The 60948-nt window shown below is 37.1% G+C and overlaps 2 protein-coding genes and 1 pseudogene across 2 annotated transcripts; all 3 read left to right on the top strand.

Annotated features, from left to right (window-relative positions):
• The first annotated feature begins 386 nt into the window (after positions 1-386).
• LOC107832624 (putative germin-like protein 2-3) lies at positions 387-1930 on the top strand. Its single transcript, XM_016660483.2, has 2 exons — positions 387-570; positions 1228-1930. Exons 1-2 carry the CDS (start codon positions 456-458, stop codon positions 1761-1763), a joined length of 651 nt encoding a protein of 216 aa, XP_016515969.1. The 5' UTR covers positions 387-455; the 3' UTR covers positions 1764-1930.
• A 236-nt stretch (positions 1931-2166) lies between these two features.
• On the top strand, positions 2167-3261 carry LOC107832625 (putative germin-like protein 2-1; annotated as a pseudogene).
• Positions 3262-29549: 26288 nt separating this feature from the next.
• On the top strand, positions 29550-33567 carry LOC107771504 (putative protein phosphatase 2C 43). The gene is made up of 4 exons (XM_016590878.2): positions 29550-30159; positions 31310-31674; positions 32587-32823; positions 32933-33567. Exons 1-4 carry the CDS (start codon positions 29853-29855, stop codon positions 33200-33202), a joined length of 1179 nt encoding a protein of 392 aa, XP_016446364.1. The 5' UTR covers positions 29550-29852; the 3' UTR covers positions 33203-33567.
• Positions 33568-60948: the final 27381 nt, after the last annotated feature.

Below are 60948 nucleotides of genomic sequence, written 5' to 3'. Positions count from 1 at the left end.
ATTTATTTATATCCCTATGTTTTGAGCATAAAACTCACAGTCAAATTCTTTACCAGCAATCCTAAAACCTCTGACCATTCCAGTCGGCAATAATATTTATAAAGGTAAAATATCTAACAACCATGATCTGTATCCATTTATCAAACTATATACCATCTTCTCCCTGTCCACTTTTTTTGCGAATATTAATATCATTACAAAACTTCAAAAACCAGATTATAGAAAAGAAAAAAAAAGAATTAATGTGCTAGGACGGCATTTAATTAGTTATTCAAAAATGATTAATGGCTACGGCCTACTCGCCAAATAATGGATTATTCATATGCATCAAGTCCTTATATAAAAGGTGACACCAGAAGCACAGTTGATTCATCCCATCAAATACACTTAATTATAAAAAAATTCTACTCCTATTTCAAGCTATTTCGTTTTATTCTTAAGTTTTTGAGTTTGAAATGGCCAAATTATTCTCTTTTCTCAGCTTGTTAACTCTGAGTTTCTGCTGCCTTATCACTGGTTTCGAGCCGAGTCCATTGCAAGATTTCTGCGTCGCAGATTCTGCTAGCTCAGGTATTCAAGATTTGTAATATATATACTACTATATGTTTAGTAGTATACATTAATGAATGACGAGCAGGAATCCTGTTTTTATAAGAGGTTAAGTTATATATACTTACAATATATAAATTTTTCTTAACACTATCAATATGATTTCACCATACATATAGCATGTGTATTACTCTATTTTTCAGTTAATATATCAGACTTGATGTAGAAAGTTACCTGTTGTTGTAGGCAGTGGCGGACGCACGTGGTGGCAAGCTGGTTCAACTGAACCCGCTTCATCAAAAAATAATATTGTGTACATGTATAAATTACTATTAAAGCTTTGTATAAATTATTTTATTTGAACCCAGGGGCGGACCTTCTCGGGAACCCAGTAACTCTTGCGTAGACCCTGTATTTATATTAAGAAATTCACCAAATATTGGTAAATATCTGATTGTGAACCCAATTATTATTGCATATTAATTTGAAATTACGGTAGGAACGCATAAAGCTCAAATCCTGGATCCGCCTCTGTTTGAACCCACTTGACAACTATTATTTTAGTGACTTAAGTTATGACTTGTAGGTTTAACTTGATAAAGTTATAGTATGGAAATTCTTTACTTCGTCATTACAAAAAACAAAAACTTTTTGCTGATCGTACTTTCATAATTGCAGTGAAGGTAAATGGCATGGTTTGCAAGAATTCTTCACTTGTAGAAGCTAATGATTTTTACTTCAGTGGGCTGCATTTGGCTGGCAACACAACAAATCCTGCTGGCTCTAAAGTCACTCCTGTCAATGTAGCGCAAGTACCAGGACTGAACACTCTTGGTATTTCATTGGTTCGCGTCGACTATGCACCATGGGGAATCAACCCTCCTCACACTCACCCTAGAGCTACTGAGATACTCACTGTCCTTGAAGGTTCTCTTCAAGTTGGTTTTGTAACCTCAAGCCCCGAAAATCGCCTTATTACTAAGGTACTTAAAAAAGGCGATGTGTTTGTATTTCCTATTGGACTTGTTCACTACCAACGCAACGTTGGAAATGGAAATGCTGTTGCAATTGCAGCATTGAGTAGCCAGAATCCTGGTGTTATAACCATTGCTAATGCAGTCTTCGGATCGGATCCAGCTATAGCAACTGATGTTCTTGCTAAGGCTTTTCAAGTTGATAACGCCGTTGTTGCTCAGATCCAATCAAAGTTCTAGAGCAGCATGAATATGGAAGCTTCAGATTTGTTATTTGTCATTTGTGTTCATTCTGTTTGTTCAATTGTTTGTTTGATTGAGTGTGGATTGTAATTTTAGTTTTTTCCTAGCAATTGTACTATTGTAAGATCAAGCCTTTGCTTTGATTCTATTTATTTTTCAGCATTGTTCTTACTCTTTCTTATAATCTATAATTAGTTGTTACTTAGTTGGCCACTGGTGCAGCCAAAGGGGGCTTGTCACCTAAACTAATCAAGAAATAATGTGTACTAAAAGGGAGCTTCATAAATTACCAGAAAAGCTTTTATCTAACTAATCAAGCAAATTCAAGAAGAATGATCTTATAACTCTTCTATTTAAAGATTAACCTCTGAATAAACCACATCTCATCATTCAAAACCTTTCTTTGTTTCTAAATTCCTTCCTCTTATTATTCTTGTAAACTTGTATTTTTTGCAACATTTTTTAAAAAATGGCTAAACGCATCATCATTCTGAGCTTGATTCTCACCTTATTCTGTTCTGGCTTGGCATTAGAGATTAATCCTTTGCAAGACTTTTGTGTCGCTGATACTACTAGCGCAGGTACGAACTGAAGTTTCAACACATGTAGCTCTACATTTGAAGGTTTACGAAGGGATTTAATTTACTTATATATATTGACAGTGTATATTAACCGGTAAATAAATTACATTATCAGCGCACAAAAGAAACTTTTTAAAAAGATGCATGCTTTTACTCTAGTGTAACTTATAAAGGTATTGTGGTGAATATATATTCTAAAGTCAATAGGGAGTGATCTGAAATAATTATATGTATACATGTTAAACTTTTTTGTTTTTGTTTTTGTATATAAACACATAATTTCGAGCCAAAAATAATGTGTTTTTTGAACAAACAAAACTCGTCCTAGATTCGTCTCTGATTATTTCTCTCCCTGCATAATTATCAGTTAGGTTAAATGGTCTGACATGCAAGAATCCTGTGCTAGTAGAAGCCAATGATTTCTATTACGGTGGTTTGAATCTACCTGGTAACAAAACCACTCAATCTGGTACTAGGGTTACTTCTGTCAACGTAGCTCAAATTCCTGGACTGAATACTCTTGGCATCTCAATGGCTCGAATCGACTATATACCTGGTGGAGTTAACCCTCCACACATTCATCCTAGAGCCACTGAAATTCTGGTAGTCGTTGAAGGTTCATTACATGTTGGATTTGTCACCTCCAACCCCGAGAATCGATTAATCTCAAGAGTAATACATATGGGGGATGTGTTTGTTTTTCCAGTGGGACTTGTTCACTTTCAGAGAAATGTGGGATATGGAAATGCTGTTGCACTTCTTGCATTGAGCAGCCAGAATCCAGGTTTGATAAGCCTTGAAAATGTAGAGCAAATCCTACCAGAGCAAGTGAAGTTTTTCATACCAAGGCATTCCAAGTAGATGAAGATTTTGTTAACAAGATTCAACCATTGATTAGTATAATAAACTACTAGTGTTATCATTGTGTTACAAGTAATAAAAATTGTTACTGGTATTATTGATATTCAGCTTAAAGTATGTATATTTATACGCATATTGCTTCGCATTTTACTCACGTTTCGTAAAATTTCGGATGTGTAATCTAATAATTTATGTTAATTCGTGGTACTTTTATGTGTAGGAGTCATCTGGGAGGCAATTTTTTGCTCTTCGTAACGTGATCATAAGAACTGGTCCAACAACTGGCCTAATCCACATTACATACTTCAGATTTTAATTCTCTCTAGTCTGAGTTTGTGCTTGTGCTACAAACCTTGGACTTTTTTTTTGTTTTTTAATCAATGATGTGGTTATCTTCATAGAATTATTACTTAAAATAAAGAAAGGATTACTCCGGCCTCTATCCTACATTAAATACTTTTTATCTAGTCTTCGAATGAGTTTCCTTATAAGCTGCCTTGCCTGTTGCCTGCACTAAAAAATTTGAGCAAATAAAATTAAAGTTTGTCAGTGTAGTCCACATTTTCTATTGATGACCGAGATGGATGGGTGGGAACTTATTTAACAACTGGCTCTGATGACTATAATCAACTTAATTAAATAAATCATCTTTTTTCTGATGACTCTAATATATTGAGCCTGCTTCAAGTTCATGAAAAGTCTTCTATCACTGACAGCCAGGGGCGGATTTAGGGGTGGAAATGTGTTCATCCGAACCTCTTTTGTCGAAAAATTACACTGTATATGTAAGGCAAAATCTATTTTTTACCTCTATATATTATGTTTTGAATCCTCTTGACACAATCCAAAAGCATATCTTAGTAGTAAGGGGGTTCAAAACCTTTGAAAGGTCATTGGTTCTATTCCACTAGCTACAATCTTTTCCTTTTTTGGAACCCCTTGGCGGTAATCCTGCCTTTGCGTATTTCACTAAACTCCTGTTATGTGCGGGCTGGATCAGGAATCTTATATATTACCTTGCATTTACGCAAAATACTGTTTCCATAGTTAAACTAGATTACAAAGTAAGAACTTTCTCTTTCACTATATATAGCTTAAAATCCAATTATAAAGAACAAGAGCACGATGCCAATTGCCAGCATACAAGACGACAAATTATTCTGACATCCATATTCCTGTTCAACTAAAAATAAAAACCCACTTTGATGTTGCTTTCATTTTCTTCTTTTCACTTTTGGGATTGAGCTTTTCAAGTAATTAACATCAAAAGTCAACCATCAAAGTTTGTTGAATTTCTTTTATGCGTGTATATGGGGTTAACGCACACCCGATTTCCTAATAGATCAAATGGGGGTAAGAGTATGAATATATGATATCGAAATCGAAGCTGGGAACTCTTTGTATCGAGCTCACCATCGGACCTGATGAGACAACACTCTCCGAACCTAGAATGAATTTCGAGACTTCGGAAAATATGGCAAACGGCGGCACACGACTAATAGAGGACCGTGATATCCACACCCAACCGGATATCACAGCGCAGATCTCGCCATATGTCAGTAACGGATCAGTAATCAACGAGAAAGGAGGATTTTTACCTTTTTTAGAATTGTATCTAGGGATGAAACTCCCCTACTATAATATGACACATTGTAACACGCATACCAAGGCAATACAAACTTATTTCTCTGCTTTCTAGCTATTGAAAAGTTCTTATTTTATTGTTGTTCTTCATATACATTTGGCTTCGAACCAAGGGTCTGGTTGAGGGCAAAATTACTATTCAACACAAATCCGAGTCCGGCCGTAACATCACAATTGATTTGGTTATTCATTCTATATTTAACTCGTTTATCTAACATTCTTGATTATTTGTGTTGACTCAATTCACATATCCTTAAAACCGCGTATAAATTTAATTGTTATCCGTTTTAAGGGTAAACTATGAGTATTTTTTAGTGGGATATCTGTTTATGTCATAGTCGTAGTTTCTAGGCCTGCAGCTCATAGTTGTAGCACAAGCCTTCTTCCCTTTTCCTTTTTTCTTGGATTGGATCAGCTAATGTAGGTGAATTGGAAATTAAAGCACTGTAGATTAAAGTTCTTCACGAGTCACTTGTGGTACCTTATTTGATGGGGAAAACAACATTGCCCTCGATCGCCACTCGAAAGCACTAATCCTCTTGTTACACTTGTTCCTCAACAAAGAAAATCCTTGTTTGAGTTTTAACATAAAGCTCGCCATTAAAATTTCAAGAAAAATAGGTCAAATTTATCCTCGTATTACTCAAACTTTAGCAACTTTGCTTTTCAAAGCATTTGGACACATAGAGTCCACTCAATTTAAGCTGGAGATACAATTTGCTAACAGTAACGATGTGGATGAACCAGTTAAAAGTCTAAAGTATATTGAGCAATTTTAGATAACATATCGACAAATTTGAGCATTTTCCCACGATCCAATTTCTTTTAGTGAAGTCCAATTTTTCTTGTAGTATACACCTAGGGATATTCATGGTTCGGTTTGGATTGATTTTTTCCTAAAAAGAAATGAAACTAAATAAGTCGGTTTTCAAATATTGGAACCAAACCAAACCAATTAAGTCGGGTTTTTATCGATTCGGTTTTTGTCGATTTTTCTATTTTTTCAGTTATTTATCGGTTTTTTCTTAAATATGAGACATACGCTACCAAATACATATTCTGGCGACTACATTTTCAACATAACACTATCAAACCAAATGTTCTTTGAGAAATCTATCATTTACCAAGATATATTGATGATAATTGAATTATTTATTGATGAATAATTTAAGGACTCAATTAAAATTAAAATGGATTACTTTTAACATGAAATAGATTTTTGTAGTTAGCAAAAGAAAAATATCAATCAAAGTAGAATGTAAAGGTAAAGAACTATATTATTATAATAACAAAGCACTAGACTAAAAGTGCAAAATGATTAACATGCACCATAAAATTTTGGAAACTTTATATAAAAATATTCGTATATATAGGTGTAATAATAAATTTAAAATAGCTATTTTTATAGTCGCTTTGGTTCGATTTTTTCGGTTTTTTTTTATTAAAACTAAAATCAAACCAAATTTGATCATTTTTAAATTCAAAACCAAAATCAAACTTAACCAAAACAAAAAAGTATCAGTTTTTTTGATCGGATTGGTTCCACTTTTCAGGTTTTTATGAACACCCCTGTATACACCTAATGAATTGGTAAGAAGGTCCTTTAACATGTCTAGTTAGAACTTAAATATTCGTGTAATTACACAAATCTATATCATACTATATTATAAGTGGGAAGACCTTAAGTGTAAAGTTGAATTACATAAAAGCCCTTTAAAAATTGAATGACATTTTACCCCTCATCTAAACACTATTTTTATTATTTGTAACCTTCCAATTAATTATTATCAACGAATCAATTATACAGAAAATCAACCACTGGATTAACCGATTCATTATGTTGTAAATAAGGAGAATTCGAGGAGTTACAAAAAAAAAAAAGTCCATGTAGACACGATTCATGTGATCCATCTGAATGGTCATTCTTCATTATATATTTAATGATGCATTAAAGAAAGAAATATTAGAAGTCTGAAACGTATAGGATTAATCTAGGTAAATAGGGTGTGAAGTTGGTAACAATTCATTCTCCCTGCTTTTATACATATTCAAAAATATAAAACGCTTTCTATACCCATTTAAGGAGCTAGATGAGTGAAGTTGCTCCTCAGAAATGGATTGAGTAGTGTTTCTCATGTAAGAACATTAAAAAGTAACTAATATTACGTGTCTTTTATTGCAATCTAGAGTTTATTCATGAAATATTAAAGTAATTGTATATTTGTGTTACAGAAATGGATAATGCATAAGCAACTCAATTGACAAGGGTCCATGTTGAGTTCAAGGAGAATGATTTCAAGCCTTTCTTATGCATATATACATTTATAGATGGAATCAAGGTTACTACATTGGTTTATTATGTGTGTCACGCCCCCTTTTTCCCTCTTCCCATCGGGAAATCGGGTTTATGATATTTTGGGTATAGGATAACTCATTCCTTTTGGGAACTGGGTTTTGCATTTGAAGAGTCGCCACCTAATGATTTAAGGTGTATTAGGACACCTATAGGGTTCGTTTCTAAGTTTGTTTGATAACCAGAGATAGGGTAAGGGGTTGAAATTATCCCAAGAGGAAGGTGTTAGGCGCCCCTCAGGATCCACTAGTGTGGTTCCCGACCAGACTTTGTTGTGACTTTAGGAGCAAATGACATGTAATAAAATGAAACTTCAGATAAGTGGGGGATTTGAGTTTGAACACATAAGAGTTTGAAAACAATTAAAGGGCGAATTTTGAAAAAAGAGTTATAGTTCTACAAATACTTGAGAATATAAAAGGAGGGGTGGTCCTAGGTTTATTTATAATATGGATCACATCAATGCGATACCTGGTATGACACTTCTCAGAAGAGGGGATACACGTGGTATTAGCACACCGGTCATCATATCCATATCTACCCTTCCCACTCCGTTAAGGTATTAAAGCGCGGATTGGTCTCGACCTCTATTGCATGCTATTAGCCGTCACATTCCTATCAGTCCCGGAGGAACTTAGAACTATTATTCCTATAAGAGGGAGGATTTTAGGCTGACTCTTGAGTTTTTAAAGGTAAAAGACTAAGGCGACATTCAAAACACATAGGACTGCACATTAGGGGAAACATATAAACAACTAAGAGGCTCATATATACCTCCTCAAGTAAAGCATATAAATAGCATGACTTAAACACATTTAGGGTCAGAATTTAAAGTACTAAGACAGAGGAGTTTTAATTGTTGAAGCAGACCAATTTATTACATAACTCAGATAAGAAGTCCGAATCAGGTCTGTCTGCTGGTTGTAGCAGTTGCTAATTAAACAAAGGTGGATTCAGTTTTGTTGTTATTACCTAAGGCTTGCCTAAGTGTGTATTGGTGATGTCCTATAAGCATGATATCTATTACTGATTCCGAATGGAGCAAAGCAGTGACAGTTTTAAACGAGCGATTTGGATCCTATAGGCATGCTATCTAAACCATATTAATAAAAGAGTAGGTTGTTTAAACTGATTCAGAACAGTACGAGTCAAATTGATTTTTAAACTAGACTGGTTTCAGATCCTATAGACATGATCTCTATTATTGCTAATTTTTAATTCCTATAAATATGATATCTAGTTGAACATGAAGTGGAGCAGGCAGGGCTTACTTGAAATTCCTATAGGCATGATTTCTATGAAAAATACTGATTTTAATCTTATAGACATGACGTCTGATTATAGCCATTTAGATCCTATAGGCATGGTGTCTAAGCGTGGTAATATAACGCGCGAAGTTCATTAAATAAGTTCTATAGGCATGTTCTCTATCTACGTGAAAGTGGAGCATGCAGAACTTGAATTAAAATAGAACATATCCTATAGGCATGGTATCTACCCTTCTAATAACTAAACATGCATAGTTACCCCATCCCTTTCACTAGCCAACCCCAATATTTGTTAAATTATTATAAACCAAATACTGAATTACAATAGAAAAGTGCAAAATAAGAAGTTACAACTATAGGAAGCCTGATTCTGACTTCCTCTCTGAGTTATGGAATAAACCACCTCAAAAGCCACTTGTTTCAAAGCCTTTCTCCGTCCTGGGTTTGTCAAAGCTCCCTAAGGGTCTCAAGGGACCCCGGGCAGTGCTTACACCCAGGTTTGCATAACCAAATAGGGATGAGTGCAGTGCGGAAGGGCCAGCCCTTATGTGTCCAAGTTCAGAGGGAGCTCAAGGGTCCCAAGGCAAGGCTCACACAAGAGGGGTAGAACCTAGGTTCTAACAGTATAGTGGAAATGTAGAAATAGAGATTTATTTAAAACTAGGTGAGAATAGTAAGGGATAAGGATGATTTGAAAATAGTAGTAATAAAACTTGAACTACACAGAATCAGTAATTGCACAAAGGGGTCAGGATTTTAGGAATACAAAGCATGAAACATATGACCCCAGGAAGGGTCAGGTTTGGATATGCACAATAATAGATGATGCTGACATGCCCACAAACCAGCCAAAGAACACAAACACATATGAGGATATAGGGGTTTGGGATTCACGAGTCAACAAATTACATAACAAGTGACTGACAAAGTACATACATAAGGGAAAATATTAATTTAAAAGGGGAGGGAGCAGATTGCAGCATGCTTAGTAATGTAACCTGATTGCATAAACATAAGCAGAAGCAGGCAAGAGTTAAGGAAACTGAAACAGCTAAAGAAACATGTTGTTGCTGATACTTGAAGATTAACTAGGACATACCAGTAGGAAGCAAAGTGCAGAAAGGAAAATGTAAGCAAATTTCCACAGTCTAGCCTTGGCTTTCAGCCGACAAAGCAATAGCACAAGTAATAGTAGAGAAAAGAGAGAGTTTTGAGTAGAGTATGTATTCTAAACTCAGATGGTTCGTGTCTTTGAAAGAGAAGAGGGTGGGTATTTATAGTTTTGAAAACAGGTGAAGAATAAGGTAATAAGTGAAATCTTAATACAAACATGGAAACAATCACAAGTCAGAATCAATTAACCCAAGTGATTCCCTTTAATTAAGGAATCCCTGTTTAACGGGTAGCAACAGGTCTAATTAAGAAAGGAAAATCAACTTGGAAACAAATTGATTATTGCTATAAAAAGGGTAGTAAAAGCATGAAGTAAACAATCAGGTCTAAGTACAAAGACATGCTTATTTTGGAAGAGATTCAGTAAGGTAAAATATCATAGTAAAGGAAAGGGATCAATTAACTTTAAACAGATGAGTAGGAATTAGGGCTCGTAAAAGAAAAGCTTTTGCAATCAGTCACAAGACCAAGATCAATCAAGGAAGAAACATAATTCTGCACTTCAGTATATAAATAGAGTGAACAGAAGCATTAGACATGCGAGGCCAAGCACATTGGCAAAAGAAACAACATACAATAGTAGCAGAAATAAGCATAAGATTCAATAGTGAACAAAGTTAGATAGTCATGGCTCACACGTATAGCCAAAGTGAAGAAGAGAGTCAAAACAAGTAAAGGTCTCACAGTAACAAGTGAGGAAAACCTTTTAAGAAATTAGGGTTTCAACAATAATCGAGTTGAAAAGATAGTGAAACTCAGAATCAGATAGGTCACATAAAAGAAAAGAGAGTCTAAAACAAGGAACTTTTAATCGAGTCAAGTATACTTTCAAACAAGCAGTCTCAGACCAAAAGACCTAGGGTTTTCCACAATAATCAAGTTTAAAAGATGGTAAAACTCAGAATCAAATAAGTCAAACGAGAACGAAGAACTTAATCGAGCAAGTACACATTCAAACATGCAGTTTCAGAACTCGGATGAGACAAAAAGGAACTAGGGTTTTAACATGCTGACTCAAGTAGAAGGAAGGCATAACAAGCAGTTTGAACATAGTAAAACCATAAAACATCATCAAGAATCAGAGAAGAGATTCTTTAAAAGAGAAGTTAAGAGAAACCCTAATCGGAGAAAATGAAGGGTCGTTTTGAAAGAAAAGTTGATGAACTTCCGAGAAAACACTTAAAACATTCATAGCAAGTACAGATCTAAAGTAGATCTGAAAGAAAAATCAAAAGATCTTAAAGATTAGGGTTTCAGAAACCCCTGAAAAGGTGAGAAAGACCTTGAAAGTTTCCGATCTAACCAGGAAAGTCAAGGATCTGCCTTGAAAGACCATGAATGGCCGGAGAAAGGTCATGGCTGGCCGGAGAAAAGCCATGAACAGAAGTCGAGCAAAGATTGGACCAGATTTCCTCGAGGCCTGGCCATGAAACTATAGAAACAAGCACCCAGGAGCCGTAGGAGACTGATACATATCTCAAATGACCATGGAGGCCATGGATTAGGCAGGGGTTGAGGTAGATTAGGGTGGGGTTAGATGGAGGCGGCTAGGGTTCTTGAGAGGTTTCAGAGAGAGTTGAGAGAGAAAGGGGATTCAAAGACGGCGGGTGTAGATAAATGATTTAGGTTTAGGGGTCGTTCAAGGCTAAAGAACGGAATGGAGGAAGGTGGTTGTTGATCTAAATGATCAACGAGTAAGATTATAGGGGTTAGGTGGGGAATCCGGGTTGGGTCGTTTAAATAGGTTAGGGGTCGGGTTTGAGTTGCAATTGGGCTGGGAAATTGGGTCTGATTTGGGCTCAATTTTAGGCTGAAATTGAAAGCCAATCTGGCTAGATTTTAAATAGCCATTTTCCCTATTTATTTTATAAAAAATAGTAAATTAATTTTTGAAAATAAATTAAAGCACTAAAATAATTTATAACATATAATTAACAATTTAAAAATATAGGAATTGATTTTATGAAACGCAATTAAATCTTAAAAGAGGCTAACATTGCAATTACGTGCAATTTAGATTAACAATACTAAATAAATTTGTAAAAATATGCAAAAATTACCTTAGCTATATTTTAGTATAAATATAAAATCCCAACAAATGAATTACAAAAATAATAATTTTTAAAATAATTATTGGATTTTTATGGATAAAAAAGGAAATAAATTGGTTTAAAAACCTTTAAACATTATGAAAAAATAATAAAACACTTGGATATGCTTACATATGCATATATATGCCATTTTGAAGTTATTTTGAATATTGAAAAATATATAGGAAAAAATTGGGTATCAACAATGTGAAAAGAGATTTCATCTCTTGATGCACGCTATTACTTGTTGTTTTTGATTTTCTCCCCTAAAAGTTTAGCCTTTAGGTTTGCGAGACTCACTACAGCGAAATTTAGAAGGTGCAAGCAACAACATTTGTGTTTATATTGATACTCAACATATAAATTTGGGAATGCTATAATCGGAAAATTTCATCATTTGATTTATCTTTGAGGAAATAGGTATAACGAAAGCACTTTTTAAGTTAGTTTTTTTTAATATGCACTCTATACCTATACCTATTAGCGTCGGTGCAACCTACTAATACTTTTTATTACACTGTATACCTATTAATTAAAGTGCAAAGTCTAATCCCACTACAGGTATGTTGGTCCTTGTCTTCTATCTTCTCCTATACACCAATATTACACGTTTAAAATGATAACATTGGTTGTGCAAAGAGGAGAAAGGTCAGATACCCGATTATATATAATTATAGATGTGTATATGTATCATTCATGAACTAGAAATAAAGTCAATAATTCTTCTTTTTTTTTTAACGAATAAAAGAAACAAAAAAATGACAAGGTGAAGGTCCGAAAAGAAAATGCCTAGCAGGGGCAAGGAGAAAATTGGAAGAAGTTAGAATATAAAAGTATACATGTGTATTTGTTAGTGTTGAGCTCGTGTGCCCGCTAATTATCTTGATGCAACCGCCTTTGAAGTAGAAAATTTTGAGAAAATCTTATGCATGATAGATGATAATCACCTCAAAGACAATTATGAGTATGCTACTAACTTCTTGAACCTTTTATGTGTTAAAACATTCATTCAATTATTTAACGGATAATATCTAGAATTAATATTTTGAAAAGATCATTTGAGTTATGTACTCGAGAAATTTACAAAAAGAATGTTTTATTTACGTTATTAACTTTCCTAAAGTCAAAAATATTTTCATGAATGATTTAAAACTAATGCTAAAAAAAGTAAGATAATATTAGTAGAATTATTTGTCCAATCGCCTAAATAAGAAGTCTCACATTTGCCTCGGAGATATCATTTACTTCTGAGAAGGGAAGATGCTAGCTCTTCTATCTTAATTATATATTCCATGCTAAGACATAATAGTTTAGATAGTCAATTTCAGATATCGAATTATTATGCTAAAAGTTGTAGTTCATGCAACTACAGTGAAAAAGTTTACTGCAGAAGACATGTACATAAATCTAAACAAAAGGTAAATACATCTCACATCATTCATCAGTTGTCTTAGAAATAAGCAATATTATGCTAAACTTGTGTGCGTTAATTCAATTTTATAGCTCCTAATGTTTTGAAAGAAATATACATGGAGTGAAGAAATTATTACTTTTAGATAGAAAATTTTATAATATCGTTTGGGGCTACACGTGCAACGCACGTGTCCAGAGACTAGTTATATTAAAAGCATGATGACCCTTAGCGAAATATCGTTCGTCTTTTATATCCCTTTACAATAGAGTTACACTAGACAAATAGTCATTTAATTATTTTTCTATATTTAGAAATAGTCATTTAATTAATTTTCTACTATTTAGGAACAATCATTTAATTATTCCCCATTTTTTTAGATCTAACATTTCAAGCAACTAAAACTAGGAAAGTTTTCGTCATTCAACTAAAACTACAAAAGTTTTATCTTTCAACTAACTTAAGAAAATTTTATTTACTTTCAAGGAAGTATCATAGGAATTCTTTTAGTAAATAAACTTTTGACAGATTAATTCTTCAAAAAAATATTAGGTAAAAAGGAGTAATTTGATTTTCTTTTTGGTTTAAAAGTCTTTATTTTCTAATAAACCATTAAACTATACATAATTTTACTTTGTATAAATCCCTTCCTGTTTCAAATTATATACCCAAAAACTTGTATAAAAAAAGCTACAATTCTACGTTTTCATCATCAAAACTTTGCCGTATTCGGGCAGCAACTGTATTAAGGACTTTCGGGTTCTTCTTAAAATAAAAACTTTTTATAATAGTTGAATTTGCATTGCCGTGTTTATAGTAGTAGTTAAATTTTGCATTCATGTATTTATCTTAATGATTAAATTTTGCATTCACGTATTCAACAAATACATCTTTATTTTGATATTTTTAATTGTAAACATTGAGCGAACATAAGCCTGTTTGGCCAAATTCTCATTTTTTTTTGTTTTATAATTTTTACAGTATTTCTTATTAATTAAAAAAAATATAATTCACATTTTGCTTGGAAGAAGAAAAATAAAAATCTTTTATCAGTTAAATGATCCTGTGTGCGTTTTCTAGAATGAACTTAAGAATATATCCTTCTAAAAAAGATTTTTAAAAAAAACTCTTAAATCTTCAAAAGTTTATGCGCTCTTGATGAAAATAAAAAGAAGCACGACAACTTGTAACATAGAGTAATGAATAAATCTTAAGTTGAAAATATTGACTAGGATGATCGAGGACTTCTATTATCAGTGTCTCTTCATTTATTAAGTTGCTAAATAGAATAAAAAATTATTATTCTTGAGCTTATTTTATAACTCAAATGTAATTAATTAATATAGTATTTATGTTATTTTTTAAAAAATGTACTTATCGAGATGAGATATGTGCATTGGATACACGCACAACGCGCGTATCATATAACTAGTGAATTGATAAAAGTGGTGAGATAGAAAAAAAAAATCAGAGACCTTGAGCTTACACTTTTTGGCTATGAAATTATTCCTTATGGCCCTGAAAACTATTTGTCTCACAATGTTCAAAGTGATTGAGCAGGCGTTTAGATATTTTGTCGAGTATTTTGAAATTGCAGTAAAAAAATGTTTGAGAGACGTTGTAGTTATATTTAAACATAAATCTAATTAAACAAAAGCTGGAGGATTTTAGTAAAAACGACAGTATTATCACTCGGAATATTCCTCAAACAATTTTTCTAAAAGATATTTTACCATTATTTCAAATACTGAATTTATTTGTAAATATTGACGTCCAAACCGATATCTGCAAATATTGGACTATTAGGCCCTGTTCAAACTGTTATAAATATATTATATTATGGATGTTCATTTAGTACTCCGTTGAAAAATAAGCCTTCCTGAAGAAGCTTATCCATATGGGACTCCACCGTAAATATGTTTATCTATTTAGTACTATATTGGAAATAAGCTTCCTGAAGAAGCTTATCACTTCGGTACCCGGTTATGGATAAACATTACCCCCAGTAGAAGTTTATCCATATCGGGTATAATAAGCTTATCTTTTCAGTACCCAGTTATGGATAAACATTACCCCCGGTAGAAGATTATCCATACCGGGTATAATAAGCTTATCCATTCAGTACTCCGTTATGGATAAATATTGCTCTCAGTAGAAGATTATCCATATCTGGTACAGCAGCAGCTTACACAGCAGCTTGTAGCAGCTTACACAGCAGCTTGTAGCAGCTTACACAACAGCTTGTAGTAGCTTACACAACAGCTTATAGTAGCTTACACTGCAGCTTGTAGTAGCAGCTTGTAGTAGCAGCTTACAGAGCAGCTTCCTTTCTTCTATAAATAGAAGAGATTTCAGTTCATTATGTACATCAGTTTGAATTCGAATAATATATCAGTTTCTCTCTATACTTGTCTTTACTTTATAGTCTTTGTTTCATAACACGTTATCAGCACGAAGCTCTACCATCTCGAGCAAATATTTTGAAAGTATCTGAGGTAAGAACTTTCTTTTCCTAAATAATGTCAAATCTTTCTAAACTTGAATTTGTAGCCCTGGATATATCAGGCAAAAGCTACATGTCTTGGGTGCTTGATGCTGAAATTCATCTTGATGCGATGGGTCTGGCAGACACCATCAAGGATAAAAATCAGGCATCAAACCAAGACCGTGCCAAAGCAATGATATTCCTACGCCATCACCTTGATGAGGGCCTGAAAATGGAATATCTCACTATTAAAGATCCAGTCATACTGTGGAATAATTTGAAATATAGATATGACCACCTGAAGATGGTCGTTCTTCCACAAACACGATATGATTGGACTCATCTAAGGCTACAAGATTTTAAATCTATCAGTGAGTATAATTCTGCTATGTTCAGAATTATTTCCTAATTGAAGTTATGTGGTGATAATATTGTTGATAATGATATGTTGGAGAAAACTTTCACCACTTTTCATGCCTCGAATATGCTCCTGCAGCAGCAATATCGAGAGATGGGATTTAAAAAGTATTCTGAACTTATCTCACATCATCTTATAGCAGAGCAACATAATGAGCTATTAATGAAAAATCATGAAAGCCAACCTATTGGTTCTTGTCCATTCCCTGAAGTGAATGAGACGAACTTCCACCAAGCTAAACGTGGAAGAGGTCGTGACCCCAGTCGTGGTCATGGCCGTGGTCGGGGAAGAAACCCCAATCATGGTAATAATAATGCACCAAAGAAGCCTCCTCACCACCAGCAGTGGAAAAGGAAGGAACAAAAGCATGAAGCGGTGCAAGCGCCAAATGTAGAAAATGCATGCTATATATGTGGAGGAAAATGGCACTGGTCACGTACTTGTCGTACGCCAAAGCACCTGGTTGAGCTTTATCAAGCCTCCCTGAAGAAGACAGAGAAAAATGCTGAAGCAAATTTTATTTCTGAAGATAATTTAGACTTCATGCATTTGGATGTAGCTGATTACTTTGCACTCTCAGAAGGAGAAACAAGTCATGTAATCGGTGGTGAATCTGTAGAAATGTAAATATTTTAATTTTTGTTATTTGTAATAGATAGTATGGTTATGTAATTGTTGTACATAAAGAAAAATTATGATTTGATAATGATGTTTACTATAATATATCTTATTTATGTCATTTTAAAGAATATGGATAATATTATTAGATCAACTTAAACTCTAGCAGAGTTTGCAAGAAATATACAACCACCAGAAGTAGTTATATTTCATATATCTCATTGTAATTATATTTTGTTAACCACCAGAAGTGGTATATGTCTATGATCACCATAAGTGATAATTTAGGCTTTCTATAGTTATAATTGAAGATAAGCTACATAAATATTCTCTATATTAAATGCACGCCTCGATTTGCTCCTGAAGTAGTAAATATTTTAAAAGAGGTTGAGGCATCACAATTTGATGTGATTAATGCGCATTCAGATAATTATGTTCGATTTCCTGAAGGATGAGAACTTTTGATAACATTAATCCATTCCCTAAAGTGAATGTGACAATACTAATAAGTCGGGTAAATATGAACGCGCTCTTGATGTGAATACATTACAATTCACCTCCAGAAGAGTTAATATAATTGAGAGAATATATACTCAATATTTCATATTTTAAATTTGCTCCTGAAGAAGTAACACAGTTGAAATTGCCTCATGAAGTGGAAAAATATTATGAAGAAGAGTTTTCGTGTGCTTAAACAATTGTTTTACATTGTTTATTTGATTGTGATTTTCTCTCATGACACCAGCAGTGTCTGAGCAATATTTGATAGTACAAAATGTATCAATAACTCTTGAAAAGCTAAATGTTTGCCTAAAGAATACATGACACCAGTAGTGCCAGATAAATATTAGATTGTGGATAATAAATTAAGGCTCTCGAAGAGCTTATATACAAATATGTCATTCACATTATATGATTATGGTCAAAACATATGTTGTAGTAAACCTGAAGTTTACTAATACAAATGGCTATCATATTGAGACTACAAATGATTGGAAGATTGATAATCTTCATGTTTCCACAATCATAGGGGGTAAAATAATATGTATGTGAGAAGTTACCTGCCTTATTCTTTAATTTGTACTATATCATGTATCACAGTAAACCAGAAGTTTACTAAAGCAAAAGTTTATGCCATAGTAAACCAGAAGTTTACTAAGAGATAGCACATGACATGATAAACTTGAAGTTTTCATTTGCCATTTTTAAATGAGCTATTTGAGAATTCAGATAAGCATATACTAAAGAACTAGAAGATTCTTCAGGAATTCTCATGTGTTGCTTGTTCTCATAATGAATTGATTATACCAGCTAAAGTTGGGACTAAGACCCCTGATTCTGAAATATATAAAAGGTGAATATGGGCCCGTTCACCTATCATGTGAACCACTTATAGGTGCATATATGAGATGGTTACATGTGTAATTATTGTCAACCTGCAGTTTGGCATTTGGAATTGCTTTTCTCGATTAAGAGCATAATTTTCAGATTATGAAATCAAGACAGTTCATCTTGATAATGCTGGTTTATATCCAAGCTGGTTTAGCATTGAATACCTCCTATTAATGTCTAAACCATTGCTTATGAGAACAAAGCTTCATGTGTTGGTCTAAGATTTTCTAAATTGCATATAGCAGCACTTGTATGCATCAGATCAACAATATATGATAAGTCCTCCCTTCACAATTGGTTTAGGATCAGAAATCAAATATTTTTACTATCTTTTGTTGCGTGGTATATGATTAATTTCTCTACCATAATACACAAAGATATGTTTCCCAAAGATGATTGGGGATATATGTTAGTTTTTCTAACATTTGGGGGATGGAATAAGCAGTTGAAAAATATGTTATATGAATCGAATTATCATGATCCTCACTTAGAAGATAATTCAAGTCGAATGTCAGAAGCATTTGCTGATCTAAAATTAAATATCATATTTCAGCTGCAAATGCTCCTATTAAAATTAAAGTCCCTGAAGGATAGAGTTTACTGTACGCATGAAGCGTGGTAGACCAATCGGTTCCAAAGGTAACAATCCTTGAAAAATAGTAGGAGCTAATGATCAAATTGACCCTCCCCGAGAATTTTCACATTTTTAGCGTGAATATGTGAAATTGGGTCTAGTATAGCTATTTTAACTATTTTACTTTATTTCGTTGCAAAAAGAAAATTTCAAAAAATATATATATAAATTTTAGTTTATGTATTTCTCATAAACTTGAAAAATACAAAAAAATTGCACTTTATTTTTGTACTTTATATAATTTCGAAAATTACAAAAAATATAGTTCTATTAAGGTTTTATAGTCATTTTTAACTTTGAAAAATACAAAAATATTACCTCATATTTTATCTTAATATTTAAAAAAACGAAAATTACAAAAAAAATAGTTTCATTAATATTTTGTAGCTATTTTAAATCTTGAAAAAATATTTAAAAAAAGATATAGTTTTGTTTAAATACTAGTCTTATTTTTTGTAGTTATTTTGCTTACGTAGGACTAGTTAAGCAACGTGTTCCTATTTCTCGGGTCCGGGCAAAAGAATAATATTCGGGTTCAAACTACCCGGTTTTAGGCCTAATTTTCGGACCTAGCCCATAATAAACCGTGTCCAGGACACATGGGGAACCCCACCACGCGTGGGGGACATAAGTCTCGAACCCCACCACGCGTGGGGCTCATTTTTTGGGGCAAACCCATACAAATGCACGAGACTTGGACTGGAAAAAGGGGGACTTTTTTTTGAAAATTTTGAAGGAGATACTACTGTTCAATCTTCTTCTTCAACAAGAAGAAGAAGAAGAAAACCCTAGCAGCCCAACCCCGTCAACTCCCTCTCCGCCATAACCGCCCAACCAACTTCTCCAACACTCCCGTCCAAACACCATCGCCCAAACACCTACCAAAACCCACGTCCAAACAGCTTCCCCCCAGCACCGGACCAACACCCCTACTGCCCGTTACCATACTCCATTATCATCCTCGCATCACCATCGCGTCCAAAACACCAAACACACCCAAACCTGTCGCACCCAACAAGCCCGTCACCTTCCCCCAGCTCCCTCTCCGCCTCAACACCACTACCATGCTGCCCGCAACCTCGCCGTTCAAACACCATAACCAACAGACCCTCCCGTCGAACCCCCTCGTAACTGGCCGGAAACGAAACCAGACAAGCCTCACCAGTCGACGACCGAGTGTCCGTTAACCACCAGTCTTCTCCCTCGTCGTCACTGTCACCCCAACCCCGACTCGACTACCCACCACCTTCTCAAACACCATCTTTAACGACAACAACCCATCCATCAAACCACCCGTCAAGCAGTAGCCATCGCTACTGCATCGTCCAAACACCCCCTCCGTCAACCGCCATAACCACCACCAGTTCGTCAGCCCCACGCACAGCCCGAACAAGAACCAACAGGTCCGCTATTTTCAGTCCAACAAGCAGCCATCGGTGAGTACCAAGCAGTCGTTGTGGCGTTTCCGAGTTTTCTGTTTTCCGTAGAGGTCGACTTTGGTTCGTCGAGGTCCGGTACGTCGAGGCGCTGTCCGAGGTTCCGTCGTTGTTCTTCGGTCAGAGAGGTCTGGCTTGAGTTCCGTCGGAATCGTGTTTGTCGTCCTGAGTTTGTCGAGGTTCAAAGGTTAGTAAACTTCAAGCATTAGATAAGGAAATGTTACGTTCAATGTTCGAAGTTGCAATATATCGATTGATATGATAATTTTCTGCCCATGTTTCACCGTATGCATTTTAGTTCATTTCTGGGTTATGTTATTATTGTTTACTTGATGTCGTTTGATTTAGTTGTATTAGTAGTCCTAAGACACAGCTTGACGTTGATTCGCTCGTCCCTTCATTGTCTTAGTTTATTTGGACAAAATTAATATTAGTACCTGTTGTTACTACGCCCGAAACACTCATTCGCCTAACTTCTTTTATTAAATCTTGACAAGTTATGAGATTTTAGTTGTACAGAGGCCGTAAGTTTTAGTATTGTTAAAGGCGTAGAAATGGCATCCTTTAAAAATAAATAAATAATTATAAAAAAAAATGAATGAATAAAAAATAATAATAAAAATAAATAAAATGAGACGAGCCTCGCCGGAAAAAATGTACAGATTGCGGGGCCCTCACAAAATATATGTATTAAATACTTAGATTCCGGGACGGGCCGTTTAGCAAATTTCACGGCCCTACCAAAAAATAATAATGCGCTAGTTGCTTTAGGCGCGCCTTTAATAATGTTAGCTCCCTAAACTCGGGTGCACATTTATGTGACCCAAATCCAAATCTCAACGGAGTCGAAATGTGTCTCTAGTCACGAGCGCATTGATTGTGGCGTGGCCCGAGATACATTTCTATGACGTTGCAAATTCCTTTAAAAAATAAGAATGAGATGAGCCTCGCCGAATAAAAATACAAATTGCGGGGCCCTCAGTAAATACTTGTTTTAAATTACTTAGAATTCAGGAGGGCCGCTTAGTGAATTTCGTGGCCTTCCCAAAATAATAACACGATAGTCTCTTTAGGTGCGTGTTTAATAATCTATTTTCTTAAACTTGGGTGTGCATTTCATGCGACCCAAATCCAAATCTCAAAACATCAAATAAAATGTGTTCCGGATTGTGGGTGCATTTCATGTGACGCAATCCAAAGACGTGTTTTAAGCGATGTTCACATTCTTTTGAAATAACAATAATAAAGCGGCAAAAAGTTAAAATTGGCACATTGGTTCATAATTGTATTTAAAATCAGATAAATAAGCCAAATATAACAGTTGAGCGACCGTGCTAGAACCACGGAACTCGGGAATGCCTAACACCTTCTCCCGGGTTAACAGAATTCCTTATCCGGATTTCTGGTACGCAGACTGTAATATAGAGTCATTATTTTCCTCGATTCGGGATTAAAATTGGTGACTTGGGACACCCTAAATCTCCCAAGTGGCGACTCTGAAATAAATAAACCAATCCCGTTTCGATTGTCCTTTAATTGGAAAAAACTCCCCATGCGCCCCTCAGGTGCGGAAAAAGGAGGTGTGACAGCTCTGGCGACTCTGCTGGGGAATTGAGACCCAGAACCACTGGAGCCCACGACATAACATTTCATGAAACTCCCGGAAAAGTTCAGGTACCTGAAAATAGAGTGATGAGATCTCCACAAGTTATGTCGCTTCGGAACTGACACAAAATGATCGTCGACGATACATTTAATACAATATAGTGCACAATATTGTAAACGATTGTGAGGATCGGACTAGCAGTCCAGACACTTGAAGATGTCGTACCATTTAGATACAAGTCTTAACCTATATGACTTATTTGGCTAAATCTATATGAAGATCCTTGAAGGATTGAAAATGCCCGAAGCATATAATTCAAAGTCTTGAGAAATGTACTCGATCAAATTATAAAGATCTTTGTACGGTTTAAAGCAATCTGGGCGCATGTGGTATAATCGCCTTAGTGAATATTTGCTGAAAGAAGGTTACATAAATGATGTTATTTGTCCATGTATTTTTATAAAGAAAATGGCAGCAGAATTTGTTATACTTGCTGTTTATGTTGATGACATAAATCTTGTTGGAACTCCAGAAGAGCTTCAAAAGGCAATTGAATATCTTAAGAAAGAATTTGAGATGAAAGATCTTGGAAAGACAAAACTTTGTCTTGGTCTGCAAATTGAATATTTAGCATATGCGATCTTTATCCATCAATCTGCCTATACAGAAAGGGTCTTAAAACGCTTTTACATGGACAAAGCGCACCCATTGAGTACACCAATGGTTGTTCGATCACTTGAAGTAAATAAGGATTTGTTCCGACCTCCAGAAGAGGACGAGGAACTCCTTGGTCCTGAAATACTCTATCTCGGTGTAGATGATACACTTATTTATCTTGCTAATTCTAACAAAAGTGGTGCAGATCGTATTGATAATGCAGATGCAGGTTATTTATCCGATACCCATAAAGTTCGATTTCAAACTGGCAAGCAGAGAATGCATATCAGTGATTCATTCGAGAAACATGTGGGTTGGAATGTGATAAAAGACCCACAATATTATATGGAGACAATGTTTCATGCATAGCACTATTAAAAGGAGGATTTATAAAAGGAGATAGAACGAAGCACATTTCACCAAAATTGTTCTACACACACGATCTTCAGAAAAATGGTGACATTGATGTGCAACAAATCCGTTCAAGTAATAATCCAGCAGATTTATTCATAAATCTTTGCCAACTTCAACTTTTGAGAAGATGGTATACAAGATTGGAATGCGGAGACTCAAATATTTGAAACAAGATTTTCATCAGGGGAGTAAAATACGCGATGCACTCTTTTTCCCTTACTAAGGTTTTTCCCATGGGGTTTTCCTTATAAGGTTTTTAATGAGGCACCTAGCAATGCGTCTTACTAAATATGTGTACTCTTTTTCCTTCACTGGGATTTTTTCCCACGTGGTTTTTCCTAGTAAGGTTTTAATGAGGCACATTATCTTTTAATGAACATCCAAGGGGGAGTGTTATAAATATATTATATTATGGATGTCATTTAGTACTCCGTTGTAAATAAGCTTCCTGAAGAAGCTTATCCATATGAGACTCCACCGTAAATATGTTTATCTATTTAATACTATATTGGAAATAAGTTTCCTGAAGAAGCTTATCACTTCGGTACCCGGTTATGGATAAACATTATCCCCAGTAGAAGTTTATCCATATCGGGTATAATAAGCTTATCTTTTCAGTACCCAGTTATGGATAAACATTACCCCGGTAGAAGATTATCCATACCGGGTATAATAAGCTTATCCATTCAGTACTCCGTTATGGATAAATATTGCTCTCAGTAGAAGATTATCCATATCTGGTACAGCAGCAGCTTACACAACAGCTTGTAGCAGCTTACACAGCAGCTTGTAGTAACAGCTTACACAGCAGCTTATAGTAGCTTACACTGCAGCTTGTAGTAGCAGCTTACACAACAGCTTATAATAGCAGCTTACAGAGCAACTTCCTTTCTTCTATAAATAGAAGAGATTTCAGTTCATTATGTACATCAGTTTGAATTCGGATAATATATCAGTTTCTCTCTATACTTGTCTTTACTTTATAGTCTTTGTTTCATAACACAAACATCTTTTTCTCTTTATTTTTGAACTTTCCCTCTCGGACTTTATTCTTTTTGGATGGATACCTCAACTATAAATGGAAAATTAATTTATGTATAGCATTATCTATTTTATTGCTCATTTTCCTGCAATTGAAAATAGAAACAAAAACAAAAAAGAGCTCTACGTTGACTACATGCAACTTGTTGACTTCTTTATGAATACTTGATTTTACGTGTTGCATATGGTCTTAAAGCTGATTTCTGAATAAGTCAGTACTCGCTAAACAATTGAGTTGACTTAACATGCAAATTGAAAAAATAAAAATTAAATAAAAGCCTTAACATGCAAATTCAATTGTTCATTGAATGGCACCAGCGCCGCATCTTGTGATTGTGATATGCGTCTATTTTAGTACGAAACTTCACTATAAGTTTAATTAATTTATTTAATTCTGCTTTATTAATTATAAAATATTGTATTTAAACGATCTAATCCCCGACTTTCTTAATTGGCTGTAATTAAAAATCCAATTTTATATTCGTTCTGAAGCTATAAACACCTTACGTTTTAAGTGCAATAGCACGGGCTAGCCAGTTTTCGGACTAGTCATTCAAAAATAGTCATCGTTTGCAAAGTCATTAAAAAATAGTCATTATTTTGCTGCAACACGAAAAGTTCCAGCATAATATACTGGAGATCGATGCACATGTGTATGAACTTCCAACATATTATGTTGGAACTCCAACACACGAAAAGTTCCAGTATAATATACTGGAGATTGGAGCACCGGTGCTCCAATCTCCAGTATATTATGCTGGATCGGTATGTTATACTAGAACTCCAATATATTATTATACTGGAGTTCTAGTATACTTATGTTGGAACCCTAATATAATATACTGGAGTTCCAATATATATACTGGAATTCCAGTATATTATGCTGGAGTATTTTTTCGGATTTTGAACAGTGTTTTCGTTAAGATTTATCTTTACATGGAAAGTGGCTAAATTTCGATTACTTTTAAAACTGTGGTTATTTTTGAATGACCACTTGTAAATCTGGCTATTTTTTAATTTCTTCCACATTTTAAACTTGCTTTTTATAATACCTAACAACCTTTTTTTTACAATTTAAATTACCTTTTAAATATTGTTTTTATAATATTCACAATTTTTTATTTATTCTTTTAGACAAAAGATTAGTTTGCTCATCTATCACCCAATTTCACTCTGCTGTTGCAGATCTACCAATCAACTAATCCTCATCAAGGTACATTTAATAAGGAGACTTCGCAGAAAATATTAAATGATGACTATGATGTCACAATTTAATTTGTAGTACTTCGAGTTCAAAATTCAGTGACCTCTTTAAAATTGTTGTCTAATAAGATTCCTACTTCCTATGTTATGCTTTGAGTTCGAATTAAGTCTTAAGTGACCTATTTTAACATGGTTGCCCAACTGAATCCCTACTTCCTACGTTAACAATATTTATCTTGGAAAAAGATCCCCTAAATAATAAAAAGATTGTTATAAACCAAACTGAGGGTCCTCACAAGGTAGGGGTAAGGTATGCGTATACACTATTCTTCTCAGATCCCACGATGTTGAATAATACTGGGTATATTGTTGTTGTTGTTGTTGTTGTATTGTCATCGACCAAACTAATGATATTTACGAGGATTCGATTAATTTAAATTTGTGTTGCTTAAGTCCATTAAGTGGAATATTTTTTTCCTTTACTCCTCTCGTTAGAGTAGATGGATCATATCCATCACATCACAATCTTTTATGGTAAACTGCACAATACATTACTTGGCAGGATATAACTTTTGAGGTGCTAGCACCACGGTGTGTGGTATGATGGATGAAATCTTTTCATCTATAATCAAAAAATTTCAATTTGCGCTTGCAAATAAAGAAATATCTCCCAGGATAGCATTTTTTTAATGAGTTATATATGATACAAATTTTGATTAATTGAACCAATGAACTTGACTACCAAATGATTATTAAAAAAACTTTTGAGGTGTTAAATTCCTCGTTTAGTATTGTTCTTTTAAAAAGAATTCATTGTTAATGTTATAAATGCAGTTTTATTTAAGGCGAATGTCTATATTTTAGAGAGATTTTAGGGATTTTTACTTGGTGGTTAAGTCATTCTTTCCCTATAAATAGAGGGGTCCTACTCCATTGTAATTCATCCCAAATCCATAAGAATTCTTTCCTTATTTTGCTCTGCAATCTTCTTCTTCTTTTATTGTTTCATAACATGTTATCAACTCTAACCAATTGAGTAGAAACTTTGGGATTGAGCATAGTGATTGTCAATTGTTCCATGAACTTCCTTCATAATTAAATTCTGGATTTAAGGTATGTATTTTACTGTATTTTTCTCTTTTATTCTATAATTTGATTTTAAATACAAGCAAAGAAAATAAATTTTCATTATAACTCTAATGGAGTTAGTAAGAAATTATAACCACTCGAAGTGGTAAAATTTCTCTGTTTTGCCATGATCAAAGTCATGTATGATCGTGAGCACAAGAAGTAAAATTGAATTTGCTTCATTCTCATTCCCTTAAGAGAATGTGATAGCAATATGTGATAAGTTTGAAAGAAGACAAAATTATTATCGTGAAGGTATCAATGGATGTGGATGTGGCAATATGCGAAATTATAATCGTCATCATTATGGTAATGAGAATAATAAGGATTCTCAAAATAATCCTTCATTTTGTAAAAGCAATATTTGTCATCGATCTGACATGAGATTTTGTAAAGCACATATCAATGATTATGGTCCATTCATGATGTAAATGTGACAACATGTGATTTATGAATACATATTCATTTTTTGGAAGAATATGAGTGTGCTAGTGGTATATACCACACTCACCTCTAGAATGAGGTTTGAGAGGAAATAAGAAAATAATGTCATTATTATGACATAAATGGTCATTGGTCAAGTACTTATTGTACGCCAAAATATTATGGCGATGTGATTATTAAAGGGCAACAGTAATGCAAGGAACATATCTTGTATAGAATTCTAACCATGACCATAATGGTATAACTTTCTCTTTAAAAGAGATACTCATAATATGGATGTTGATGAATATGTGGTAGTACCAAATTAACTGAGAACTCTGGAAGAGCCAGCTATTACTATTTTGGAGGAATACAATTGATTATCATGTCAATTTATTGTGTCGTAGTAAGTCTCAAAGAAACTTATTGAGTTTCTAAAGTATTCGCGAAAGCGGTTGGTCATACTGAGACCATAAATAAAGGAAAGATTTAATATCTTCTATTACTACAACTTGTAGCGGGGTAATATATATGTGAAAAGCTACCCGCTTTATTCTCCAGTACTACATAAATAAAAGAATACCACAATAAAGTAGAAGTTTATTAATATAAATACCCATACCATAATAAACTTGGAGTTTATTGATAATTACACATGTCATGGTGTAAATCTAAAGTTTATCAATATTGATAAATTTATTCAGTTGGCATAATTGGTTTAGCCATATCAACTTAAGTATGATGTGCAAAAATAATAGAGAATTCATATGGGTAACTATTGTATTGCTTGTTCTCATTAATTACTAGACCAACTAAAGTTGGGATTGAATCCTATGAATGCCGGAAATATCAAAGGTAAATATGAGCCCATTCACCTGCTATGTATATCACATAAGATGCATCTATGAGATAGTTATATGTGCAATTATTATTAACCCGCAACCTGGTATTTGCGAGGTAACTTGCTCAATAATTTAATTTAGAGTATAATTTCCAAATTTTCTATTCAAGATAGTTTATCTTGATAAGTTGGTTTACACCACAACTGGTATAGTAAAATGATTTATTGAGTGCCTTCACTAAAAGCTAAACTATATATATATATATATATATATATATATATATATATATATATATATATATATATATATATATATATATATATATATATATATATATATATATATATATATATATATATATATATATATATATATATAAAAGTTATCTATATCAGTTTGATATACGTTATATACGAAAGTATATTATTTTCTCCCCTCACAAGTGGTTCAGGGTCAGGAACCAAATAATTCCATCTTATTATTATTGATGTGCGATGTATATTTTGATTAACACCATAATGCACAAAGATGAGTTCTCAAAGTTAAGGAAACAAGTTACTTTTTCTAACATGAGGGGAAGACATGATAAACATTTGAGAAAAAATTATGTGGAATGAATTATCATGTGTACATCAAGATCCTCAAATAAAATAACATGAGCTTGAAGTTCATAAAAGGATAATTCATTTGCAATATATTGCAAAGCATGCCAGACACATTTGCTGACTCAAAGAAAGTGACTATATTCTCATTGCAAATGCTCATATTAAGTCCTAGAAGGACAAAGTCTATGGTACGCTTAAAGCATATAGACAAATCGGTTTCAAATAAACTTATTAATAAAGAAGATGTGCAAATGATCAAAATGATCATAATAAAGGAGGCAAGTGATCTAGAAGATCACATGCCATAATACTTCATAAAATCTCAAGAGAGGTTTAGGTACCTGAAAATATGAATGAAGAGATTTCTATGTTATGTCTTTATGAAAAAAATATTGAAACTGATATAAAATGTTCGTCGAGGACATCTATAATAGCACTAAGTATAGATGAGGACCTCAAGTCTGTTGAATGCATACACAAAAATATTGGCCAAATGGAAGAGACACAATTCAAATAGAATTGGTTTCATACGAAAGACATGTAGTTTTGAGCATATAGTTCAAACACTTGAAAGTATAAAGTCAATGATATGTGCAATCAGTTTTTGATATCTTATTTGTCTAGCATGACATGAAAACTTGATATGCATTTAATTAAAGTCTATTATATGACTTAACTTATATGACAATCCTTGAAGGATTAAATCGCTTAAAGCATATAAAATTCTTGGTCATGAAGTACTACATCCTAAGTACAATTTATGCACATTTGTATCTTGCTATAATTATAAGCATGATAATGTGATAGCGAGAATTTTCAAGGTGCAACATATTCATTGGAGTTAATATGGGTGATTTATTACCAAATCTCTGCCGACGTCAACCTTCAAGAAGCTAGTGCACAAAATTGGGGAAGACTCAAAGATGTGAATTGATGCTCTCATCAGGGGGAGTTATTACGCGTTGTACTTTTTTTTCTTACAAGGTTTTGTCTTACTGGGTTTTCTTTGTAAGGTTTTTAACGAGACAACCAAAAGACGTATTGTTAGATATGTGTACTCTTTTTCCTTCTCTAGAATTTTTTCCCACTAGGTTTTATTTTAGTTAAGGTTTTAACAATGCACATTATCTGTTGAATAAACATTTAAGGGGGAGTGTTATAAATAGAGTTTTATTTAAGGCGAAAGTCTATATTATAGGAATGCTAAGTCACTCTTTCCCTATAAATAAAGGGGTCTTATTACATTGTAATTTATCCCAAATCCATAAGAATTCTTCTCTTATTTTGCTATGCAATTTTCTTTTCTTTTATTGTTTCATAATAGTTAATTATTTTTTTATGGGAGTATAAAGGTAGGGAGAGAGGGGCCTACAAACAACCATTACCCCCTCATGTCCGGGGAAGTGGAACCTTTCTCTCTACACAATCGCCAAGTCGCCAACCCCACCCCTCCTCTCTCCCGCCCCCCCGCAAAACCCCCAAAAACCTTCTCTTCCCTTCTTTCTGTTGCAATTTCACATAGCTCTCTCTCTCTATATATATTCTTTCTCTCTCTATAAATACCCACTACTCCGAGGAAAAAATAAAACTCCTCTATTTTAATCTGCATTGATCACTTCTACTGTGCTTTCGTTGAACCGTTTATGGCATTGATATAACAACAGAGGTTTTTCTATTGAATTCAATATTCAGTTTTTTCTGAATTTGGGGGTTTCCATTTACTGCTGAAATATTGGGGTTTTGTTTTGTTGAATCTTGATTTTACCCGTTCTTTGTTTGAGAGTGTAAAAAAGGAAATGAAGGATGTTTTCCTGGCTGATAAGGACGGTATCAGCATGTTGGCGACCATTGAGTCGATATGTCCCTATGAGCAAGGATGAAGATGATGTTTTTGTGGGAGGTGAAGATGATGTGCTTTTATGGTGTAGAGACCTTGAGAAACATTCATGTGGGGAGTTTTCTTTTGCTGTAGTCCAAGCTAATTCAGTACTTGAAGATCATAGCCAAGTTGATACTGGTCGTGAAGCTACTTTTGTTGCGATTTATGATGGTCATGGTGGCCCTGAGGCTTCAAGATTTGTCCGTGATCACCTTTTCCTGCATTTAATTAGTGAGATTTGTCTTTTTTCTTTTTCTTTGCTGCAGTCTTTATTTATTAGTCATGTTAATATGCTTAATTTAGGTCCTATGCTTTCAAGGAGTCTTTTAGCCCTACTAGAGATTGTTATGCAAGAAATTTGCGCCATGGGAATCGCAAACATAGTGCGAAATTAACAAACAAGAAACAAACATAAAGGAGAGTTGCAGGAAAACAGAGAAAAAGGTAGTGGAAACAGGGTTTTTGTTCAAGACATAACCTTACAATGCTCAAACTACAGTTTTATAAAGACCAACCGGGGTCAAAGTGGAATAATAGGACTAAGGTTGGTTCAAATAGTAATAGAAACTTGGCCTAATATCTCAATTCGTTAGCAACATCTAGTACTTCTCAATGTTAGCTTGTGATGAATATGAATGGTGAACATGGTCCGTGAGGATTCATATGGTCGACCACAACTTGTTTGAGATTGAGGCGTTGGTGTTGTGGTCTTTGACAATGAAATTCTTTTTTTTTTCTTTTTAAATGTTACTGCCTATAAGAACAATTAATTGTTTCAAGTTTTGGAAGAAATGATATTTATGGTGATTTCTTGAGTATGTGAGAAGTGAAGAGTTGCAGTATTTTCTTTATTCTGTTTATGTCTGCTCTAGTGCATGTTGTAGCAGTATTTAAGTGGTTTTTTTTATAAGTTGGTAGTTAAGTAAAATGTAAAGTAGAAGTTTTCAATTGTCATTAAGTGGAGGTTTTGCCGCTCACTCACTACATAGGCTTTTGTTGCTCCTTCAATGTACTCTTGATGTTTTCAAGCAAACAAGTGTTTAGTCTCGTCTTAAAAGGAATATGAATGTTTAGAGGGAAAACGTTAACACTTTTAATAGAATACACAAGACCTTTTAATCATCGCTGTTATCATGAATAACCAGTTCATCTTAGTCTGCAAACTGATATTTGGGGTATTCTCACTGTTGTCAAACTCTCATTCTTCTACTTCACTAACGAGTCGTATGGTGACAAATATTATCATCCACTTACTTACATTTCCATCTTTTGTTCTGTTGAATAAAACCTCGCTTTTCCTACTTTCTCGTGTTGTTTTCATATATTATTTGAGAGTTTTAAGGCGATCATGGATGCTAAATGCACACATCTTTTCTTACAGGGCTTGCCCGAGAAAATGGAACAATAGATGAAGAAGTGCTTAAAAATGCGTTCGCTGCAACTGAAGTTGGCTTTCTTTCTCTTGTGAGAAGGGCATTTGGTATTACACCATTAATTGCGACAAAGGGTTGCTGCTGTCTGGTTGGTGTTATCTGGAAAAGGACGTTGTATGTTGCTAACCTTGGCGATTCTAGAGCAGTATTAGGTCATATAGGGAGATCAAATAAAATTTTTGCTGAGCAATTGACCAAGGATCATAATGCCAGTATCGAGGAGGTTAGGAAGGAACTGATGTCGTTGCACCCAGACGATTCACGCATTGTGGTTAATGTCAATGGAGCTTGGCGTGTTAAAGGCATCATACAGGTTTGCTTTTATAAGTAATATAGAACACAAGCTTTTGTGTTATGTGCCATTTTGAATTTTATATCCATTCTGAATATCTCATGACAGATGCGCATTCTTTCTGATCAAAATCAATCTAGTTTTCCATCCAACTCCTTAATATTATCAGAAAATTAGTGAGCTAAAACTCAAATTACATAGTAATTTTCTAGCTTCTAATACAAATATCTTATCCTATTCTGGTGGGTTTTTCTAAGAACAAGACATTTTTACCTCATGATATCCTTGGATACCTCTGAAACAGAACCTTTGAAATTGAACAATGGACTTGTTCCATTTTGTCACCTTGGGAAGTGATATCCTGTTGTCCCTTTGAGGACATTCCATAAAATTGGAATGATATGGAGAAGTGATCTCCCATTATATTGAAGATCACTGTTAAGTACACCCAAATATACTGAACTAGTTCTGCCCCGGCCTTTTACACTATATCTGCCTCGGCCTTTTACACCATAGTCCATATCTGCTTCTGCCTTTTACTGCATATATTTGTCTCGACTTTCATGATAGCTGCTGTATCAAAAATCTTTATTGTTCTGATTGTCTTACCTAGGTCTTTTATATTGCATTGATTTACTACATGATATAGTGTGGTTGTACAAAGCAATCACTACTCCATTTCATTATGTGAGATTATATGTATTTTATTTTACTTGTCTAAAGCAAGTATAGGCTGTATTCACATATTAGGAACTGGATTATTTTATTTTCAGGGAAGTTCGAGTGCAATTCATTGAATTTTTGGCTTGGTCTCATTTTTTCTCACCATATCTTTTCCTGTTTGATTTCTTGTGAATTCTCCAAATCTGTGGCACTCTGTTGCATTTGATTAGTTATATTCATTTTCTTTATGTTTGTGCCTGCATCTATTAGGTATCTAGATCAATTGGAGATGCATATCTGAAGAAGCCAGAGTTTGCTGTTGGTCCAGCTTACCCACGATTCCATCTTAAAGAACCACTTATTCGGCCAGTGCTAAGAGCTGATCCATCTGTATGTTCAAGAAACTTACAACCCGGTGATAGATTTCTTATATTTGCTTCTGACGGGCTGTGGGAACTCATAAGCAATCAAAAGGCTGTCGAGATTGTGCATAATAACCCAAGAGAGGTAGGTATCTCCTTTTTTTTTCCCGTTTAATAATTTTCTCTTATTCTGCCGTAGATTTATTGTTATGTTTGTTTGGTTAAACTTATATGTATTTCATCCAATATATCAGGGCATCGCAAGAAGACTTGTTATATCAGCCCTGGATGAGGCAGCAAGGAGAAGGAAGTTGAAGTATGATGACCTTAAGAAGTATGACAAGGGTGCGAGGAGGGCCTTTCATGATGATATAACAGTTGTTGTCATCTTTATAGATCATGAGATGTTGGAAGGAAAACAATCTGTGCCCGAACTGTCAGTTCGAGGATTTATAGATACTCATGGACCATCAGATTTCAATATCCTCCAAGAGGTTGCTATGAAGACAAATTCTCTCAAGTGAAACAAGTTGGCTCTTCTTCTTTTCTTGGGAAGCCTGGGTAGGAGAAGTTTCTGATGCCCTCCTTTTTGCGTTGTTTTACCAATTTACATTTGACATACAGTCCAGATGAATGGCAAGACTATCAAGTTACATGCCCACAACCCCAGGTCATTGGCGACCTACTTTCTCTAAAATTTTGATGTACACAAATTTTCTGTACAAAAACAAGCTGAGGAAACTGCCTTCTGTTGTTTGTTTACCACATTATCTGTCAAAGTAAGGCCATGAAAGTAGGCAATGTAATTGAAAATCGGGTAGTTTCAATACTCAAAATGTAAACAAGTCGAAGCTCTCTAAGGTCAACTATGTTTTGACCTTTGTTTACACTCTGATTCGTTTTTGTTTCTTACTGTGGAAAGGGTGGTTAACTGTCTTGCATGTAATCTTGACTTGCTGCACAGCATAAGCTGCTGCTGCATTCCTCTCTCTGAGCACACGCACGCGCACACCCCAGGAGGCTTTATCAATCTTCTCCCTCTTTCTGATAATACCCATGAACATGTTTGTCTGGACTTGTAATAAGCTATAGCAACTCAGTTGCATACTCTTCTATCGATGTTGCTCTTTCTGAAAATTTTGAGTTCTTTCTTCCACATCCAAAATAACTGCATATGCATAAATTTTAGGCACCACCACTTGGCTAAAGATTGAGCCCAATTACTAGAGTTCCTACAAACAATAAATGCTGTTTCAACTGCAATTTGTTAAGCAAGAGAGTTAATTTATGGCTCTTCTCCCTTTGTCTGTAAGCTTGAAATGAGATGCTGTGGTGAGGCTTGTGTGGCCATCAGTAAAAAGGGGTCCCCTGTGGGTGGGATGCTCGCATCGCAAATTTAAGTGCTAATGTCTGGCCGTTGAGCCTATGGCCGAGTACTAACTCTGGTTCAGTTTAAGGCACGATTAAATTTGGATTTGCTCCGGGAAGTCCCAATTAGGGTAAATCGCTTCTCCAATATGGAACTTCCAATTCGAATTTAGTCAAGTAATAAACACCGAGTGGAAAATAAAATAAAATAAGTAACAAGATTTTGCACAAATATAGCATTAGAAAGAAGCTGAAAGTACAACAGAAGTGGAAGATGTAGTCAAGCACGCCAACGTAAGAGTACATCAGCGATTAATGAAGTCATGAGTTTTGGTGTCTTTTGGTATGGACAGTAGTGCCAAACTAAAGAGGAATTAAACTATCAAAGGATTGAACGAGAAACATCCGATTATCAGAAGATTGATACTACATGGTCGAGGTTCATATTTTATTTTTTAATTTCACATTTGGTATTCGGTATTCATATCAGGATCTTACGCTACGAATTCGAATTCAGTTGGGTCACATGGGTGCCAATACTCGGGTGAAAACCAAAAAAATAAAAATAAAGTAAGATTGGTAACAAGATTTTGCACATATGATTAGACTATGAAAGGATTATTGAAAGAGAAACATCAGACTACTAGAAGATTGATAATATTGCCTCAACTTTTATATTATCGGGGTTCCTATTTTATTTTCTTGGATTTTTCATCTCGTGTTCGACATTAGCATGGGGCTCGGCTAAATCATAAAATGCAAATTTATATTTAATTGAGTCCCAATATGAATATCGGGTGAAAAATCAAAAAAGAAAGTAACATCAGTAACAAGATTTTGCACATATATAGCATTAGAAAGAAGCAGGAACTACAATAAAAATTGAAGGTGTAATCAAGCGCGCCAAGATAAGAGCACACCAACGACTTAATTAAGTCATGAAGTCCAAAACTAAAGCAGCGCAAAATTACCTTAAAAGACCAAAATAACGTAACACAAAAAAGGAACAGAACTACAAATAACGTATGGTACCCATGCGTTATATCACTCTGGGCTAATATCCCAGCCTAACGAAAGTTTTTCAGTCCAAAACAATAAAACAAGAGAGAAACTTTCAGAGGTAAAAATTGCACGGGGCGCTTTATTTGGTCGCCCCATTTAACCTATACTCATTTTTTAAAAAAGTTTTAACTTGTACCCACTTTTTAAACAACTTCAGCCCTCTTTCTCCTCCTCCTTCTCCTCCTTTGTTTTCTTCTTATTTCTTCTGCTACCTGAACACTCCCATGAGAGACTTTGTACTGTAATGTGTATGTATGCCTCCACAAATTGCCACTTTTACCGATACAATATTGATTCTTTTGAGATCAATATTGTGTCCTACTGTATAAAGCATCAGTCAGCCGCTTGTCTTAGATTATTAGATGAAGTTAATAAGGCGTCGTTTCATATTAAGACAAAGACCAGATGAAAAAATAAGAACATAAATTGCTTTTTACTAAACTAGGTACCTATAATTTAAAGGGAAAAGATCATACCTAAGTGACGATGAAGTTTAGGATCCTAATGCCTCCACTTTTAGCCATGCCAAAAGAATGCAAATGTCACTGATTCAGAGGTACTGGGAAAAATGGTAAAGGACATGCTCATTAGTAGTTATCTGAATGAGATCATACATATTACAGGACAAAAAAATTTCAGCTTTTAGTGCTGAAGTTTTTACAAATGAACTAAATAACTTCAGCATCTTCTGCTGAAGTTTTTGAAAAAGCTTATCCCGGACAAAAAAACTTCAGCTTATTTAGTGCTGAATTTTGTATAAATGAACTAAATAAGTTCAGCATCTTCTTCTGAAGTTTGTGAAAAAATTTAATGACAAAACTAATGAATCCAGGACAAAAAAACTTCAGCTTATTTAGTGCAATTACAAACAAAAACTTCAGCAAATAGAGAACAAAACTTTAGCTACTATGCTTAAGTTCAGCAATTACAAACAAAAACTTCAGCACACTTGGTTCCCGTCTACTAGAATGCTGAAGTTTTGCGTGATTGCCTTTGCTACTTCAGCCCCGTTTACGCGAAAAAGTGAGTACGTTTGCAATTTTTTTTGCAAAGCGGGCACAAGTTAAAACGTGACCCAAAAAGCGGGTATAAATATAAATCTCCCATATGTACCCATATTTTAAATCCTTTCTTCCCCGACAAAAAGGGCGCAAAACGGTCCTCCCTCCCTTTTAAATTATGCCATTAACGGCAAGTCCAGGTCTCGCCGCGTGGATTTGTTCAATCTTTTACAAAAAAATATAAAATTCAAGGTATATTCGAGGCATAGAAGCAGATTGTTACTCGAATTTCGGAAAAAGTTGTTTCTCCACCTTGAACATTGAGGAAACCGCTCCTATTTTAGGTATTTTACCTTTTTTTTTTAAAATTATAATAACTAGAGATTTTGTGGCTAATATTATATACGGTCAAAATTGGGCTTACCCTTTTTTATGATTAATCGAGATCGGGGGCGTGATAGGCCAGGGGTCGACCCCATGTCATACCGGACCATGACGCGAAGTTAGAGTTTTTGACCAATATTGTCCCTTATCTTTGAGGGTAGGTCTATTTTAATCCCTCAATATAATCCTAAGCATATTTAGTCTCTTAAGTATGTTAAAGTGGAACACCTTTAGTCTCACTGACACAATGTGTTCAAAAACTAATGGTATTACCCAACTCTGATTCATGAAGCCAATTTTCTGCTCTGAAGCAAAACGTTTCCTCTCCTTTTATTGGTTACCGCAAATTACCACTTTAATTCCTCATTTTTAAATAATGTCTTCTAAAATATTGACCTTGAAAATATCTCCTTCTGTGCCAGTTTTCAGTGGGAATTATACTGTATAGCCACTGTAAAAATAATAGCCGAAAAATGTATAAAAGTTATATTTTTTTTGTATAAAGTTATATATATAGTATACTATACTAGTATACTATATATATATATATATATATATATATATATATATATATATATATATATATATATATATATATAATACATGTTGAACTGCCCTATCGGGGTAGGGGTAAGGTTTGCGTACACACTACCCTCCCAGACCCCATTTAATGAGACTTTACTAGGTTGTTGTTGTTGTTATATATAAAAATTTTATATATTTTTTCGGCTATTATTTTTACAGCGGCCATACAGTGTCATTTTCTCATTGAAAACTAGCACAAAAGGGAATATTTTCAAGGTCAAAATTTTAGAAGACATTATCTAAAAATGAGGAATTAAAGTGATAATTTGTGTTATCCAATAAAAGGAGAGGAACCGTTTTGCTTTAGAGCAGAAGATTTGCTTCATGAATTAGAGTTGGATAACACCGTTAGTTTTTGAACACATTGTGTCAGTGAGACTAAAGCTGCTCCACTTTAGCATACTTAAGGGACAAAATATGCTCAGGGTTATATTTGAGGGACTAAAATAGACCTACCCTCAAAGATAAGAGACAATATTAGCTAAAAACTCCATGAAGTTAGATGGCCAAGCTCGTGACTTAGGGACCGATCGAGACCGAGACCAGCCAAGATCGAGACCGAGCAGGGTAGAGATCAAGCAAGATCGAGGGAAGCCTGCCGAGCCAAATAATGGAAAGCCAAGATATCCGCGATCGGGCAAGGATCACGGCAGAAATCTCGACACCTATCAAGAAGAGGCCGATTAATCAGCTAATCATGAGATTTCTTACCATGTTTAGGATTGTATTAAGGGTAGGATTCCCCTACTATATAAAGGGGGTCTGATCATTTGTAAAAGGGAGGAGATTCATGTTATATAAAGCAATATATTCTCTTTCTCTTAAGCTCTCAATATTTCTGTTACTTTATTCATACTTTCTGGTGAAATATTCATTTGGTTCAAGGGCAACTTAACTCTAGGATCAAAGCTACACATTTTCTTTAGTTTGCTTTATTTCTATTTGCAGTTAATTTTAATATCAATTTGCGCCTTTTCTCAGTTTGTGCCAAGTAAAATCACGTGTCCTTAAAATCACAATATAAATTCAATTGTCATCCGTTTTTAGGGTAAACAATTTGGCACCCACCGTGGGGCTAAGGATAATAATGATTGCCTGGTACAAATTTTCGTAACACATACTATTTTATGCTTGTTCTTTGAAGTGTCTTTGATTATAGGATTAAAAAAATATCAAACTCTCAATCAGCACCTCAACACATTGACAATGATCTCAGCCACCACGGCGAGAATGTGAACATTGCGCCAGGAAACATTATACCCCTACTGGCATCGATGGAGTTCCGGCTGTAGATCCAATCGACGTCAATTCGCATATAGCCATCAATGGAAATTTGGCCGTCGATCCCGAAAGCAACGTTCGTAGAGGTACCCGATTAACTACTCAGAACGCACATGGCGGTGAGGATGGCGGGATCAGCCTGCGGGTGATCTTCGAAATGTTGCAGGCCCAACAGGCAGCAATAGCCCAGCTCCAAAATCAGAACCATACACCAAGCAGGGTCGAACTCGAGCCATCCCAGGAAATTGTACATAGGCTCGAATCAACTTCTAGGAAATTGAATGAGAAGGAATCAGAGACCAATCCTGCTATCATAAAGATGCTCGAAGAACTGACAAAGCGAATCGAGACAAGGGAAAAGAAGATCGAGGAAAACGACAAGAAGGTGGAAACCTATAATTCCAGGGTCGACTAGATCCCTGGGGTTCCACCGATATTGAAAGGACCAGATTCCAAAAAGTTCGTACAAAAACCTTTTCCCCCGAGTGCAGCTCCGAAATCGATCCCCAAGAAGTTTTGCATGCCCGAGATTCCTAAATATAATGGGACGACTGATCCAAAAGAACACATCACCTCCTACATGTGTGCTATCAAAGGAAATGACTTGGAAGATAACGAGATCGAATCCGTCTTGCTGAAGAAATTCGGGGAAACTCTATCGAAGGGTGCTATGACATGGTACCATAATTTACCGCCTAATTCTATTGACTTGTTTGCTATGCTAGCAGATTCTTTTGTAAAGGCACACGCCGGAGCCATCAAGGTCGCAACCAGGAAGTCGGACCTTTTCAAGGTAAGACAGAAGGACAACAAGATGCTAAGATAATTCGTGTCTCGATTTCAAATGGAACGGATGGATTTGCCACCGGTCACCGACGATTGGGCTGTTCAAGCTTTCACTCAAGGTCTTAACGTTCGAAGTTCAGTAGCTTCATAGCTGTTGAAGTAGATTTTGATCGAATATCCAGCTGTCACTTAGGTCGATGTACATAATCGGTATCAATCGAAAATCAGGGCCGAGGATGATCAATTAGGGGCTTTTTCTGGGTCAGTTTATCCTAATAGGCCTGTGGATAGAATCAAAAGGGATATCGATCGAGAACCAATATTGAATAGAGATCCATATCAACCGTATAATGGGGACCGTAGAGGTAGCGGATCTGGGCAAAATTTTGCATGGAATGAGAGGAAAATGATCAGGGTAAAAGTTCACGGGGACTTGCTACTAAGGAAGGTCACATTAAACACCTGAAATCCAAATAAAGAGAAATTGAGTCCGAACTGGGAAGGGCCGTACTAGATTCTCGAGATCACATGGAAAGGGTCTTACAAGCTCGGAACGATAGACGGAGAACAGCTACCGAACAATTAGAACATAACTCATCTCAAACGATATTACTGCTAAGGTACAACCCTATTTCAATTCTTTCTACTTTTTTGCTAACACTTGCAGGTTATCGACAAGGAGTGGCGCGAAGCCTTAGATCTGAAAGCATGTGTTGCACTCTATTTCCCATGAACCATTTTTGTTCCAATTGGGTTTTTTGGCAAGGTTTTTAATGAGGCAACAGTGGATCGTGCTAACTCAGAATCGAAGTCCGATCATGAATTGGTGTCAAAGACAGCATTAACAGTATCCGAGGTTCCTCTATAATCAACATCGAATATTGGGGGGCATTGCCCTTAGATGTCCACTTTGTTGCGAGGAAATTACTTCATAATAACGGGGTGAGATTTGTAAAGGCTAAACGATCGAACGAACCGTGTCCACATAGATTGCTCGAGCCCTCGCACAAAACATGTACGCATGTGTAATCATTTTTTTACAAGAATAAAGAGAAGTAGTTTTCCTTGCAATTATCTCATGCCTTAGAAAAAAGTTTTTCTACTTTACAATTCCATACTCTCAATCTATTATGGAAATGAGCTCAACTGCCGATCATAACCAAAGTTCGGATAATCACCTCCACACTTGGGGACTGCCTTTCGAAAAATAAAACTAGAACATATCGAGCTATTGAGCGCCGTGGGCATAAGACCTTTTAGGCGACCCCCAAATTTTAAAGGCCACGACCACCCTACTCAGGGACTGCTATCTCGGGCAAGCCCAGATAAAAAGGGAAAATAAGCCCAATGGGTAGATCCCAAACTAAAAGGCTATGACCAATATAACACGGCTCAGAGACATCCGAAGCCCGTAAAAAAATAGGCCTTCGAAAAAAAAAATTCTTTCACAACCAGTTCTAAAGGCTATCCTCGGTAGCAATGTTTTAAAAGGCGGGGGCGTGAGGCGAGACATTTTACCTCTGACGAAGCGAGGCGTAAGCCCTAAGACATGGGGCGTAAGCCCTGAGACATGGGGCGTAAGTCCCACAGATCTTTAAATTTTACTAATTTCAAGAATTTTAAGATAGTACAAAATAAAAAATAATTATAAAATTACATTAAAATTACAAAAATATAACAAATAATCTATTTAAAATATTTATATATTATAATTCAACTACGAATAATACGAAAAGTATGACATATATCATAATATGCAAATTTGCTGCAACGTCGTTACAACTCAAACATCAAAAGTAATATATTCGATACGAAATCTTATATGTATCTCGTAAGGAGTAATGAATCTTGAAAGAATTTCAATATTATAATTTGATATTTTTTTAAAATACTCCTTTTATTTAATATACTTTTTATTTGAAAGAGAATTTAAATAAAAACATAATTCACAATTTAAATATGATTCTCAAGCACCATTCATTTGTAAGTTTCAACAAGTTAATAAAGTGACACATAATTCACCATATAATACCATGATAACTAATTATTTATAAATAGTTACTAGCTAATACTGAGCTATTAAATTAATAAGTATTGTATCTCGTAAACGTGAAAAAGATAATATTTAGAAAAATAATCATAAAAAAAATTATGGACTATTATATAGTAAAGACATAACAAAAGTTAATAAATAAATACTTTTTAAATAAAAGATTTACTTAAAATTAACTATCATAGCAGTCTTAGTAGATAACGTGCAATAATTTTTATTTTAATTATGACATAAAATACTCTCAACTTAATAATTTACAATTAGGAAAAAAATAATTTTGAATAGTCAACAATTTATTAAGAAAATTTGAGGATTTACAAGGTTAATTACATACAATTACATAAAGTTCTATTAGGCGAGCCCAGTACGCTGGGCGATGAGCGTGTCCGGAGCGTAAGCCCTGATGACCGAGGCGTAAGTCTCATGAAACTAAGTCCCACACATAAGTCCAGGGGCGTTTTACGAGTGCTCCGCCCTAGGGCGAGCCCCGGGCGAGTCCCAATTCTGCCTTTTAAAACAAAGCTCAGTAGAATCTTAAACTTAAGATATTTTCGGGAGAAAGCTTTAGTAACTTCAAACCCCGATAATGCCTTAACCTAGAAAGGCAATAAAGGCAAGGTTTTGTTCGAACCCTCAAACACAACCTTATTATTTCATGCTAAGACATTCCAACCTTTGTAAATACGAATGATAAATCAATGAAAAATATTCGAGAGCCGAAAAGGGTACACCTTAACCTGAGTTCGAGCAAATTCTCACTCGGGGACTATCTATCAAGCCCAAGGGCTACCTTATTTCGAGTTCGAGCAAGTCCTCACTTGACCATAAAGCCTAAGGGCTATGTTTACTTCGAGTTCGAGCAAGTCCTCACTCGACTACAAAACCCAAGGGCTACCTTAACCCGAGTTCGAGCAAATTTTCACTCGGGGACTATCTGTCAAGCCCAAGGGCTACCTTATTTCGAGTTCGAGCAAGTCCTCACTCGACCATAAAGCCTAAGGGCTACTTTTACTTCGGTTTCAAGTAAGTCCTCACTCGACTACAAAGCCCAAGGGCTACCTTAACCCCAGTTCGAGAAAATTCTCACTTAGGAACTATCTATCAAGCCCAAGGGCTACCTTATTTCGAGTTTGAGTAAGTCCTCACTCAACCATAAAGCCTAAGGACTGCTTTTACTTCGAGTTCGATCAAGTCCTCACTCGAATACAAATCCCAAAGGATGTTCGAGCAAATTATCACTCGGGGACTATCTGTCAACCCCAAGGGCTACTTTATTTCGAGTTCGAGCAAGTCCTCACTCGACCATAAAGCCTAAGCTACTTTTACTTTGAGTTCAAGCAAGTCCTTACTCGACTACAAGCCCAAGGGATACCTTAACCCAAGTTCAAGCAAATTCTCACTCGGGGACTATCAATCAAGCCCGAGGTCTACCTTATTTCGAGTTCGAGCAAATACTCACTCGACTGTCAAGCCTAAGGGCTACCTTATTTCGAGTTTGAGTAGGTCCTCACTCGATCATTAAGCTTAAGGGCTACACAACTCAAATTTGAATAATCATTCGGGGTCCATCGATTAGAAATGGTCGAGGGTAGTGCTTATTATCGGTCCTTACCATCCCAAACCTTGGACCTTCGAATACAACTTCAGAATTTTATGCTAAGGAATTTTAACACTTACGTGAATTAACAACCAGACAACAGATTAGAAGCCATGGAGGGTAAAAAGCTTTCATCAAAATCTTTTTACAAGGGCAACACAGCCCGATGGAAGTTCTTTGCAAAAGGCCAAAGCGGCCTCGACAGAAATATGCGGCCTCGATAGAAATACAAACACTAAAAAAAAAAGCCTAAGTGGCCTGGTCATCTCCAGGAGTGGCATCTCCGCCCTCAGGTCTTCTGCACTTTTGGATTCGCTCAAGATTTCAGATTCGTCATCATCATCGGGATAGGCTAATTTCCCGGCTTCATCTTCAAGCTTCTTAGCATTCTCAATCTCGGTTGAAAGATCAAAGCCCCGAGCATGGATTTCCTCAAGGGTCTCCCTTTGAGATTGACATTTGGCATGCTCGACGATCCTCTTTGCTCGAATCTGAGCGGCTCAGCAACCTCCTTTGCTCGGACCTGAGCAGCTTCAACATCGTCTCAGTAAATAGCCACCACTACATCAGCGTTGGCCTTGGTCGCTTCGACCGGTGATTTGGTCGCTTCGAGCTTTATGACTAGCTTCTCCTGATCGGAAACTGCTCAACCCAACTAAGACTGGAGCTCCTCAATTTTCTTGGCTTGCACCAATGTTTTCTCTTTTATACTTCAGAGCTGGGTTTTAGCTGAGGCCAGCTAAGATCGGGCAGTCTCCTTTTCTGAGGCCAAGCGATCCATGTTCTTTTTCCATTCGTCGGACTCAATTTTTATAGTTTCTACCTCTTCACGGAGCTACCCGATTATATCAATATTTTGTTGGACCTGCGGGTTCAGATCGTTAGTCACTACGCTCGATTCGCCTTCAGTAACTTCAAAGATTCTATTTACCTGCTCGACCAAATTGTTATACTCTTTTTGGGCCATCTCTAAATCAGCTCGAAAGCTCTTAACCTCCACTTCTCTTTGCTCACTAAGAAGTTTGAAGGCATATTTCTTCTCGGTGAGCCCCCGGATCTCTGCCAGCTCAACTCCTCTCGGGATCGAAGGAAGGCTTCATGCTGAAGCACCGAAGCCTACAAAACACGGAAAAGGAAATTATATAAAAAGCATAAGTGCAGAACTTTAAATTTTCAAAGATATCTAAGGCTACTCGATTTATCGCCTGTTTAGCTTCATTGAACAGGCAGTGCATCTCCACTTTGTCCATCTTAGACATGTCCTCTTTGGTTACCAAACATCGAAGGTAGCTAGCCACCCTTACGGGGGCAGAAAGGATTCGAGCATCCTCCGGGACCAAGATGACAATTGATCGCTTAAGCTCAAGGTCGATACTGGGGGTGGAAACTTGATTGGTCAGTGTAAGGCTTGAGGAAGGCTTACTCGAGCTCTTCCTCGGTATCTTCAAGTCACCCAAATCGGTGAAATCTTCCACGCTAACAAAATAGCCACGGAAAGGATCTTCTGCACTATGGACCCCTTCATCATGGAAAGTCTACGCCGCCTGAGCATCCTTAATCATCGACTCAGTGAATAAAAGAAATGAGGGAGAATCTCCAATTTCTATCACCCTAGGTAAATCTTTGAGGCACCGCCTTCCTCTCGGGGTGCCTCGAGCATGGTTTCTACACCAGTGTCAACCGCCTCCTCAATTGCCTTCTTACCTCGAGGCGAAGCGTCTTCAACTCTTTCTAGCTCGGGGACTTCGGCCAAAGCCTTCCCCTTAGTCACATCAAGTCGAGGCAGAGCAATTTCAATTCTCAGTAGCTTCTTGAACCTCGGTTCCAGCTCGCACATGGGCTACCAGCCTGGAGTCTTCTTCTTCTTCCTTAGGCTATTCCCTTAGCCGTTGGGTTGACTCCAAAGTTAAAGGGATGATGTTCCCCTTGGGTTTAGGGGCTATTTTCCTTTTGGGCTTATGCCCCTTAGAGTTCGTGGAAGTCAAATCACCGGCTTCGAGACAGATGATGGGGGAAGGATTTCTTCATCCCCAGACGGGGGCCTCATCATCACTTCCTTCCTGAGACCTATAAAAAAGAGAAATGATTAAGTTCGAAAAAGTATTCGAACAATGGTCAAATCATTAAGTCAGGAAGAAAAATTTACCTTGACTACCAGCCTCCCATCGACCCTTCGCCAAATTGCGCCATGCACGCTCAGCATGCGTCGATGGTGACATTAGGCTCCTGACCCAGTCCTCGAGTTGAGGAACTGCACCCGGCATCCAGACAATGACTACACAAGTAAAACACTGATAAGAAAGGGTGAAAAAACGAAGATAATAAACAGAAATTAAGGACAGAATTGTCCTTACGTTTCATATTCCTTTTCTCAGGAAATGGCATACTCTCGGTCGGTATCAAATCTGAGGTCTTTACTCCAACAAATTGGCCCATCCTACCCCGTTCTTTATCCTCATCTATGCTCGTGAAAGGTGCCCTGGTGGCCCGACATTGTATCTTTATTAGTCTTCCTCGATAGAGTCAGGGGCTATATAGACGTATGAGGTGGTCGAGGGTGAAATGAAGCCCACCGACTTTTCTTGCGAAAAAAATGAAGTAGTATCACTATCCTCCAGAAAGAGGGATGAATCTGACCGAGGGTCACCTCGTATTTCCTGTAGAAATCTATGATAAGCAAATCCAAGGGACCCAATGTGAAGGGGTAAGTGTAAACACTTAAGAACCCTTCCACGTGGGTGGTGATCGATTCTTATGGAGCAGGCACCACCACATGTTTGTTTTTACCCCAGTTGCAATCTTTTTTAACCTGGGAGAGGAGTATTTTGGTTATCAAGCATATATACCTCGATACCGGCTCGCATCGGCCCGATACTGAAGAAGTCTTTTCAACCTTAAAATCAGAATCGAGGACACACTCTTCGGGAAAAAACTCTTAAGGGCATGGCCGGTTCCTCATCGGCCGGCCGTGACAATGAAACAATATTCTTTTGCAGAATAGTTTTTGAAGTCTTGGCCATTTTTCTTTTACAAATGAAGACGAATGGAAACTGAGAGGAAACACTTGGTATTTTGTGATGAAACAGGCAAAGAAACACCAGAGATCTAAAAATACAAAGCTTTGAGGAAGGCAAAGGATTTTGAAGATTAGAGCAAAAAAGATTTGAAAGTAAAAGTTTGGGCACAAGAAGAAATATACATTTATAGGTTTAAGATGACAGTTCAAATCTGGTAGTGGCCGATTGTCGACTGGCACACATTAAATGCCTGGAAAACTGTACCGACGAGATTTTTTAGTTACCTCTGTTGCTTACGTCATGGTGCTTACGTCATAATGTATCGAGGTGAAGATTGAGGGCTCAAATTATTTCTTGTCATTACTCTCCAAATAACGAGGGGACTATATGTTTATGGTCAAAATCGGGCTTGCCCTTTTTTATGATTAATCGAGATCGGGGTGTGACAGGCCAGGGTTCGACCCCATGTCATACCAGACCATGACACGAAGTTAGATGTCCAAGCTCGTAAATCAGGGACCGATCGAGATCGAGACCAGCCAAGATCAAGACCAAGCGGGATAGAGATCGAGCAAGATCGACGGAAGCCTGCCGAGCCAAATAATGGAAAGCTAAGATATCTACGATCGGACAAAGATCACAATGGAAATCTCGGCACGTATCAAGAACAGGCCGATTAATCAGCAAATCATGGGATTTCTTATCATGTTTAGGATTGTATTAAGGGCAGAACTCCCATACTATATAAAGAGGGTCTGATCATTTGTAAAGGGGAGAAGACTCACGTTAAATAAAGAAATATATTCTCCTTTTCTTTTAAGCTCTCAATATTTCTGTTACTTTCTTCATACTTTCTGGTGAAATATTCATTTGGTTCGAGGGCAACCTAACTCTACGATCAAAGCTACACATTTCCTTTAGTTTGTTTTCTTTCTATTTGTAGTTAATTTCAATATCAACTTGCGCTTTTTCTCAGTTTGTACCAAGTAAAATCACGTGTTCTTAAAATCACAATATAAATTCAATTGACTTAATGCAATATTTGGTGGTGAAGACATTCCCGCTGCTACAATTGGAGTTGACGTTATCCGTTTTTAGGGTAAATAAATATTAATATTAACCATATATTCTTGTAGTTTTCCATTTTTATAGTTTTTAGTAATTTTTGAACATTACAATTTTCTGAAATTATGAGATTTGGAATTTCGTTTTTTCTACCAATTATGTTTTTTGAATTTTTGTTGTCACGACTCAAATTCCAACATGAGTTGTGATGACGCCTAACGCCGCTTCTAGGCAAGCAACAACTAAACACCACAATGAATAGACCACAACACGTCTTAAAAATAGTTTGAGAATCAAAATAATCGAAAAATATTCTCAACCATACGTGAGATATCAAGTATTATCGAAAGAAGTTCGTCCAATGACCCAAATACAAGACAAACTGCTAAATCAAGCAATGCAAAATATGACCAAACGGTCCTCAATCCCAAAATTCGGTGTCCCAAGTGCATGAATACCTACTGGAATATGCAATACTATAACAACTATCTAGAATAAAAAGTAGACAAAATACAATAAATAAGTAGGAAAGGGACTGCGTGTGCTGCAGATCGTAGAATGGAAAGTAGCTCACCACAAATTCTCTTCAGCAGCTTTGCCTACGCGCCTATATGACCATCAAATAGATATGTCTCAGTACCTGCATAATTTATGCAGACATATAGTACGAGTACGTAAATCAATACATACCTAGTAAGTATCTAGTCTAACATTGAAGAAGTAGTGGCGAGGAGTCAACATCGACATTTACTAGTGGTCCAATAATCAAATATACATGAGAAAATAGACAAGTATGAGGCATGACACGTAGCAATGAAATAGATAAAAATAAATACGAAACCGTCAAATATCAATTACTGTCTCGAATGGAGTATGTGTGACCAATACCAAGTGCAAATGCCAAATCTGAGTCAAGACGCTCATATATGCACTGACTCCCTATCAAAATATTCCGCACAATTCTGCGGAGATGAATGACCCGATCCCATAAGAGTAATTTTACATAATCCTGCCATGACGAACTACCTGATTCCTTAAGAGTAGTTTTACATAATCCTGCCTACGCGAACAATCTGATCCTATAAGAATATTGATACTTTTGATGGGTAACTAGCCCAACTCGCGAATATACTTACGAGTTGAATAATTATGAAACTTCCGAACAAATGAATATGACACAGAGTAAATCCGGAAGAGAAGTATAATTTTCGCGGGTAATTGAGTAACACACCAAGTCTCTAAAATAACAAAGCTCGATAATCTACGCAAGTCTCGTCTCAAGCTAAAACATGGATTATATTATTTAAACAGGTAAGATTAACTCAAGTAGTATAATTAAAGTATGATATAAGGTCTAAGTCTACCCGAACGTGCAATCTAACATACACAGGGACGCTCGTCAAATTTTATGTACGTAGCTCCCATAACACATATCATATAGAAAATAGAATACCTACGGGGATAAGTTCCCTCTTACAAGATGAGGTAAGAGACCTATCTTACTCCGAAATTCGATAGTAGGCTCCAATACCGCTCTAACACATCAAACCAATGCCTATCATCCCAAAACTAGCCAAAGAACATGCAAACTAGTCAAAACATACTCAAGAACCCATAACTTATCAATTAGAAATAATTTTAAATCCCACGCGAAAAGTTAACGAAATACAACCCAGGACCCACATGATCGGATTTCAAAAATTCTAAAAATAAAATATTACCCATAGCACCACAAACTCAAATATATTATTTATTCTTGAATTCTACTTCTATTTCACGTTAACCCCCCCCCCCCCAAATTTACTCTTAAGACCAAGTAAAAAACCATCTATTTCTTCTCTTTAAATCCTTGATTTAGGTGTAATAATCCATGAGTAAATAAGATATATAATCAAAATAAATATAAAATCACTTACCCTAATGATTTGGATGTTCGTCTCCTCTAAAATCGCCTTACTTGTGCTCCAAAAACTAAAAAGTGAAGAAATAAACTCAAAATCCCGAAATTAAATATTTAATATCCCAGCCAGGCTCCTTCTTCACGATGGAGGTTTCTAGCCACACGATTGTGGTTCACAAATTTTCCAGCATAATCTTCTTCATCACTATCGCGAGGCTTTGTGATTGCAATGTATAAAAATTTGCTTTCATTTGTACAGATACTCTTAGGTATAATGGCCTTAACTCTTTATACCAAATTCCAAATGATGAACGGTTTGATATTATGAAAATTAGGCTCAAACGACTAAAACTTTTACTTATTGGATTATCCCTAAATTTCATAGATTGCAATATATAAGAATTAAACCACCGACAACAAAAATTTCCTTCTACGCGATCGCAACTCTTCCCTCTGTGATCGCGATTCAAAAGCCCCAAAGTGCACTTTGCTCTTCGAGAATGCGGCCCAGACTTTCACGATCGCGATTCACAAACCTGTGGTCATTTATCAACTACTCAAAAAGGCCTAGAAGTGGTCCGAAATCATCCCAAAACTCACTCGAGGTCCGAAGGCCCCGTCTAATCAATCTAACAAGTTCATATGCCCTATGCAAACTTTTCAAAAGGCCCGGAACATGAATTCCAATATCAAAACCTAGATTTGAATATCAAATCCAATTTAATGAACTTTAAAACTTTCAAAATTTTCCGAACGCATCCGAATAACACTTAGACATTTTAGGTTACGACCAAATTTCACACACAAGTTCCGATCAACTAAATGAACATATCCAAGGTCTCGGAACACTAATCAGAGTCTGGTAACATCAAAGTCAACTCCCGGTCAAACGTATGAACTCTCCAAATCTTCAAATTACCAACTTTCGACAAATATAGTCAAAACCTTTTAGGAACATCCAAATTTTAAATATGAACATACGCCTAAGTCCAAAATTACCATATGAACCTATTGGAACCATCAAATCACTAATCCGAGGTCATTTGCTGAAAAGTCAAATCTTTATCAATTCTTCCAACTTAAAGTTGCCAAATTGAGAATCACTATTTCAAATCAATATCGAACCTCTTGGATATTAAAACCAAACCATACACGCAAGCCGCAGTACATATAAAGCTACTCAAAGTCTCAAATTGCTGAAGAATTACTAAAGCTCAAAACGACCAGTCGGATCGTTACTTTCTCCCCCATTAAACATACATTCATTCTCGAACGTGCGAAGAGTCTTTCCAAAGCTTTCAAATAACTGTATAAGATCCTCATACACACACCCATGCCGCCTCGATCTATATAAGTCCATTAACACAATCCCGACTGAAGACTCTTCTTACATATTTTGTCCATAAGCCTTAGAAGCAAATTTTAACATCTGGAACTCCTTCTAAGATCCGATTCTTATATATACACACTATATCAATTTCCTCGAGCTACATTGAGTCATAAACAGACTCCTAATATGCAACCACATAGTGTATCCCGTAACTCATATGCCCATAACCATATCTTCTACCCTTAATAATTGCTCATTATCGAACTCGGTACTGATAACATATCTCATATTGCATAGAACTCTATGCCAAGCCTTCACAACACTGCTAATAATTAAAGAAAAATGTAGAAACTCATAACCACCTATCAGAACCATATGTCATGGAGTTTTCATGCCCAACAAGAAACATTACCAAATTGTGAGCTAACTAATGGTAACCTTATTCTAGATATACCTTATCCAAATCGGATTGCATTAATTCTAGGTAATTATGTCATCTCTCACAGTACAAGCTGCTCGACCAATAAATCACATCAAATAACATCTATAATCTCATATGGCGCGATCCATGTGCCAAACAAGCAACAACTCAAATATGACCAATGGAAAAGGAGCCCAAGTACGAGAACTATCCAACACGTATATCAGATATAACAACAAAACATAATGCTATAAATCCATCCTACAAAGGAGAAGCAAAACACACCACATAAGTACAAGGAATCGTATCCAATATAATACTGTTGTGGTATGCAACATGATCTCATAACATTCTCCGAGGAGCTCATATGAGTTTTGGGATGGTTTCAGACTATTTCAGTCAACATTGCAGCTGTTGATCTGCTGCTGTGCAGCAGTGCTTCATGAACGCGGAGCTAGTCATGCGTTCACGGAGAGAATTTTGGGACAGGATTCCTTCTTCTCGAATGCGAGAAGAAGGCCGGCGATTTTGAAGGTTGTGTGGAGGGGGGCTGGCCTATGCGAACACGAAGCTTTGGAGGGAATTGACCTTTGCGAATGCGACGCCAGTGTTGTGAACGTGATGCTTCCATACACTGGCTTTTGCGAACACAAGAGCTGGACCGTGATCGCGATGAAGGCCCCGACAACAGATATTTAAATGCTGGAAATCGGAAATTTGGCCATTGTTTTTACCATTTTTAAGACCTAGACATCGGGAGGAGCCGGCTTTTGGAGGGTTTTTCACCCCAACTTTTAATGTTAGTATTTTAACTTAGTTTTGGTTATATATCATAATTTCTCATAGATATGTATCTCTAAATCTAGGATTTAAAGTGTAAAAATTATTTTTTTGGGTTTGAACTTAAAGAGCTAATTTTGGGGTGGACCTCAATGTGATGTTGGATCTTGAAACTAATTATATATTTGGACTTGGGGGCTATGAATCATTGAATTTATTCTTGATTTCGGATTTCGACCATGCTAGCCCGAGTTGACTTTTTATTTACTTTTGGGTTTTCATCAAGATTAAACCTTTATTAATTAAAAATATTTTTTAGCATTTTTTGACTTTCTTAGATGACATACGACTAGATTTTGATCGTTTTGAGGAGTATTTTTAAGGAAAGCGATATTGTGTTATTGAACTTGTTACACAATGAGGTAAGTGTCTTGCCCCTAGCTTAGGTGAGAGTTTTTTTCTTAATAAATGATATTTGCTACATGCGGGGGGGGGGGGGTGAGGGAGGGGTGATACATATGCGAGGTGACGAGCATATACGCATGTTCCAGGGTTATTCATGTTTGGGGTAGATTATATATTTTTTGTACCTTGTTGAACTTTGTGATCTTCTTTACTCATGCTTTATTTGCTTCTAAAATTATATGAGTGCAATTATCTATGCTAGAAATCACAATTTAGGCGTATAACATCTTTAGTGAGCATGATTCTTGAAATTGTTGATGTACCTTATTTGATTGCAATGATGCCTTGTCACGACCCGGATTTTCCACCTTCGGGAGTCGTGATGATGCCTACTAAGGTGAGCTAGGCAAGCCAATTACTTAACTACTTATTTCATTACTCAATTATTTCTTTAAAATAAATATAAGACGATAACATAAAAACAGCAGAACTTTAAATAATTAAGCGGAAGATAACAACTAAATATCTGAAATCTGCATCTATTACAACTCTTAAAACCTAAAGCACCCAAAACCTGGTGTCACAGTGTCACAGACGGTCTAAGATTTACTACATACAAAGTCTGAAGAAAATGACAATACACTGTTTCTGAATAAAAGGAAAATAAAACAGGAAATAGGAGTAGAAGAGACGCTAGAGCCTGCGGACGCCTACAGGTCTACCTTGGATCTCCGTGTGGACTGAAGGTTGCCTCCACACTATGGTGCAAAAGCTGCTCCGAGATCTGCACATAGTTCAGAGTGTAGTATTAGCACAACCGACCCCATGTGCTGGTAAGTGTCTAGCCTAACCTCGGCGAAGTAGTGACGAGGCTAGGACTAGACTACCAAATAACCTGTGTAGTTCAAATACATATACAGCGGAAAGAAATACAGAAATAACCAGTCAATATGGGAGGGGAAACATGCTGTGGAGGAGATAACAATTCCGAATAGAAAGACATCAAGTAATGAAAGAAACAATATAACTCGGATATCAACAAAGAATCAGAAATCAACAAATGCATGACATCACCCTTCGTGCTTTTACTCTCCTCCTCACCAAAGCAATTATATAATAAAAATGTGCACGACATCACCCTTCGTTCTTTTACTCTCTTTCCTTACCATAATTAATAAAATTAGCATGGAATGGTACATCGTGTGGCATGGCATCACCCTTCGTGCTTTCCACTCTTTCCTCACAATAATACACGGCATCACCCTTCGTGCTTTACACTCCTTCCTCACAAAACAAACAATGCACGGCATCACCCTTCGTGCTTTAACTATCTTCCTCACCCAAACAATAATCACAAACAATAGGGCAAGGGAATAAATGACATTGTAATAAAGATCCCGGCAAGGGAACAACAACTCAACAAATAAATCCCGGCAAGGGAACAACAATTCAACAAATAAATCCCAGCAAGGAAACATCATCAATAACCTCAACATCCCGACAAGGGAGATAACGAATAAATCAACAATAGCACGGCAAGGGTGACAACATAATGACCTCTTCTCTTTCTCACTTTTACTTCACAATTCACTTCACAACTCGAGCCAATGCTCTAGAGGTTCAATTATCACTTATACCTTCACAATTCATTTCACAACTCGATCCAATGCTCTAAAAGTTCAATTGTTATACAACGTGAGCCAATGCTCCTCAATGTTCGTAGGTCACAATTCTTTCCACAAACTTTATACAACAATTAGAAACCATCACCAAAGCATGAAAGAGACAACAAAGTCGTGATAATCACAATATAAAGACTCATGGGCATGCTATACACCAACGTATAGATACTCGTCACCATGCCTATACGTCGTACTTAACAATTACCACATAGCAAGTAAGACTCAACTCCTAATCCCTCAAGCTAAGGTTAGACCAAACACTTATCTCGATGCCACAGACACAATTCATGATTCAATTATAGCTTTACCCCTTGATTCCACCACCAATTCTCTCGTATCTAGTTATAACTTACTTAATTACATCAATAAACGCTAAATGAATCAACTTTATTGCATGAAAATGAATTTTCCAAAGTTTTACCCAAAACGTCAAAAATCGCCCCCGGGCCCACATGGTGAAAACCCGAGGTTCGAACCAAAAACCGTTTACCCATTCCCCCACGAACTCAAATGTATAATTTGTTTTGAAATCGGACCTCAAATCGAGGTTCAAATCCCTAATATTTGAAAAACCTAAGTTCTACCTAAAACACCCAATTTTCCCCATGAAAATCATTGATTTTGAGTTGAAATCATGTTAAAAGATGTTAAGGAGTGAAGACAATGAGTTAGAAATCACTTACCAACGTTTTGGAGAAGAAAGGTTGTTTGGAAAATCGCCTCCTATGTTTTTGGGGTTTTGAAAAATGAAAAATAACTGAAAATCCCATCTAATTATACCCCTCTCAGACCCCCTGTGCAGACCGCCCAAAATCGACTGCGGCCGCACAACCCTTCCTGTGGATTGCAGTGACATACTTTAGTATTTTGGCCATAACTTTCTCTAGAGATATCCAAATTGTGATTTCTTTACCTTTCTGGACACTAGACACGAAGGGATACAACTTTTGTTTTTGAATCGTCTCGAAATTCCTCGTAGATCAAAAGATTTACGCTTCCAAAGTCGGACCGGTGAAATGTTCTTCACCGGGGACCGCACAGAATCTAGTGCGGCCGCACAGGCCCCTCCGCGGCAGCACTCCATTTTGTGAGGACCGCACTGGTTTGTTCAGAGGCCTTCCACTTCCCTGAGCCTGCAACAGCTATGTTTTAGGCCTAAGACATCCCGGAACCTACCCGAAACTCACCCGAGCCCTCAGAACTCCAAACCAAGTGTGCATACTAACTCAAAAATATCATATGGACCTACTCGTGCGATCACATCATCAAAATAACATGTAAAAAATCATGAAGTAAACCTCAAAACTCAACATTTTCATCAAGAACTCTCAAAGTTCATAACTCTCTAACCGAAAGTCCAACTCACGTCAAATAAACTCCATTTTCACCACACTTTACAGTTATCTTTTAAATACTATAACAAGTTTGTACCGGGCTATGGAACCAAAATACAGGCCCGATAACAATGGTTTCAAACATTAATTATTTTATTTATTTCTTAGATAATTCAGTAAAACAATTTCTTTCAAAAATTGATTTCTAAGGCTTGGGACCTCAGAATTCATTTCCGAGCATACGTCCAAATCTTATATTTTACTGCGGACCTCTCGGGATCGTCATAACATAGATCTGGGTCCGTTTGCTCACAATTCTGACCAAAGTCAACCATAATAAATTTTTTTTGACTCTAGAAATTTCTATTTCTTATATTTTCACATAGAAGGCTTTTCAGATATAGGTCTGGACCACACACCTAAATCAAAGTGAGTAAAGAAGAGGTTTTAGGCCTCGGAACACTGAATTTACTTGCAATACAAGTGATGACCCAACATCACATTCTCCACCTCTAAAATAACCGTTCGTCCTCGAACGGACATAAGAAGGAAGTACCTGAGTCGGGAAAAAGATGGGGATAACGGCTCCGCATATCGGACTCGGACTCCCAGGTCGATGCCTCAGGAGGCTGGCTTCTTCACTGAACACGAACAGAAAGAAAACTCTTCGATCTCAATTGACGAACTTGCTGGTCTAGAATAGCTACCGGCTCCTCCTCATAAGACAAGTCCTTGTCCAACTGGACAGTGCTGAAATCTAACACGTGGAATGGATCGCCGTGATACTTCCGAAGCATGGACACATGAAACACTAGACGCACAGGTGACAAGATCGGCGGCAATGCAAGTCTATAAGCCACCTCTCCCACTCGATCAAGAATCTCAAATGGGCCAATGAACTTAGGGCTAAGCTTGCCCTTCTTCCCAAATCTCATCACGCCCTTCATAGGCGACAGTCGAAGCAATATGCGCTCACCGACCATAAATGCCAAATCACGAACCTTGCGGTCGACATAGCTCTTTTTCCTGGACTGAGCTGTACGAACCCTATCCTGAATAATCCTGACCTAGTCCAAGGCCTCCCGAACCAGATCCGTACCCAACAACCGAGCCTCTCCCGGGTCAAACCATCCAATCGGAGATCGATACCACCTGCCATATAAAGCCTCATAAGGAGCCATTTGGATACTCGACTGGTAGCTATTGTTGTAGGCAAACTCTACTAAAGGCAAAAACTGATCCCACGAGCCTCCAAAGTCAATGACACAAGCTCGGAGCATATCCTCCAAAATCTAAATGGTCTGCTTGGACTGCTCGTTTGTCTGATAATGAAACGTTGTGCTCAACTCAACCCGTGTGCCCAACTCTCGCTGAACCGCTCTCCAGAAATGGAAGGTAAACTGCATACCTCGATCCGAAATGATAGACTCGGGAACACCATGAAGGCAAACAATCTCCCGGATATAGATCTCAGCTAACCTCTCGGAAGAATAAGAGACTGCCATAAGAATTAAATACGCTGACTTGGTCAGCCTATCAACAATAACTCACACCGCATCGAACTTCCTCTGAGTCCGTGGGAGACCAACAATAAAGTCCATAGTGATATGCTCCCATTTCCTATCAGGAATCTCAATCTTTTGAAATGAACCGCTGGGTCTCTGATGCTCGTACTTAACCTGCTGAATTCAAACACTGAGCCATATATGCAACGATATCCTTCTTCATTATCTACCACCACTTATGCTGCTTCAAATCCTGATACATTTTTGCGGCGCCCGGATGAATAGAGTACCGGGAACTATGGGTCTCCTCTAAAATCAACTCTCAAAGCCCATCCACATTAGGCTCACAAACTCGACCCTGCAATCTCAAAACTTCATTATCACCTAAGGTAACCTCCTTGGCACTTTCGTGCTGCACCATGTCTCTGAGGGCACACAAATAGGGATCATTATACTGCCGATCACGGATACGCTCCAATAAAGAAGAACGAGCGACCGTGCAAGCTAACACACGATTGGGCTCAGAAACATCCAACCTCATGAACTTATTGGCCAAAGCCTTAACATCCATAGCAAATGGTCTCTCACCGACCGAAATATAAGAAGACTGCCCATACTGGCTGACTTCCTACTCAAAGCATCGGCCACCACATTGGCCGTCCCCGAATGATATAAGATAGTGATATCATAATCTTTCAACAACTCCAACCACCTCCTCTGCCTCAATTCAACTCCTTTTTCTTGAACAAATACTGAAGACTCTTGTGATCCGTGAACACCTCACATGCCATGCCATACAGATAATGCCTTCAAATCTTCAATGCGTGAACAATGGCTGCCAACTCTAAATCATGAACCGGATAGTTCTTCTCATGAATCTTCAACTACCGCGAAGAATAGGCAATGACCTTGCCACCCTACATCAACACTACACCAAGACCAATACGAGATGCATCGCAATAAACTGTATAAGGCCCTGAGCCTGTGGGCAAAACCAACACCGATGCCATAGTCAGAGTTGTCTTGAGCTTATAAAAGCTCGCCTCACACTTGTTCGACCATCTGAACTGGGCACTCTTCTGGGTCAACCTGGTCATCGGGGCTACGATAGATGAGAACCCCCCACAAACTGACGGTAGTAGCCTGCCAATCCCAAGAAACTCCGAATTTCTGTAGCTGATGCTGGTCTAGGCCAATTCTTGACTGCCTCAATCTTCTTCGGATCAACCTGAATAACCTCTGCTGATACAATATGACCCAGGAATGCAACTGAACTCAACCAGAATTCGCACTTCGAAAACTTAGCATACAACTGACTATCCCTCAAAGTTTGAAGACCCACTCTAAGATGTTGTTCATGCTCCTCCCGGCTGCAGGAGTAGATCAAAATATCATCAATGAAGACTATCACAAACGAATCTAAGTAAGGCCTGAACACTCGGTTCATCAAATCCATAAAAGCTGCTGGGGATTTGTCAACCCGAATGACATCACCAGGAACTCATAATACCCGTACTGAGTGCGGAAAGTTGTCTTAGGGACATTAGATGCCCTAATTCTCAACTGATGGTAGCCAGATCTCAAGTCAATCTTCGAAAATACCTTGGCATCCTGAAGCTGATCAAACAAATCATCAATCCTCAGCAATGGATACTTATTCTTGATTGTAACCTTGTTCAACTGCCGGTAATCAATACACATCCTCATCGATCCATCCTTCTTCTTAACAAACAACACCGGCGCACCCCAAGGCGAAACACTAGGCCTAATGAAATCCTTTTCAAGCAAGTCTTGCAACTGCTCCTTCAACTCTTTCAACTCCGGCGGGGCCATACGATACGGCGGGATAGAAATGGGCTGCGTGCTCGAAGCCAAATCAATGCAAAAGTCAATATCCCTGTCGAGTGGCATACCCGGCAGTTCTGAAGGAAACACCTCAGGAAACTCACGAACAATGGGCACAGAATCAATAGAAGGAACCTCAGCACTAGAATCACAAACATATGCCAAATAGGCCAAACACCCCTTCTCGACCATATGTCGAGCCCTCACATAAGAGATAACACTATGAGTAGAATGACTAGGAGTCCCTCTCCACTCTAAACGAGGTAAACCCAGCAAGGCTAAGGTCACAGTCTTGGCATGACAATCCAAGATAGCGTGGTAAGGTGATAAACAGTCCATCCCCAATATGACATTGAAATCAACCATGTCCAGAAGAAGCCAATCTACACGAGTCTCAAGACCCCCAATCACGACTATACATGAATGATGGACTCGATATACCACAATAGAGTCACCCATCGGTGTAGACACATAAATAGGAGCACTCAAAGAATTACTAGGCATGACTAGATACAGTGCAAAATAAGATGACACATACGAGTATGTAGACCCTGGATCAAATAACACTGAAACATCTCTATCACAAACCAGAACCATACCTGTAATAACTGCATCTGAAGCCTCAACCTCGGGCCTAGATGGAAGAGCATAACATCAGGGCTGGGCACCACCACCCTGAACTACATCTCTGGGACGACCTGCTGCTGGCTGGCCTCCACCTCTAGCGACCTAAGCTCTATCTCTAGTGCCTCTACCTCTACCTTTAGCACCTCTACCCCCACCTCTAGCTGGCTGCGCGGGCTGTGGAACACCTGGTGCCTATACCATGGCACGAGAACACTAATGCTGAGAGCTAATCGGTACTCGAGGGCAAAACCTAGCAATGTGACCCATATCACCACAAGTGTAGCAATACCTCGACTGTTGAGATCCCTGGAGACCTGAATGACCACCCCGAAAACTTTGGAGCGACGGTGCACTTATAGGAGCTAGTGGTGCACTATAGGACTGCTGATCAGAATACTGCATCTGAGGACCACGACTACCTGAAGCACCATGAGAAACCTGAAGTGCTGACTGAAAAGGCCTAGAAGGATGGCCTCTACCATATGAATCCCTACCTCCAGACGAGGTACCACTGAATCGGCCTGAATCCCAGGGACTCTTGTCTGACCCATGACCACCTCCCTATGACAGAACCATCTCCACTCTATGGGCCACATTGGCCGCCTCCTGAAAAGGAATCTCACTCCCAGTCTCCCTAGCCATCTGAAGATGAATCGGCTGAATAAAACCGTCAATAAACCTCCTCACCCTCTCTCTCTCGGTGGGAAGTATGACAAAGGCATGATGAGTCAAGTCGATGAACCTAGTCTCATACTGGGTAACAGTCATAGAACCCTGCTGGAGACGCTCAAACTGCCTCCAATAGGCCTCTCTCTGAGTAATGGGGGAAACTTCTCCAGAAATAGCTGTGCAAACTGCTCCCAAGTCAAGGCTGGCAATCCGACTGGTCTAGTCAAGCAATAATCTCTCCACCAAGTCTTGGCGGATCCAGATAAGCGAAAAGTAGCAAAATCGACCCCATTGGTCTCAACTATCTCCATGTTCCTAAGAACCTCGTGACAACTATCTAGATAATCCTGGGGATCCTCAGAGATGCACCGCTGAAAGTAGTAGTGAAGAGCTTGGTGAACCTATCCAACATCCACAAAGCATCGACATACATAGCTGCTCCATCATCGGTCTGAGCTACCATACCCAGCTAAACTGCTTCAACTGGCTGAACCGCTGGAGTCTGAATCTGGGGAGCTACCTACTCCGGAGTGCGAGTAGTAGGAGTCTGGGCTCCTCCTTCAGCCTGAGAGACAACTGGTTCTACAGGAAGCAAGTCTGCTTGGGTGACACTCTCCATGAGGCCCACTAGATGGACCAGAGTATCCTGAAGAACTGGGGGTAGCAATAAACCCCTCAAGGACCTGAGCTGGGCCCACCGAAACTGCTGGGGCCGAAACCTCATATCAAAGTCAACTTGAGGCTCCGCCCCTGGTGCTGCTGCTCGGGGCTGAGTTCTGACCCTACCTCGGCTTCTAGCATGACCCCAGCCTCGCCCTCTGCCCCTTGTGGGAACTGCTGCTGGGGGCTCGGGCTGCTGGTCAGTGGATGAGGAAGCACGTGTTCTCGCCATCTGGGAAAGAACAAAGTAGAAATTCAATTAGCATTGAGAAACCAAACTGCACGACAGGAGAGAATAAATGTGAAGTTGTTCCTAACTCTGTTGCCTCTGGGGGATAAATACAGACGTCTCCGTACCAATCCCTCAGACTCTACTAAGCTTGTCTGTGAACTGTGAGATTCATGTAACCTAGAGCTCTGATACCAACTTATCCCGACCCGGATTTCCCACCCTCAGGAGTCGTGATGGCGCCTGTCACACCTCCTTTTCATTACTCCCACAAGGGCGTAAAGGAGTTATTCCATTTAAAGGACAATCAGAATGGGATTCAGTTATTAATTATTTCAGAGTAGCCACTTGAGAGATTAATGGTGTCCCAAGTCAACGGTTGTATACCGAACCGAGGAAACATATGACTCTGTTACAGTCTGCAAACCAGAAATCCGAATAAGGAATTCTGTTAACCCGGGAGAAGGTGTTAGGCATTCCCGAGTTCCGTGGTTCTAGCACGGTCGCTTAACTGTTGTATTTAATTCTATCTGATCTTAATACATGCTAGCTTATGTGCCTTTTATTTAATTTGGAACCACTTTTATTATAATTATTTTTAAAAGAATTTCAACGTCGTGAAAATGCGTTTCGAACCGCGTCGCAATCAATGCACCCGTGGTTGTCAACACATTTTGACTTCGT

The sequence above is a fragment of the Nicotiana tabacum genome, chromosome 5, assembly GCF_000715075.1.
Source record: "Nicotiana tabacum cultivar K326 chromosome 5, ASM71507v2, whole genome shotgun sequence".
In the NCBI taxonomy this organism is placed as follows: Eukaryota; Viridiplantae; Streptophyta; class Magnoliopsida; order Solanales; family Solanaceae; genus Nicotiana; species Nicotiana tabacum.
This window is presented reverse-complemented; position numbering and strand designations above follow the sequence as displayed.

Coding starts and splice junctions, on each gene's coding strand:
- LOC107832624 (XM_016660483.2), top strand. CDS start 456: ATGGCCAAATTATTCTCTTTTCTCAGCTTGTTAACTCTGAGTTTCTGC. Junction 571..1,227: donor CGCAGATTCTGCTAGCTCAG/GTATTCAAGATT, acceptor TCATAATTGCAG/TGAAGGTAAATGGCATGGTT.
- LOC107771504 (XM_016590878.2), top strand. CDS start 29,853: ATGTTTTCCTGGCTGATAAGGACGGTATCAGCATGTTGGCGACCATTG. Junction 31,675..32,586: donor GTGTTAAAGGCATCATACAG/GTTTGCTTTTAT, acceptor TGCATCTATTAG/GTATCTAGATCAATTGGAGA. Junction 32,824..32,932: donor TGCATAATAACCCAAGAGAG/GTAGGTATCTCC, acceptor CCAATATATCAG/GGCATCGCAAGAAGACTTGT.